Source organism: Schistocerca gregaria, chromosome 5 (genome assembly GCF_023897955.1).
Source record: "Schistocerca gregaria isolate iqSchGreg1 chromosome 5, iqSchGreg1.2, whole genome shotgun sequence".
NCBI classification, from domain to species: domain Eukaryota; kingdom Metazoa; phylum Arthropoda; class Insecta; order Orthoptera; family Acrididae; genus Schistocerca; species Schistocerca gregaria.
Window position 1 is genome coordinate 6,144,604 of NC_064924.1, and position 72,089 is coordinate 6,216,692.

Genomic DNA, 72,089 nt, shown 5'->3' on the forward strand with positions numbered 1-72,089 from the left:
TTCGAGCACCACGCGGGGAGGAAAGGAATTTTGTTCCTCTGCAGATGTAACTTACCGTTTTTCTGATTAACGTGATGTAATGGAAATAGCAACTTTAAACTTTGCCTACTTCTCCGTCAGTCGCAAGGAAACTGTATTTGAAGGTGAGGGTGATTTTGTAGACATGTGTGAAAGACATGTTCTGAAATGCAAGTGGTGTTATTTGGAGAGCACTTCGTTTACGTGTCAGATGTGTAGCCAAGCAGTAAAGGGTCGCCATAGCTGCAAATATTAGACGGTAATATGAAGTGTTGTCAGCTGAAGTCTGATGATCCAGACGACCGTAAGGATGAAGTACGCAAAAGTACCGCTAGGCCGCGTCTCTTTAGCTCAGTGGCAGAGCACTGGTCTAGTAAACCAGGGGTCGTGAGTTCGATCCTCACAGGAGGCAGACGAATTTTGGATATCAGTTGCGCGTCGTGGCCTTATAGCAAAACATTATCTGGGATGACGAACAATTAGCGGGAGGCGTTTTATTAAGAATTACTCTCAGATGTGATTAAGGCGAATGGCGCAGATAAAGCATTTGCCAAAGCGGTACAGCATAAGGTGGGACGGGGCAGTCTGAAATATATTTTATAGATGTATTTCTCACATATCTCAGAGCCTTCCGCGATCGTCGGCGTCGTCGCCACTTCTGCAGAAGTAGCAAATGGCCATCGTAGCAAATGTGGCGAGGGACGCCCTGCCTTACATTTTCGAATGCACAAAGTGTGTGGTTTAGTTTCCCAGTCTATATTTGGTAGGTCTCGTAGCAGGTTGAATGTATCAAATGGGTGGGAAAGAGCAAGGGGCAGCGCCTGTGTAGAACGAAAACACAACTCCTCAGTGGTGTGAGCGTTTTGAGATGAGTCGTATATAAGTTCCACTTGTTTGTCAGTGACCGTGTGACCTAATGGATAAGGCGTCGGACTTCGTATCCGAAGATTGCGTGTTTGATTCCTCTCTCGGTCGTGTTTTTCCAGATCTGAAAAAGAAACATACCGTTTTAGTGTAGCACTTGAGCAGTACGAAACCGTGTGAATGTTGCTGTTGACCATTTTCTGCTTGGAGATGCTCTTGAGCTTGAAACACGCACAACAAGACCGGTGTTAACTAGCGAATTGGTTTGCATATTGCCGTCGCCGCGTGTTTTTGACTGGCATTTGCAGATCTAAAATAACGTCGGAAAGTAACTCGTTAGGCTTATGAGTCACATCAAGTATGTGTGTTAACTTTGACGAAACTAGCTCTGCAGGTTGTCATGCAATTCTGTTACCTCTCAGAAATGATTATGAAATAAAATTGAACTATGTGACGAGTGTGACGTTAGGAAAACATTAGGCAACATGGAGAGGTTCTGTATGGGACCAATCAACCCAAACGAGTACTGTGTGACGTGCTAACCGGCATATATTCACCGAGGCAGCGCGGCTGGCTCAGTCGGTAGAGCATAAGGCTCTTAATCCCAGGGGCGTGGGTTCGAGCACCACGCGGGGCGGAACGGAATTTTGTTCCTCTGCAGATGTAAATTACCGTTTTTCTGATTAACGTGATTAATGGAAATAGCAACTTTAAAATTTGCCTACGTCTCCGTCAGTCGCAAGGAAACTGTATTTGAAGGTGAAGGTGATTTTGTAGACATGTGTGAAAGACATGTTCTGAAATGCAAGTGGTGTTATTTGGAGAGCACTTCGTTTACGTGTCAGATGTGTAGCCAAGCAGTAATGGGTCGCCATAGCTGCAAATATTAGACGGTAATATGAAGTGTTGTCAGCTGAAGTCTGATGATCCAGACGACCGTAAGGATGAAGTACGCAAAAGTACCGCTAGGCCGCGCCTCTTTAGCTCAGTGGCAGAGCACTGGTCTAGTAAACCAGGGGTCGTGAGTTCGATCCTCACAGAAGGCAGACGAATTTTGGATATCAGTTGCGCGTCGTGGCCTTATAGCAAAACATTATCTGGGATGACGAACAATTAGCGAGAGACGTTTTATTAAGAATTACTCTCAGATGTGACTAAGGCGAATGGCGCAGATAAAGCATTTGCCAAAGCGGTACAGCATAAGGTGGGACGGGGCAGTCTGAAATATATTTTATAGATGTATTTCTCACATTTCTCAGAGCCTTCCACGGTCGTCGTCGTCGTCGTCGTCGTCGCCGACGCCTCTTCTGCAGAAGTAGCATATGGCCATCGTAGCAAATGCGGCGAGGGACGCCCTGCCTTACATTTCCGAATGCACAAAGTGTGTGGTCTAGTTTCCCAGTCTATATTTGGTAGGTCTCGTAACAAGTTGAATGTATCAAATGGGTGGAAAGAGCAAGGGGCAGCGGCTGTGTAGAACGAAAACACAACTCCTCAGTGGTGTGAGCGTTTTGAGATGAGTCGTATATAAGTTCCACTTGTTTGTCAGTGACCGTGTGGCCTAATGGATAACGCGTCGGACTTCGTATCCGAAGATTGCGGGTTCGATTCCTCTCACGGTCGTGTTTTTCCAGATCTGAAAAAGAAACATACCGTTTCAGTGTAGCACTTGAGCAGTACGAAACCGTGTGAATGTTGCTGTTGACCATTTTCTGCTTGGAGATGCTCTTGAGCTTGAAACACGCACAACAAGACCGGTGTTAACTAGCGAATTAGTTTGCATATTTCCGTCGCCGCGTGTTTTTGACTGACACTTGCACATCTAAAATAACGTCGGAAAGTAACTCGTTCGGCTTATGAGTCACATCAAGTATGTGTGTTAATTTTGACGAAACTAGCTCTGCAGGTTGTCATGCAATTCTGTTACCTCTCAGAAATGATTATGAAATAAAACTGAACTACGTGTCGAGTGTGACGTTAGGAAAACATTAGGCAACATGGAGAGGTTCTGTATGGGACCAATCAACCCAAACGAGTACCGTGTGACGTGCTAACCGGCATGTATTCACCGAGGCAGTGCGGCTAGCTCAGTCGGTAGAGCATAAGGCTCTTAATGAAAGGGTCGTGGGTTCGAGCCCCATACGGGGCGGAACGGAATTTTGTTCCTCTGCAGATGTAAATTACCATTTTTCTGATTAACGTGATGTAATGGAAATAGCAACTTTAAACTTTGCCTACGTCTCCGTCAGTCGCAAGGAAACTGTATTTGAAGGTGAAGGTGATTTTGTAGACAAGTGTGAAAGACATGTTCTGAAATTCAAGTGGTGTTATTTGGAGAGCACATCGTTTACGTGTCAGATGTGTAGCCAAGCAGTAATGGGTCGCCATAGCTGCAAATATTAGACGGTAATATGAATTGTTGTCAGCTGAGGTCTGATGATCCAGACGACCGTAAGGACGAAGTACGCAAATGTACCGCTGGGCCGCGCCTATTTAGCTCAGTGGCAGAGCACTAGTCTAGTAAACCAGGGGTCGTGAGTTCGATCCTCACTGGATGCAAATGAATGTTGGACATCAGTTGCGCGTCGTGGCCTTATAGCAAACAGTATCTGGGATGACGAACAATTAGCAGCTTCGGAGCCTCCTGCTCAAGTTTCGCCTCCTTGTAGTCCATGTTTGCCGGAAGCTAGTATTGGTGTAGACCAGTCCGTTTCGTCGGATGTTTCCCCCGCGACCCCGGACCCTGACTGTGGACCGGCGCTGGTGGTGTCGGATACAGAACTTGACCCTCCTACGTCACCGGTGGCTGCCGCTTCCTTGCCCGTCAGCCGACGCAAGTTGCGCGTTCAGGCGAACGTCAATGCTGTTCGTAAAAAACTGAAACGTAACGGATCCGCGGAAGGGGGTAGCAGTCCCCTTCCCTCGGATGCCTCCGTCTCCCCTACTATGGACTGTGATGTTGATGCGTCGGTGTACGTGGTTTCTTCTCTCGCTTCTCTCTCCATGGTTCAAGCATAAACCTTTATTAACTTAAATGTTAACCGTATTGAGTCCGACGTTCGCATTGCCTCTTTGCGGCCGTTTCTCTACGACTCCTGTGCGGACGTAGTATTTTTGCAGGAAATATTGTTTTCTGATCTCTCTCTACCTGGATTTCAAACTGTTTTTAATGTCGCACCGGAAAACTCAACAGGAACAGCTCTTTTCTTTCGAGAAGGTATTCCTGTTACAGACATGGAATTCCTTGACTCTGGCCGTGGGATTGGTTGTCGTCTTTTTGATCTCTGCCTAGTTGTTTTGTATGCCCCCTCTGATTCGGATAGCACTGTGGCTCGATCGCGCTTTTATAAGGAAGAGCTTATTTGTCTTTTGCGCAAAAGTCCTCGGAGTCTCCTGCTCGGAGGCGATTTTAATTGTGTTTTTCGCCCTGAAGACCAGTCCCCCAATTTTAATTATTGCCGAGATTTTCATGACTTGGTTCGTACGATGCACTTGCGTTATGTTTGGGAACACAAATATCCAACCCTGGTGAAATTTACGTATTTTACCGCGTCCCCATGCAGTAGACTCGACAGATTCTACTTCTTTGATTTTTTATGTGATACAATTCTTTCTGTCGATGTTATTCCTACTAGTTTTTCAGACCATTGTGCTTTTACTGCAACTGTAAATCTTAGTCACCAACCTGCAAAACTTTATCGTTCCCAGTGGATGTTAAATGTTTCCCACCTTGCCGACAGTGCCATTGATGAAGTTGTAAGTGCCGTGTGGGAGCGATGTCTTCGCTCTGTCCCGCGTTACCCCTCCTTGCTCGTTTGGTGGACTGCGTTTGCCAAGCCCAAGATTCGTCAGTCTTTGATTTTTTACTGTGCCGCAAGGGCGCGTGATTTTAAGAACACGTATGAATTTTACTACTCTGTCCTGCGTGAACTGTATGACGCGGCGGGTCCTTCTCCTCTGCGGATCCATGATTTTCGTCGTATTAAAGCCATGCTCTTGACCCTCAAACGACGACAGTTGGATGGTCTGCGAGTAAAGTCGAAACCTCACTCTCTTGTTGAAGGTAACCTGACTTCTTTGTACCACCTGCTGCGGCATCAGACTCGACGTCGTCGCTCCTTCATCTCTTCTCTTATGGTGGATGATGGACGACAGCTTATTGCACAGGAGGAAATGACTCGTGCTCTTCATCAGTATTACGCTAGTCTCTATTCTGCCGATGATTCTGGTGCGTCACTTTCTGATGATGTCCTTGAGGATCTTCCTGCGACGATCTCGCCTGACGCGAACGGCAAATTTCTCCGGGAGTTCGAGATAGATGATGTTTTTGATTTTATTGCTCGCCCTCTGTCCGGTAAATCGCCGGGTCCAGACGGCCTGCCTAAAAACTTTTATCTCCGTTTTTGGCCTCTTTTGGTTGGCACTTTTACGCAGATTTTAAATGAGATTGTCAGGGGGATGGATGTGCCAGCCGATTTTAAAGTAGGGAAAATTGTTTTAATTCCGAAGTCCACTGGTCGTTTATCTGCTGCCAATCTTCGTCCGCTCACATTGCTGAACTTTGATTACAAGACAGCTGCTAGAGCGTTCAATAGTCGATTGTCTTCTCTGCTTCGGGGTGTGATTGGTGCACATCAATGTTGTTTTCCTGGTAGATCTATTCTGACCCCAGTAGCCGAATATCGGGATGTTGTCTCGGTTGCGGCGGTTACAAATGTTCATTGTGCCTTTGCTTTCCTCGATATATATAATTCTTTTGATCACGTCAGACATGTGTTTTTAGATCGTGTTTTAGATACAGTAGGTTTTAACGCTTCATCACGTGCTGTTCTTGGCAACTTGTATAGGGGAATAACTGCTCGGGTGTCAGTCAATGGGCAGCTGACGCCGCCCATTGCTATCCGCCGAGGGGTACCTCAGGGTAGTCCGCTCTCTATGTCTCTATTCATATTGTCCCTGGAACCGCTGCTTCGGACTCTTGCTTTCAAGCTCCAGGGTATGACCCTCTCTGGTGGGAAGTTCACTGTTAAGGCGTACGCGGACGATGTCGTTGTTCTCCTCCGTCAACGTGATGATATCACATTGTTGAAAGGGGCAGTTGATGCATACTGTTGTGTCTCTGGAGCGCGTCTCAATCAGGGTAAATGTAAGTTCCTTGATATTCGAGGGTTTCGCGATACTGATGTCCCTTAGGCCACTTTTGTCGATCGCCATACGTCATTGGGGATAATCATCGATCGGTGTCCAATAAAAATGGCGGCTCTTAATTGGAAATCTGTCACCGAGAAGATACAAGGGGCTCCGATGGTCCATGAGCAGCGATCTGCTACCATTTTGCAAAAAGTCAGAATTTTAGACACATACGTGTTATGTAAAGCCTATTATGTTGCTCAGCTGTTCCCACTTCCCATTATGGTGGCGAAAAGGTTGCGCCAATTGTCTAGCAGGTTTATATGGAAGGGTCATCTATTCAAGTTGCGTTACGAGGTTATGACGAAACCGCGTATCTCCGGAGGCTTGGGCCTCACTGACATTACTCGCAAGACATCTGCCTTGTACATCCTCCGTACGACTCTCATGGTTACGCAAGAAGTGACTTCAATTACATCCAGAATTTTTACTGTTCTGCGTCGGAAGAGCCTTGCTCCACCTGTCGACGTCGGTCGCCTCAATTTTAAGTTGAAACACGTCCGGGAATTTTATATTGCGGTTAGTTACATCGGTGACGTCTTCTTGCGACGACCGGTGCCAACGGCCAAGAGCTTGATTGCCCGTTGTGAGGGGCTGGCTGGTGCCAATCCAATCGAACTGGCGTCTCCATCAGTGTCCTGGAGGAACGTCTGGAAGAATGTTAGTCTGCTTATCCACTCTATGGCTGTGGGGTCCACGTGGTATAGAGTAGTTAATGGTTTGGTCCCCACCAACGTACGACTGCACCGTATTGGTCTTTCTGACACGGACAACTGCACTCGGTGTGGTCTCCTGGACACACTTGAGCATCGATTCACCTGCAGTGGGCACCTTACTAATTGGCTTTGGCTCAGGAAACAACTGGCTTTTGTCACTAGGACTCCTGAAACCGCTTATACCATTGACATCATCGTACGGCCCGATTCTTCCTTTTATCCGCGAACGAAGCTCAATACCGTTATGTGGTTGCTTGGACACTTCGTACATTTTTTGCCAGGACTACGTAAAGATTTTGCAAATATGCTTAGCCTGACATTTGAAAGGGAGGGTGTTGGCTAAGGTCGCCTGTGTGAGCCGATTTCTTTTATACTGTAGCTGGTTATGCCGCCTTTATATAAAATTCTTCTCTACACGTGGACTGAAGTTTACGTGGACCCTTAGGGCGAACAAGAAAAACAAACGTAAGACCAAGAACCGAGACAGTAGGGGAAAGTACGACGCCGTTGTACAGGTGCCATTCGGAAACAGGACGGTGGAATCATCGTTGCCAGGCCTCTGGTTTCGACCCCTGCCCGCTTTGTTTCCGCAGGCCTGAAACTGATTGTCACCCCTAAATTTTAAACAATGCCACACGAAAACGACACAAAAAAATGGTAAAAAAAAGAAAAAAAAGGGGCAGAGCACTGGTCTCGTAAACCAGGGGTCAATAAAAAAAATGACAGAAAAGAAAAAAAAAGTGGTAGAGCATTGGTCTAATAAACCAGGGGTCGTAAGTTCCATCCTCACAGGAGAATGATGAATTTTGGAAATCAGTTGCGCGTCGTGGCCTTATAGCACACAGTATCTGTGATGACGAACAATTAGCGACAGGCGTTTTATTAAGAATTACTCTCAGTTGTGATTAAGGCGAATGGCGCAGATAAAGCATTTTCAAAGCGGTACAGCATAAGGTGGGACGAGGCAGTCTGAATTACATTTTGTAGATGTATTTCTCACATATCGCAGAGCCTGTCGTCGTCGTCGTCGTCGTCGTCGTCGCCGCTGCCGCCGCCGCCGCCGCCGCCGCCGCTTCTGCAGAAGTAGCATATGGCCATCGTAGCAAATGCGGCGAGGGACGCCCTGCCTTCGATTCCGAATGCACAAAGTCTGTGGTCTTGTTTCCCAGTCTATATTTGGTCGGTCTCGTAAGAGGTTGAATGTAACGAATGGGTGGGAAACAGCAAGGGGCAGCGGCTGTGTAGAACGAAAACACAAATCCTCAGGGGTGTGAGCTTTTCGAGATGAGTCGTATACAAGTTATAGTTGGTCGTCAGTGACAGTGTGGCCTAATGGATAATGCGTCGGACTTCTGATCTGAAGATTACAGGTTCGAATGCTGAAAAAAAAAATGAATAAGGCGTCGGACTTCGTATCCTAAGATTGCGGGTTCGATTCCTCTCACGGTCGTGTTTTTCCAGTTCTGAAAAAGAAACACACCGTTTTAGTGTAGCACTTGAGCAGTACGAAACCGTGTGAATGTTGCTGTTGACCATTTTCTGCTTGGAGATGCTCTTGAACTTGAATCACGGACAACAAGACCGGTGGTAACTAGCGAATTGGTTGGCAGAGTGCCGTCGCCGCGAGTTTTTGACTGGCACTTGTACATCTAACACAACGTCCGAAAGTAACTCGTTCGGCTTATGAATCACATCAAGTATGTGTCTTAATTTTGACGAAACTAGCTCTGCAGTTTGTCATGCAGTTCTTTTACCTCTCAGAAATGATTATGAAATAAAAGTGAAATACGTGACGAGTGTGACGTTAGGAAAACATTAGGCAACATGGAGAGGTTCTGTATGGGACCAATCAACCCATACGAGTACTGTGTGACGTGCTAACCGGCACGTATTCGCCGAGGCAGCGCGGCTAGCTCAGTTGGTAGAGCATGAGGCTCTTAATCTCAGGGTCGTGGGTTCGAGCCCCACGCTGGGCGGAACGGAATTTTGTTCCTCTGCAGATGTAAATTACCGTTTTTCTGATTAACGTGATGTAATGGAAATAGCAACTTTAAACTTTGCCTACGTCTCCGTCAGTCGCAAGGAAACTGTATTTGAAGGTGAAGGTGATTTTGTAGACATGTGTGAAAGACATGTTCTGAAATGCAAGTGGTGTTATTTGGAGAGCACATCGTTTACGTGTCAGATGTGTAGCCAGGCAGTAATGGGTCGCTATAGCTGCAAATATTAGACGGTAATATGAAGTGTTGTCAGCTGAAGTCTGATGATCCAGACTACCGTAAGGACGAAGTACGCAAAAGTACCGCTAGGCCGCTCCTCTTTAGCTCAGACAGTTCCGCTTGAGACGTGACAGCGTTCGGACGTGCTTTCACTTCCGTGCCGTCGTAGCGCTGCAAGCTGTGTTTACATCGTTTCTTGTGACTGTGATTGTGTTTTTTTCTCGTGTTATTTTGCGTTTTTGTGTACTCTTATTGTTTTTTTTCTCTTACTAGCGGTTTCGGCCGCTTATCGTTACAGTTATCGTCAAATCGGTTCCCCGTAAGAATACGTTATGTTTTGAGTTTGACAAGGCATCGCGTCGTGTGCAACCAAGCTCTCTGGAAATTCATGATTGGATTGTCGATGTAATTGGGATAACTTCTGACCAGGTTCACACAGCGTACTATGATATGGCGGATTACTGTTTCTTTGTCAAGTTTCTCACTCCGTTACAACTGGAGAAGATATTGCAGAAAACTGGAGGAAAGGCGGAATGCCATCATCGCGACAAATCGGTGAGTACCGTGTTAATCACCAATGCCGATGTAGAATATAAACAAGTTCGAGTATTCAATTTGCCACCTGAAGTTGAACATTACCTATTGAAAGATGTTCTTGCTAAATACGGTGATATTCGGCAAATCAGAATGGAAAAATGTTCTAGACAACACAAATTGCAATGCTACAGTGGGGTTCGTTCTGTTGATATGAGCATTAAAGTTAATATTCCCTCGAATATCGTGGTCTGTGGCTATAAAGCACATGTCGTTTATAGTGGGCAAGTAGAAACTTGTTATATTTGTAACGAGAGCCGGCATCTACGCAGTGATTGTCCTCGGCGTATTTTCGTCCTTAAAAACACCTTACAAAAACGCCAGAGGTTGACACTAGCTGATATTATGACCCAACGTCAGAATTTGGAGGAGACACCTTTGCCACCCGGTACATCAGAGGCCGTTGAACCTGATCGTAGCAACGAGTCCTTCCCGCCATTAGCGCAGAAGAGCGAGAAGCTTCCACTTCCTGTCAGCACAACGTTATCAGTCGGTAACAAACGACGCCGTACCTGTGACGATAGTGGAACTGATGAAGAGTTGTCGGTCAACGACCCGATCTCGGTCACGGACGCAAACCCTCCCTCGCAGGAAAACGTTGCCGTGGACAGCATAGATGAGGGCTCCGACGCCGTTGCTTCCACGGCGGCGTCGGTAAACAACAGTGCCGGCCAGTGTTTACAGCTGACTGTTGTGACGCCGCCGGCCGGCCCGCCACAACACGACTTGGACGCACAACAAAACGACCGTCCGATGTCGGCTCTACAGACACACGATGAAGAAGTTGGTCTGCAGCCCGTTGTCAACACCAACCTGCCCCTTCATGAACTCAACCAACCTGGGAAGCCGGACGACTGTTTACCAACAGACCGTGTGGATACAAACAAACACACCTTTCCTTCCGCCGCCGCGACTTCGCACGAGTTAGCTCCAGTGGAGGAAGCCGGCACTCCGGCTACCGATTTCAGTCATGATCCGCCCACCCCGCCTTCTGCCATGGAACTCCCGGCTAGTGGACGACGGAAAACTAAACCCAAACCAAATGTCTCCGCGGCCCGAAGGAAGACTCCGATTAGAGGTGCCGCGGAATCAGGACGCGAACCTGGCACTGTCACTTCGCAGTCTAACAGTGCGATGGACTGGGCCGCTAATGCAATGCAGCTTTCTCCCTCCTCCGATGGGCACGACCCAGGAATATAAATTTCTGTCTCTTAATATTAACAAGTTCACGACAGCTTTGAAGACAGGGTTGTAGCGACAGTTAATCAACGGGTCTGCAGCCGATGTTGTACCTCTACAGGAAGTGTCTATATTAAGTCTCACCGTCCCTGCTTTTCACGCAATAGCAAATGTAACGAAAGACACGGGCACAGGTGCAGCCATTTAGTGAAAAAGCGGCGGACTTCAGGGTGACTTTTCTTCCCCTCAAATACATTGTGCACATTGGGCGAAGTGTACATCTCGAATTTTATGTACCCCCTCTACATTGCCACCCCTACATGACAATTAACCTTCTCAGATGATTCAAGCATATAAAATATTAACTATTAACGTTAACAGGATAACGTCAGATTTGAAAAAAGTAGTGTTAAAACAATTTATCTATGAATCAGAGGCCGATGTTGTGTTGTTGCAAGAAGTGTTATTCACTGATTTCATCGTACCCGGTTTTCAAATATTTTATAATGTCCTACCGGACGCAAACACAGGAACCGCAATTTTAACTCCTGAAGGTTTACCGGTAATGTTGGTGGATAAACTGGTTACAGGAAGAGGCCTTAGTTGTAAAATATTTGATGTCACCGTTGTCAATGTTTATGCACCGTCCGGTAAAACCAACAAAGCGGCGAGAGCTAATTTTTTCAAGGATGACATTATCTACTTGCTAAGGAAAAATCCTGCGTCTGTAATAATTGGTGGCGACTTCAATTGTGTAGTTAACAGGAAAGATCAGGTGCCGCACTTTAATTACAGCAAGGAGCTGCATGACTTAATTAAAAACATGAAGTACAAAGATGCATGGGAAATCAAATCCCCTACGCTAGTCAAGTTCACGTATTTCACTTCGACATCATGCAGTCGGATCGATAGGCAGTATGTGTCGGAGAATCTAATTCATAACGTGTTGGATGTGGAAGTAATCCCGACATACTGCTCGGATCACTGTGGGTTTTCTATGACTATCAATTTAGCAAGACAACCTACTAAATTTTACCGCAGTCAGTGGATGCTCAACATTGCCCATCTCAAAGATGACGAACTGGAAGACTGGATCAAAGCCACATGGACGGCATGTTTGAAATCAGTGCATAAATACGGATCTAAAATCGAATGGTGGGTCAAGTTTGCCAAACCTAAACTTCGGCAATCCTTAAAATCATACGGTTTTCAAAAAACTAGAGATACCAAAAAGACAATCGAATTTTATTATACGGTATTGCGAGAACTACATGACAAACATAATGTAGCTGCTACTCACCTAGAGCAAATTGGAAAAATAAAAGCGAAGCTTCTAAGCATCACACGCCGGCAGTTATAGGGATTAATACTTAAATCAAAGGCCAAGTCTCTACTACAAGAAGAAACTACTTCAATGTTTCACCTGATCAAACACCAACTTCATAGGCGACGCAGTTTTATTGAACACCTCAAACTCGAAGACGGGACTTTAATTACCGACCAAAATGACATGGTGCGCGCCATACATCAGCATTTCGCTCACCTCTACGCTAAAGACCAGACTGCCGAGACTGCACGTCCTGAAACTTTACACTTATTAACGGAACGGATCACTACTGATGGAAATAACTGTCTGCTTGCTGCCTTTGCAGAGGACGAAATATTACATCTCGTAAAGACGTCACCTTCCAACAAATCGGCGGGTCCAGATGGATTACCAAAAGAATTTTATCACCAGTTTTGGCATATTATTGGGTCAACATTCACTGATATAATAAACGAAACCTTACAAGGAGGAGAATTACCAACTGAACTTAAGGAAGGAAAACTAGTCTTGATTCCGAAAAATAAAGGACATAAGAACATTGATCAGTTTCGCCCCTTAATGTTGATGAACTATGATTACAAGACCATTGCACGAGCACTTAAGGAGAGACTCACACCACTTCTCAGAATAGTAATAAAAGGCCATCAAGCCTGCTTCCCGGGCCGGACGATCATGTCGGTCATCTCCGAATACAGAGACCTCATTTCTATCGTGGCAGTCACTGACATCAGGTGTGCAATATACTTCGTCGATTTCTGCAAGGCATTTGACCATGTCAGCCACCGATACGTGGACCTCATATTTAAACATCTGGCTTTTGACGATCGAGCAGTTAGAGTAATCCATCAGATGATGACCGGAATAACTGCCAAGGCTTACGTCAACGGACAGCCGACGAAAACTATTCATATAGAGAGGGGAGTTCCACAAGGGAGCCCGTTATCAATGCTTTTGTATGTTCTTGCACTTGAACCTTTGCTACGACAACTCAGCGACAAATTAAGTGGTGTCACAATCTCCGGAGTCACGTTTACAGCAAAAGCATATTCCGATGACGTGGGCGTCGTCCTTCGAAACGGAGGAGAAATTACAGTTCTGGAAGAGACGATACGTCAATATAGTCGCGCCTCTAGTGCAAAAGTGAACATCCATAAGAGTAAAATCTTAAACCTAAGAGGGTTTGACAGGGTACGCAGCCAATGGGCGTCACTAGTTGATTCCCACAAAACACTAGGCATTACTATGAACAATTGTCCAATGAAGATGGCTGCAGTAAATTGGCGGGACACGGCGAACAAAATACAGGGTGCGTTAAGGGAACTTCGTTGGCGATCTGCGAATTTATTGCAAAATGTTCAATTAATTAACACCTACGTGTTTTCTAAAGCCTGTTTTGTAGCACAAATATTCCCAGCACCGATGTTACAGGTGAAAAAGGTAATGCGTCTTGCAAATAGCTACTTGTGGAAAGGCAACATATTTAAAGTTAGACTGGACAGTGTGACCAAAGCAAGACTGATGGGCGAGTTAGGGCTAACTAATTTGGTTACAAAGGCAACTGCACTTTACATCAAAAGAACCCTGTTTATGATTAATAAGGACAGAAATAACATCACCTCCCGACTATTCACAATTGTCCAGCCAGGTTCCCTGCAACCCCCGGTGAATGTGGGCAAACTAAACAACAGACTAACGCATATAAAGAAATTTTATATTGAGGTCGGCTACTTAGAGGCACGCATAATGTACAAGTCAAGTATAACTACAAAGGAGATTCTAAATACATGGCACAAATCGGATACACAAAATACCATAGAAATCAAATATCCGAACGTCATATGGCGTACTGTATGGAAAAACCTTAGCCTCAAAATCCATTCAACAAACGTGGCTTCCACTTGGTACAAGGTAGTCAGCGACACTGTACCAACCAATGCAAAACTTTATCAGATAGGACTGTGTGCTACAAATCACTGCACTAAGTGTGGATTCGTGGACACACTTCAACACAGATTCACGTGCAGAGGACAATTTCACAATTGGACATGGATCAGACAGAAGATTGCACTCCTCACTAGAAGTGATGGCCGCCATTATACACCACAAATGCTATTACAGCCTGAAGTGACATTTTTTCCAGAAAGCATAAATAACGCTGTCATGTGGCTCATGGGTCACAACACACATTACGTAATTGGAAGGAATGGATCTGACAATTCAATTGATTTCATCGTCTATATGGAATCCGCTTATTGAGAATCAAAAAAATACAGTGACCATAAAAAACACTACGGCAACATGTTGAATATAGTCTTCGAGAGGACAGGCACAGGATAAAAACGAACAACACGATAGAAACTATAAGGAAGTAACAAGCAAACAGTGGACTGAGTGACCTATTTTATTAATCTCTGAGAAGTGACTACGGCTTCTACACGGTATTATGTACGAAAAAAAAAACCACAACAGAAAAACGTACAAACAAGTTACAACATTCAAGAACCAAACAGGGCAAATAAAAAAAAAAAAGTGGCTAGGATACCTGGCATTCACCCAGGAGGCCCGGGTTCGATTCCCGCTACCGGGACGAAATTTATCCACACTAATCGAGACAAGTTTGAGCTGTCCGAGCTGCCGTTTCCCGTCCTGCTCGCAATATAGCTACTGTTTCGTGACAGTCAGCAGAAAATAGACGAGGGAAGCAGACACACGACGGCCAAAAAAAAAAAAAAAAAAAAAAAAAAAAGTGGCAGAGCACTAGTCTAGTAAACCAGGAGTCGTGAGTTCGATCCTCATAGGAGGCAGACGAATTTTGGATATCAGTTGAGCGTCATGGCCTTACAGCAAACAGTATCTGGGATGACGAACAATTAGCGACAGGCGTTTTATTAAGAATTACTCTCAGTTGTGATTAAGGCGAATGGCGCAGATAAAGCATTTGCCAAAGCGGTACAGCATAAGGTGGGACGAGGCAGTCTGAATTACATTTTGTAGATGTATTTCTCACATATCTCAGAGCCTGTCGTCGTCGTCGTCGTCGTCGTCGGCGCCGCCGCCGCCACTTCTGCAGAAGTAGCATATGGCCAGAGTAGCAAATGCGGCGAGGGACGCCCTGCCTTCGATTCCGAATGCACAAAGTGTGTGGTCTAGTTTCCCAGTCTATATTTGGTAGGTCTCGTAACAGGTTGAATGTATCAAGTGGGTGGGAAAGAGCAAGGGGCAGCGGCTGTGTAAAAACGAAAACACAACTCCTCAGTGGTGTCAGCGTTTTGAGATGAGTCGTATATACGTTACACTTGATTTCAGTGACCGTGTGGCCTAATGGATAAGGCGTCGGACTTCGTATCCGAAGATTGCGGGTTCGATTCCTCTCACGGTCTTGTTTTTCCAGTTCTGAAAAAGAAACATACCGTTATAGTGTAGCACTTGAGCAGTACGAAACCGTGTGAATATTGCTGTTGACCATTTTCTGCTTGGAGATGCTCTTGAGCTTGAAACACGCACAACAAGACCGGTGTTAACTAGCGAATTGGTTGGCAGAGTGCCGTCGCCGCGAGTTTTTGACTGGCACTTGCACATCTAAAACAACGTCGGAAAGTAACTCGTTAGGCTTATGAGTCATATCAAGTATGTGTGTTAATTTTGATGAAACTAGCTCTGCAGTTTGTCATGCAGTTCTTTTACCTCTCAGAAATGATTATGAAATAAAAGTGAACTACGTGACGAGTGTGACGTTAGGAAAACATTAGGCAACATGGAGAGGTTCTGTATGGGACCAATCAACCCAAACGAGTACTGTGTGACGTGCTAACCGGCACATATTCACCGAGGCAGCGCGGCTAGCTCAGTCAGTGGAGCATGCGGGTCTTAATCTCAGGGTCGTGGGTTCGAGCCCCACGCTGGGCGGAAAGGAATTTTGTTCCTCTGTAGATGTAAATTACTGTTTTTCTGATTGACGTGATGTAATGGAAATAGCAACTTAAAACTTTGCCTACGTCCCCGTCAGTCGCAAGGAAAATGTATTTGAAGGTGAAGGTGATTTTGTAGACATGTGTGAAAGACATGTTCTGAAATGCAAGTGGTGTTATTTGGAGAGCACTTCGTTTACGTGTCAGATGTGTAGCCAAGCAGTAATGGGTCGCCATAGCTGAAAATATTAGCCGGTAATATGAAGTGTTGTCAGCTGAAGTCTGATGATCCAGACGACCGTAAGGACGAAGTACGCAAAAGTACCGCTAGGCCGCGCCTATTTAGCTCAGTGGCAGAGCACTGGTCCAGTAAATCAGGGGTCGTGAGTTCGATCTTCAAGGAGGCAGACGAATTTTGGATATCAGTTGCGCTTCGTGGCCTTATGGCAAACAGTATGTGGGATGACGAACAATTAGCGAGAGGAGTTTTATTAAGAATTACTCTCAGATGTGATTAAGGCGAATGGCGCAGATAAAGCATTTGCCAAAGCGGTACAGCGTAAGGTGGGACGGGGCAGTCTGAAATATATTTTATAGATGTATTTCTCACATATCTCAGAGCTTTTCCCGTTCGTCGTCGTCGTCGTCGTCGTCGTCGTCGTCGCCGCCACTTCTGCAGAAGTAGCAAATGCCCATCGTAGCAAATGCGGCGAGGGACGCCCTGCCTTCGATTCCGAATGCATAAAGTGTGTGGTCTAGTTTCCCAGTCTATATTTGGTAGGTCTCGTAACAGGTTGAATGTATCAAATGGGTGGGAAAGAGCTAGGGGCAGCGGCTGTGTAGAACGAAAACACAACTCCTCAGTGGTGTGAGCGTTTTGAGATGAGTCGTATATAAGTTACTCTTGATTGTCAGTGACCGTGTGGCCTAATGGATAAGGCGTCGGATTTCGTATCCGAAGATTGCGGGTTCGATTCCTCTCACGGTCGTGTTTTTCCAGATCTGAAAAAGAAACATACCGTTTTTGTGTAGCACTTGAGCAGTACGAAACCGTGTGAATGTTGATGTTGACCATTGTCTTGGAGATGCTCTTCAGCCTGAAACACGCACAACAAGACCGGTTTTAACTAGCGAATTGGTTGGCAGAGAGCCGTCGCCGCGAGCTTTTGACTGGCTCTTGCTCATCTAAAACAACGTCGGAAAGTAACTCCTTCGGCTTATGAGTCACATCAAGTATGTGTGTTAATTTTGACGAAACTAGCTCTGCAGGTTGTCATGCAATTCTTTTACCTCTCAGAAATGATTATGAAATAAAAGTGAACTACGTGACGAGTGTGACGTTAGGAAAACATTAGGCAACATGGAGAGGTTCTGTATGGGACCAATCAACCCATACGAGTACTGTGTAACGTGCTAACCGGCACGTGTTCACCGAGGCAGCGCAGCTAGCTCAGCCGGTAGTGCATGAGGCTCTTAGTCTCAGGGCAGTTCCGCTTCAGACGCCGTGCAGTGTTGACGTGCCTAGTCTTCCGCTCCGCCGTAGCGTTACGTATAGTGGGATATCGTTTGTTTACGTTTAGTGTTGTACCTTCTGTAAGTTTTTCTCCATCGTTGTTTCGTTCCTTGTGTTACTTTCTGTGTGTATTTCAGTGTTTTTTGTGTAGTGGTTTAGTCCGCGTAGCTTTTGAAAATGTCGTCTCAGGTTATTCCTCGTCAGGCAACAGTTAGTTTTGCTTTCGATAAGTCCACCCGCCATGTGCAACCTAGTTCCCTTGAGATTCATGATTGGTTAGTAGATACCTTTGGCATTAATTCGGATCAGGTGCACACTGCATATTTTGATACAGAACTCTATGTTTTCTTTGTTAAATTTATGGACCCCCTTCAGGTTGATAAAATTATTTCCAAATTTGGTCATCAGGTTCTCTTTCGGCATCGGGATGATTCTGTCAGTACAGTACTGCTTTCAAATGCTTCCATTACGTACACCAGTGTTCGTGTTTACAACCTTCCGCCGGAGGTGGATAATGTGTATCTTAAGGAGGGTTTACTTAAGTATGGTGATGTTAAGAGTATTCGCTTTGAACGCTGGTCCAGCCAACATCGGCTGCAGTGTTACAGTGGTATTCGTTCCGTCGAAATGCACGTGAAGCAAAATATTCCCTCGCACCTGCAGATCGGTGGATATCGTGTCCATGTAACATATAGTGGTCAGGTTGGCACCTGTTTCTTGTGTAATGAGAGTGGCCACGTGCGTACCGACTGTCCGCGGAGGGTTTTTGTGTTAAAAAATTCTCTCGAACAGCGTCGCAAGTTAACGGTCGCTGACCTCGTTGCCGGTGGTTCTGCGCTTGGTGTCGAACAGTCCAGTGGTAGTAGCGCCCCGCCGCAGGTTTTTCACGCCCCTGACACAGAATTTCCTCCTTTGCGTGCCAAATGTGATGTTGTTCCGTCTGTTCCTCAGGTGGGTGTGCCGCTTTTGAATAATAAACGGCGTCGCGCACAAGATGGAAATAGTACGGATGAGGATCTCCCCGGGATGCCCCAATCCGAGAGACCGACATCCTCCGAGCCACAGAGTAGTGTAGATGCTCCCTGTTCCCCTGAAGTAGCTGTTCCGGTAGCGGCTGCTGACGCCCCTCCGGCTTCCGACGCGGCTTCTCTCGAGTCGGCTCGTCGGTCGGGCCTGTTGGCGCCGCCTTCCGAACCGACTTCGTTGTCACAACAAGTTGAGCCGCAACAACTTCCTGCTTCGCTGCCCCATACCTCTGCCAGCGGAGCTGCTCCGCTTCCTTCCAACTTAGCAGCTTCGGAGCTTCCTGCTCACGTTTCGCCTCCGTGTAGTCCATGTTTGCCGGAAGCTAGTATTGGTGTAGACCAGTCCGTTTCGTCGGATGTTTCCCCCGCGACCCCGGACCCTGACTGTGGACCGGCGCTGGTGGTGTCGGATACAGAACTTGACCCTCCTACGTCACCGGCGGCTGCCGCTCCCTTGCCCGTCAGCCGACGCAAGTTGCGCGTTCAGCCGAACGTCAATGCTGTTCGTAAAAAACCGAAACGTAAGGGATCCGCGGAAGGGGGTAGCAGTCCCCTTCCCTCGGATGCCTCCGTCTCCCCTGCTATGGACTGTGATGTTGATGCGTCGGTGTAGGTGATTTCTTCTGTCGATTTTCCTTCCATGGTTCAAGCATACACCTTTATTACCTTAAATGTTAACCGTATCGAGTCCGACGTTCGCATTGCCTCTTTGCGGCAGTTTCTCTACGACTCCTGTGCGGACGTAGTATTTTTGCAGGAAGTATTGTTTTCTGATCTCTCTCTACCTGGATTTCAAACTGTTTTTAATGTCGCACCGGAAAATTCAACAGGCACTGCTCTTTTCTTTCGAGAAGGTATTCCTGTTACTGACATTGAATTCCTTGACTCTGGCCGTGGGATTGGTTGTCGTCTTTTTGATCTCTGCCTAGTTGTTTTGTATGCCCCCTCTGGTTCGGGTCGCACTGTGGCTCAATCGCGCTTTTATAAGGAAGAGCTTATTTATCTTTTGCGCAAGAGTCCTCGGAGTCTCCTGCTCGGAGGCGATTTTAATTATGTTTTACGCCCTGAAGACCAGTCCCCCAATTTTAATTATTGCCGAGAATAACATGACTTGGTTCGTACGATGCACCTGCGTGATGTTTGGGAACACAAATCTCCAACCCTGGTGAAATTTACGTATTTTACCGCGTCCTCATGCAGTAGACTCGACAGATTCTACTTCTCTGATTTTTTATGTGATAACATTCTTTCTGTCGATGTTATTCCTACTAGTTTTTCTGACCATTGTGCTTTTACTGCAACTGTAAATCTTAGTCACCAACCTGCAAAACTTTATCGTTCCCAGTGGATGTTAAATGTTTCCCACCTTGCCGACAGTGCCATTGATGAAGTTGTAAGTGCCGTGTGGGAGCGATGTCTTCGCTCTGTCCCGCGTTACCCCTCCTTGCTCGTTTGGTGGACTGCGTTTGCCAAGCCCAAGATTCGTCAGTCTTTGATTTTTTACTGTGCCGCAAGGGCGCGTGATTTTAAGAACACGTATGAATTTTACTACTCTGTCCTGCATGAACTGTATGACGCGGCGGGTCCTTCTCCTCTGCGGATCCATGATGTTCGTCGTATTAAAGCCAAGCTCTTGACCCTCAAACGACGACAGTTGGATGGTCTGCGAGTAAAGTCGAAACCTCACTCTCTTGTTGAAGGTGAACTGACTTCTTTGTACCACCTGCTGCGGCATCAGACTCGACGTCGTCGCACCTTCATCTCTTCTCTTATGGTGGATGATGGACGACAGCTTATTGCACAGGAGGATATGACGCGTGCTCTTCATCAGTATTACGCTAGTCTCTATTCTGCCGATGATTCTGGTGCGTCAATTTCTGATGATGTCCTTGAGGATCTTCCTGCGACGATCACGCCTGACGCGAACGGCGACTTTCTCCGGGAGTTCCAGGCAGATGATGTTTTCGATTTTATTGCTCGCTCTCCGTCCGGCAAATCGCCGGGTCCAGACGGCCTGCCTAAAGAATTTTATCTCCGTTTTTGGCCTCTTTTGGGTGGCACTTTTACGCAGATTTTAAATGAGATTGTCAGGGGGATGGATGTGCCAGCCGATTTTAAAGTAGGGAAAATTGTTTTAATTCCGAAGTCCACTGGTCGTTTATCTACTGCCAATCTTCGTCCGCTCACATTGCTGAACTTTGATTACAAGACAGCTGCTAGAGCGCTCAATAGTCGATTGTCTTCTCTGCTTCGGGGTGTGATAGGTGCACATCAATGTTGTTTTCCTGGTAGATCTATTCTGACCCCAGTAGCCGAATATCGGGATGTTGTCTCGGTTGCGGCGGTTACAAACGTTCATTGTGCCTTTGCTTTCCTCGATTTTTACAAGGCTTTTGATCACGTCAGTCATGTGTTTTTAAACCGTGTTTTAGATACAATAGGTTTTAACGCTTCATCACGTGGTGTTCTTGGTAATTTGTATAGGGGAATAACTGCTCGGGTGTCAGTCAATGGGCAGCTAACGCCGCCCATTGCTATCCGCCGAGGGGTACCTCAGGGTAGTCCGCTCTCTATGTCTCTATTCATATTGTCCCTGGAACCGCTGCTTCGGACTCTTGCTTTCAAGCTCCAGGGTATGACCCTCTCTGGTGGGAAGTTCACTGTTAAGGCGTACGCGGACGATGTCGTTGTTCTCCTCCGTCAACGTGATGATATCACATTGTTGAAAGGGGTAGTTGATGCATACTGTTGTGTCTCTGGAGCGCGTCTCAATCAGGGTAAATGTAAGTTCCTTGATATTCGAGGGTTTCGCGATGCTGATGTCCTTTGGGCCACTTTTGTCGATCGCCATACGTCATTGGGGATTAGCATTGATCGGTGTCCCATAAAAATGGCGGCTCTTAATTGGAAATCTGTCACCGAGAAGATACAAGGGGCTCCGATGGTCCATGAGCAGCGATCTGCTACCATTTTGCAAAAAGTCAGAATTTTAGACATGTACGTGTTATGTAAAGCCTATTATGTTGCTCAGCTGTTCCCACTTCCCATTATGGTGGCGAAAAGGTTGCGCCAATTGTCTAGCAGGTTTATATGGAAGGGTCATCTATTCAAGTTGCGTTACGAGGTTATGACGAAACCGCGTATCTCCGGAGGCTTGGGCCTCACTGACATTACTCGCAAGACATCTGATTGTACGTCCGCCGTACGACTCTCATTGTTACGCAAGAAGTGACTTCAATTACATCCAGACTTTTTACTGTTCTGCGTCGGAACAGCCTTGCTCCACCTGTCGACGTCGGTCGCCTCAATTTTAAGTTGAAACACGTCCGGGAATTTTATATTGCGGTTAGTTACCTCGGTGACGTCTTCTTGCGACGACTGGTGCCAGCAACCAAGAGCTTAATTGCCCATTGTGAGGGGCTGGCTGGTCCCAATCCAATCGAACTGGCATCTCCATCAGTGTCCTGGAGGAACATCTGGAAGAATGTTAGTCTGCCGATCCACTCTATGGCTGTGGCGTCCACGTGGTGTAGGTTAGTTAATGGTTTGGTCCCCACCAACGTACGACTGCAACGTATTGGTCTTTCTGACACGGACAACTGCACTCGGTGTGGTCTCCTGGACACACTTGAGCATCGATTCACCTGCAGTGGGCACCTTGCTAATTGGCTTTGGCTCAGGAAACAATTGGCTTTTGTCACTAGGACTGCCGAAACCGCTGATACCATTGACATCATCGTACGGCCCGATTCTTCCTTTTATCCGCGAACGAAGCTCAATACCGTTATGTGGTTGCCTGGACACTTCGTACATTTTGTCAATAGTTGTCATGAAGAGGATGAACACCTAATGTTTCGGCAGTACATCCTTACTGCTTACTGGAACCGATTGCGCTTGCCAGGACTCCGTAAAGATTTTACAAATATGCTTAGCCTGACATTTGAAAGGGAGGGTGTTGGCTAAGGTCGCCTGTGTGAGCCGATTTCTTTTATACTGTAGCTGGTTTTGCCGCCTTTATGTAAAATTATTCTCTACACCTGGACTGAAGTTTACGTGGACCTTTAGGGCGAACAAAAAAAAAAAAATGGATAAGGCGTCGGACATCGGATCTGAAGATTACAGGTTCGAATGCTGTCACTCTCGGTTTTCTTCCAGTTCTGAAAAAGAAACATACCGTTTTAATGTAGCAATTAAGTACGAAACCGTCTAAAAAAAAAAAAAAAAAAAAAAAGTGGCTGAGCACTGGTCTAGTAAACCAGGGGTCGTGAGTTCCATCCTCACAGTAGGCAGACGAATTTTGGATATCAGTTGCGCCTCGTGGCCTTATAGCAAACAGTATCTGGGATAACGAACAATTAGCGAGAGGCGTTTTATTAAGAATTATCCTCAGATGTGATTAAGGCGAATGGCGCAGATACAGCATTTGCCAAACCGGTACAGCATAAGGTGGGACGGGGCAGTCTGAAATATATTTTATAGATGTATTTCTCACATATCTTAGAGCCTTCCGCGGTCGTCGTCGCCGTCGCCGCCGCCGCCGCCGCCACTTCTGCAGGAGTAGCAAATGGCCATCGTAGCAAATGCGGCGAGGGACCCCCTGCCTTCGATTCCGAATGCACAAAGTGTGTGGTTTAGTTTCCCAGTCTATATTTGGTAGGTCTCGTAACAGGTTGAATGTATCAAGTGGGTGGGAAAGAGCAAGGGGCAGCGGCTGTGTAGAACGAAAACACAACTCCTCAGTGGTGTGAGCGTTTTGAGGTGAGTCGTATATATGTTACACTTGATTGTCAGTGACCGTGTGGCCTAATGGACGAGTTCCGCTTGAGACGCGACAGCGATCGGACGTGCTGTGTATTCGATCTTGCCGTTACCCTCGGGTTGTGAATATTTACCTTCTGTGTGTGACGTTTCTTTGTCTTCTGTTTTTCGTTGTTTCTTTGCCTTAGTGTTTGTCTTGTGTCTTGCGTTGTATTGCGGCTTTTGCCGCATTAATTAAGTATTATGGCTTCCCGGTTGTTTCCGCGGAAGTGTACTCTCAGTTTTCAGTTTAACAAGGCTACCAGGAATGTCCAACCGACAGCGTTGGAAATTCACGAGTGGATTGTGGACACGATTGGCATTACATCGGACCAGGTACATACGGCGTATTTTGATACAGAATTATACTGCTTTTTTGTGAAATTGTTGAACCCGGTTTTGCTGGATAAGATATTACTTAAACATGGTGAGCAAGTGTCGTTCCGTCATAGGGATGGTTCTGTTAGCAGTGTTACTGTCTCAAATGCTGAAATTACGTATACCACAGTTCGGGTTTATAATTTACCCCCTGAAGTTGACAACAGCTATCTTAAGGAAGCTTTGCTTGGTTATGGTACTGTTCGGTCAATTCGAAATGAACGTTGGTCTGCACAACATAAGCTGCAATGTTATAATGGTTTCAGATCAGTTGAAATGCATATTAAGTCTAATATACCGTCCCATCTGGTTGTATGTGGTTTTCGTGTACATCTTACTTATGAGGGGCAGCTTGGTACATGTTTCCTATGTAATGAACATGGTCATGTTCGAGCTAATTGCCCTAAGCGGGTATTTGTGCTTAAAAATGGCCTAGCACAGCGCCGCAAATTAACGGTTGCCGATCTTGTGCCAGCAGCTTCCTCCACTGTTTCCTATCTGCCTCCTGCAGTAGCTTCTTCACAACAGGTGTCACCCTCCCCTGATGCAGGTTTTCCTCCGCTACCCACTCGCCCAGACGTATCGGCTGCTCCTATACCGATTCCGTCTGTTTCCAACAACAAACGCCGTCGTGCTAGTGATACCGGTAGCACTGATGACGAAGCTGCTGTTTCGCAGCCGGTTTGCGAATCTCATGAGAGAATTCCAGAATCTCCCATGCCTGTTTCGGATTCTGTTCCCGCTGTGTCTCCTGCTTTGCTTGATGACGTCAAACTTGCTGCCAGGCCGTCGGCGCAAGAGCCACAATATTCGGTCGAGGTGTTGTTGACATCCCCACCGCCACAGGCATCACAACATATTGACGACACTTCGGTGGAGACGGCTGTTTGTCGGAAAACCGCTCCTAGACCTGAGCGCTCCGCATCAGCAGACTCCAAACCTATCTTACCACCTCCTACACTTCCAAAACCTACACATTCTGAAACCGGTGCCGATGTTCCTGATGCAGTTTTCCCCTTGATGGCTCCTCCTTCTGACTCCTCTCGCCCTGCTAATCCTTCGGACGCTTTGGTTGACGTGCCTGATCTCGAACCCCCCACTCCGCCTGCTCTTGAATCTGGTGTGCATCAGATACGTCGTCGGGTGAAAGTGCCCCCCAATCTCCACGCGGTGCGGAAGAAACATAAGCATGCGAAGGACGACTCTGATTCCGTTGATTCTGGACAATCACCCTCTGCGATGTCTGATGTTGATGATATGGATGTAGTTGCTTCTAGTGTGGTGTAATTTGGGTTCATTTCCCATTTTTTGGTAGATGTTGCAGGCGTACACGTTTATTACCTTAAATATAAATGGCATTCAATCTTCTCTGAAGTTAGCGTCTCTGCAGCAGTTTATTTATGACTCTGCAGCTGATATTGTTTTCCTGTAGGAAGTCTCCGTTGCACACCTGTTTGTTCCTGGTTTTCGCACTATTATAAATTTTGCACCTGAGTTTTCTGCAGGTACTGCTTTCCTAATTCGTGACGGTATCCCCGTTACCGAAATTGAGCTTTTAGACTCGGGACGGGGCATTGGTTGTCGGTAATTTGACACGACCTTGGTTAACATTTACGCCCCCTCTGGTTCTAGCAAGCGGCAGGAAAGGTCTCGTTTTTATAAAGAGGATCTGATTTACCTTTTACGAAAAAATCCTGCGACCTTGATATTGGGGGGGCGATTTTAATTGTGTGTTACAAGCTAAAGACCAATCCCCTCATTTTAATTATTGTTTCGAGCTACATTCTCTTGTACGTCAATTACGACTACGCGATGCGTGGGAGGTTAAACACCCCACCTTAGTTAAATTTACATTTTTTACTGCCACCTCAAGTAGTCGACTTGACCGATTGTATATTTCTGATCCCCTTAGTGTTTCTGTTTTAGATGTAGATGTTATTCCAGCCAGTTTTACGGATCATTGTGCCCTTGCTGTTATAATTAATTTGGAGCGTCAACCTCTTAAACTTTATAGGCCGCTGTGGAAATTAAATGTCTCCTTGCTCGATGACCCTGACATCGAACCTCTAATACAGACGGCGTGGGACATTTGTTTACGTTCTCTGCGATACTATCCGTCTAAGCTTCACTGGTGGATCCACTGTGTGAAGCCAAAACTACGTCGCACTTTAATGTCCTACAGTTATAATAGAGCGCGAGATCAGAAACTGACTTTTGAGTATTACTATTCGGTGCTTCGCGAACTTTATGATAATTCTACAATGACATGTGCCCACCTTTCTGAGATTCGGAAAATTAAGGCCAAGCTTCTTAGTATTAAGCGGCTTCAGATGGAAGGATTGAAGATTAAATCTAAACCACCGTCCACGTTAGCACATGAAATGACTTCTATGTACCATCTGTTTCGTCACCACAAGAACCGTCGACGTGTATTGATTGACGGCCTTATGGCAGCTGATGGTCGCCGGCTTACCTTACAGAATCAAATAACCCATGAAATTACCTGCTACTATGAGACGTTATATACTGCGGCTGATTCTGATCCGATTGATGTTGACGAGATTTTAACTGCTATCCCATCAGTTTTAACAGAGGACCATAATGCGAAATTTTTAGCTCCTTTTACTGCAGACGAAATTTCAGCTTTCATTGCTTGTTCAGCATCTCACAAATCTCCTGGTCCTGATGGCCTACCTAAGGAGTTTTTTGTTCGCTTTTGGCCTATTATAGGGCCTGTTTTTACGGATATTGTGAATGAAATCTTGAATGGTGGCACAATTCCAGCCGATTTCAAGAGAGGTACGGTTGTCCTGATACCTAAATCTGCTGGTTTGAAGACAGCTAGTGACTTTCGTCCTTTAACCCTTTTAAATTTTGACTATAAGACGGCCGCTAGGGCTCTTAATGCACGTCTATCCCTTTTGCTTACACCTGTGATACCTCCTTGTCAAAGCTGCTTTCCAGGGCGCTCCATATTGACGTCTCTGGCAGGGTATCGTGATGTCGTGTCGATTGTCGCTGTCACCAATATTTCCTGTGCGCTTTTATTTGTTGATTTTAGTAAGGCTTTTGATCGTGTGTCCCATTCATTTTTAGAGCTTCTGCTGCGCCGGCTCGGTTTTAATGAACAGGCGCTGCTGGTACTTAAGAATATGACGACTGGCATTTCTGCTAAGATTGACATTAATGGCCAGCTAACAAAGGTCATTGATATTCAACGTGGCTTCCCGCAAGGTAGTCCTTTATCCATGACCCTTTATGCTCTCTCCCTTCAACCACTCCTCACACGTCTCAACTCGACACTTCGTGGTCTTACGATCTCTGGGGTTACCCAGACGGCAACAGCTTATGCTGATGATTTGGTTGTTTTGCTTCGTTCCACCACAGAAGTGCCGCAGTTGAAAATGGAACTCGATAAATTTTCTGCGGCCTCAGGTTCTCGTATCAATCCCCGTAAAAGCAAGCTCCTGAATTTGCGGGGCTTTGAACGTGTGGTTGTTCCGTGGGTTACAGCTGTTGAACACCATACACATTTAGGTATCTATTTTGAACGTTGTCCTCTTCGGATGGCTGCAAAAAATTGGCAAGTGGCCATTTCCAAGCTGCAAGGTGTTTTATTAGAACACTCATGGCGTTCGATACCGCTACTGCAAAAAAAGCGTGTATTAGACACTTATGTTTTATGTAAAGTATATTACGTCACTCAGTTGTTTCCGCTTCCCCGAATGCAGGGTGCAAAAATGGTCCAGCTCATTAACAGATACATTTGGCGGGGGCATATTTTTAAATTACGTTGTGATGTTCTTACGAAGCCGCGTCTTGAGGGCGGCTTGTCGTTCACAGATGTCCGTGTCAAGGCTGCTGCCCTTTATGTTAAGCGAACCCTCCATCTTTTATTATCTGAGTCCCCGACTGTTACTTCGCGATTATTCCATGTCGTTCGTCCTGCGAGCTTGTCACCGCCCATTAAAGTTGGGCCTCTAAATGCGAAGCTACGACATGTTCGGGACTTCTACATTGAGATTAGTTACCTAGATCTCCATTTACAACGTCGTCCTGTTATTACTACGCTAACCCTGCTTGACAAATGGCCCCGGTCTTCTTCTTCCAACCCGATTGTTTTGCATTATCCCAGTTTTAATTGGCGTAACATATGGACGAATATTAGCTTACCCGTTCATTCAGCAACTGTTGCCTCCCTATGGTATAAGGTAGTTAATCAGCTGATTCCTACGAACGAACGCCTTCATCGTATAGGTTTATGTGTCTCTCCGCTTTGTCAAACGTGTGGTTGTGTTGATACACTCCAACACCGATTTACCTGCGCTGACCGTCATCGCATGTGGCACTGGCTGCGCCGACAATTGGCTTTACTCACCAGGAGCTCCGAATCGGCATTTAAGACTGATATTCTCTGCTGGCCGGACACGGTTTTTTATCCCCGGACCAAGAACAACACAGTTATGTGGCTTCTTGGCCGTTACATTTTTGCGGTGGTTGATGATCATGGTATTACCGATTTTATTTCATTTACTGGTTACATGCTTCATGAGTACTGGACGCAAAAGTCTTTCCCACACCTTAAGAGAGACTTTGCGAATATGCTTACTATTGTTTTCGAAAAGCAGGGAGTTGGTTAAGTTTCAATTTCTATTGATCGCTCCTGCGCCTGAATCATTAATGGAACCGGTAGAGGGGCATACTGAGCTAACTTCATGACAAGGAAGACATTCTCGCTAGTTCTTAGGTACAATCTTGGCAGGAAGGCAAAATAACTGTTTGGATAGACAACGCTTCATAAGTCCCGTGTTCACATATAAGTATCATAAAAAAAAATGTATAAGGCGTCGGACTTCGGATCTGAAGATTACAGGTTCGAATCCTGTCACGCTCGTGTTTTTCCAGTTCTGAAACAGAAACATACCGTTTTTGTGTAGCACTAGAGCAGTACGAAACCGTGTGAATGTTGCTGTTGACCATTTTCTGCTTGGAGATGCTCTTCAGCCTGAAACACGCACAACAAGACCGGTGTTAACTAGCGAATTGGTTGGCAGAGAGCCGTCGCCGCGAGTTTTTGACTGGCTCTTGCTCATCTAAAACAACGTCGGAAAGTAACTCGTTCGGCTTATGAGTCACATCAAGTATGTGTGTTAATTTTGACGAAACTAGCTCTGCAGGTTGTCATGCAATTCTTTTACATCTCAGAAATGATTATGAAATAAAAGTGAACGACGTGACGAGTGTGATGTTAGGAAAACATTAATCAGCATGGAGAATTTCTGTATGGGACCAATCAACCCATACGAGTAATGTGTGACGTGTTAACCGGCACGTATTCACCGAGGCAGCGCGGCTACCTCAGCCGGTAGAGCATGAGGCTCTTAATCTCACGGTCGTGGGTTCGAGCCCCACGCTTGGCGGAACGGAATTTTGTTCCTCTGCAGATGTAAATTACCATTTTTCTGATTAATGTGATGTAATGGAAATAGCAACTTTAAACTTTGCCTACGTCTCCGTTAGTCGCAAGGAAACTGTATCTGAAGGTGAAGGTGATTTTGTAGACATGTGTGAAAGACATGTTCTGAAATGCCAGGGGTGTTATTTTGAGAGCACTTCGTTTACGTGTCAGATGTGTAGCCAAGCAGTAATGGGTCGCCATAGCTGAAAATATTAGACGGTAATATGAAGTGTTGTCAGCTGAAGTCTGATGATCCAGACGACCGTAAGGACGAAGTACGCAAAAGTACCGTTAGATCGCACTTCTTTAGCTCAGTGGCAGAGCACTGGTCTATTAGAGCAGGGGTCGTGAGTTCGATCCTGACAGGAGGCACACGAATTTTGGATATCAGTTGCGCGTCGTGGCCTTATAGCAAACAGTATCTGGGATGACGAACAATTAGCGAGAGGCGTTTTATTAAGAATTACTCTCAGATGTGATTAACGCGAATGGCGCACATAAAGCATTTGCCAAAGCGGTACAGCATAAGGTGGGACGGGGCAGTCTGAAATATATATTATTGATGTATTTCTCACATATCTCAGAGCCTTTCGCGGTCGTCATCGTCGTCGTCGTCATCGCCGCCGCCGCCACTTTTGTAGAAGTAGCAAATGGTCATCCTAGCAAATGCGGCGAGGGACGCCCTGCCTTCGATTCCGAATGCACAAAGTGTGTGGTCTAGTTTCCCAGTCTATATTTGGTAGGTCTCGTAACAGGTTGAATGTATCAAGTGCGTGGGAAAGAGCAAGGAGCAGCGGCTGTGTAGAACGAAAACACAACTCCTCAGTGGTGTGAGCGTTTTGAGATGAGTCGTATATAAGTTACACTTGTTTGTCAGTGACCGTGTGTCCTAATGGATAAGGCGTCGGACTTCGTATCCGAAGATTACGGGTTTGATTCCTCTCACGGTCGTGTTTTTCCACTTCTGGAAAAGAAACATACGGTTTATGTGTAGCACTTGAGCAGTACGAAACCGTGTGATTGTTGCTGTTGACCATTTTCTGCTTGGAGATGCTCTTGACCTTGAAACACGCACAACAAGACCGTTGTTAAGTAGCGTATTGGTTGGCAGAGTGCCGTTGCCACCTGTTTTTGACTGGCACTTGCACATCTAAAACAACGTCGGAAAGTAACTCGTTCGGCTTATGAGTCACATCAAGTATGTGTGTTAATTTTGACGAAACTAGCTCTGCAGGTTGTCATGCAATTCTTTTACCTCTCAGAAATGATTATGAAATAAAAGTGAACTACGTGACGAGTGTGACGTTAGGAAAACATTAATCAGCATGGAGAATTTCTGTATGGGACCAATCAACCCATACGAGTAATGTGTGACGGGCTAACCGGCACGTATTCACCGAGGCAGCGTGGCTAGCTCAGTCGGTAGAGCATGAGGCTCTTAATTATAGGGTCGTGGGTTCGAGCCCCACGCTGGGCGAAACGGAATTTTGTTCCTCTGCAGATGTAAATTACCGTTTTTCTGATTAACGTGATGTAATGGAAATAGCTACTTCAAACTTTGCCTACGTCTCCGTCAGTCGCAAGGAAACTGTATCTGAAAGTGAAGGTGATTTTGTAGACATGTGTGCAAGACATGTTCTGAAATGCCAGTGGTGTTATTTTGAGAGCACTTCGTTTACGTGTCAGATGTGTAGCCATGCAGTAATGGGTCGCCATAGCTGCAAATATTAGACGGTAATATGAAGTGTTGTCAGCTGAAGTCTGATGATCCAGACGACCGTAAGGACGAAGTACGGAAAAGTATCGCTAGATTGCGCCTCTTTAGCTCAGTGGCAGAGCACTGGTCTAGTATACCAGGGGTCGTGAGTTCAATTCTCACAGAAGGCAGACGAATTTTGGATATCAGTTGCGCGTCGTGGCCTTATAGCAAACAGTATCTGGCTTTTGCAGAAGTAGCAAATGGCCATCGTATCAAATGCGGCGAGGGACGCCCTGCCCTCGATTCCGAATGCACAAAGTGTGTGGTCTTGTTTCCCAGTATATGTTTGGTCGGTCTCGTAACAGGTTGAATGTATCAAGTGCGTGGGAAAAAGCAAGGGGCAGCGGCTATGTAGAACGAAAACACAACTCCTCAGTGGTGTGAGCGTATTGAGATGAGTCATATTTAAGTTACACTTGTTTGTCCTTGACCGTGTGTCCTAATGGATAAGGGGTCGGACTTCGGATCCGAAGATTGGAGGGTCGAATCTTCTCACGGTCCTGTTTTTCCAGTTCTAAAAATGATACATACCGTTTTAGTGTAGCAATTGAGCAGTGAGAAACCGTCTGAATGTTGCTGTTGACCATTTTCTGCTTTGATCGTTCCCTGGAAGACCAGTAGTAGCTTCCGAAACACATCTGGAGGCATTCTGTAATCTGTGGACATTCAGAGTATTGATGAAACACAGATATAGCATCGGGATTGAATACAACATTCACCATGGGGACTTATCTCCATGGTTGTAATGTTTCAAACTCTCTACGGTTTGTTCGATTCCTGGTAGACCAGTAGTAGTTTCCCAAGCACATCTCGAAGCATTCTGTAATCTGCGGACCTACAGAGTGTTAATGAAACAAAGAAATTGCATCGGGATTGTATACAAGAAGCATCATGTGGACTTTTCTCCATGGGAGTAATGTCACAATCTGTCTACTCTTTGCTCGTTCGCGGGAAGTCCTGTAGTAGTTTCCGAAACACATCTGGTGGGATTCTGTAGTCTGTGAACCTTCATAGTGTTGATGAAACACAGATATCTCATCGGGATTGAATACAACAATCACAATGCGGACTTTTCTCTATGGGAGTAACGTCTCAAACTGTCTGCATTTTGATCGTTCCCAGGAAGACCAGTAGTAGTTGCCGAAGCACATCTGGAGGCATTCTGTAATATGTGGACCTTCTGAGTGAAATTGCACCGCGATTAAATACAACAAACACCATGCGCAGTTACCTCCATGGGAGTAATGTCTCAAACTGTCTACGCCTTGATCGTTCCCAGGGAGACCAGTAGTAGTTTCCGAGTAACATCTTTATACATTCTGTAATCTGTGGACCTTCAGAGGGTTGATGAAACACTGAAATTGCATCGGGATTGAATACAACAGGCACCATGCGGACTTTCCTCCATGGGAGTAACGTCTCAATCTGTCTACGTTTTGATCGATCCCTGGGAGACCAGTAGTTGTTTCCGAAGCACATCTGGAGCATTCTGTAAACTGTGGAGCCTCAGAGTTTTGATCAAACCCAGAAATTTCATCGAGATTGAATACAACAGGCACCATGCGAACTTTTCTCTATGGGAGTAATGTCTCAAACTGTCTACGCTTTGATCGATCCCTGGAAGACCAGTAGTAGTTTATGAGTCACATCTGGAAGCATTCTGTAATATGTGGACCTTCAGAGTGTTGATGAAACATAGATATTGCATCGGGATTGAATACAGCAGGCACCATGCGGGCTGTTCTCCATGGGAGTAATGTCTCAAAGTGTCTACGGTTTGTTCGATACCTGGAAGACCAGTAGTACTTCCCGGGTCACATCCAGAGGCATTCTGCAATCTGTGGACTTTCAGAGTGTTGATGCAACATAGATATTGCATCGGGATTGAATACAACATTCACCATGGGGACTTATCTCCATGGGAGTAATGTCACAAACTGTCTACGCTTTGCTCGTTCCCTGGAAGACCTGTAGTAGGTTCCGAAACACATATGGTATGATTCTGTAGTCTGCTAACCTTCAGAGTGTTGATGAAACACAGAAATTTCATCGGGATTGAATACAACAATCACAATGCGGACTTATCTCTATGGGAGTAATGTCTCAAACTGTCGACGCTTTGATCGATCCCTGGAGGACATGTAGTTGTGTCCGAAACACATGAGGAGGTATTCTGTAATCTTAGGACCCTCAGAGTGTTGATAAAACACAGAAATTGCATCGGGATTGAATACAACAGGCACCATGCTCACTTTTCTCCATTTGAGTAATGTCTCAATTTGTCTACGCTTTGATCGTTCCCAGGAAGACCAGTAGTAGTTTCCGAAGTACATCTGGAGGCATTCTGTAATCTGTGGACCTTCAGAGTGTTGATGAAACACAGAAATTGCATCCTGATTGAATACAACAGGCACCATTCGGACATTTCTCCATGGGAGTAATGTCTCAAATTGTCTATGCTTTGATCGATTCCTGGAAGACCAGTAGTAGTTTCCGAAGCACATCTGGAGCCATTCTGTGACCTGTTGGCATTCTGAGTGTTGATGAAAAACAGAAATTGCAACGGAATTGAATACAACAGTCACCATGCGGACTTCTCTCCGTGGGAATAATGTCCAAACCTGTCTACGCTTTGATAATTCCCTGTAAGAATGAATACAGCAGGTACCATGCGGATTTTTCTCCATTTGAGTAATGTCTCAAACGGTCTACGCTTTCATCGTTCCCTGGAAGTCCAGTAGTAGCTTCCGAAGCACATCTTGAGCATACAGTAATCTGTGGAGCTTATGAGTGTCGTTGAAACACAGAAATTGCATCGGGATTGAATACAACAGGCACCATACGAACTTTTCTCCATGGGAGTAATGTCTCAAACTGTCTACGCCTTGAATGATTCCTGGAAAACCAGTAGTAGTTTCCGAAACACATCTGGAGTCATTCTGTAATCTGAGGACCTTCACAGTGCTGATGAAACACAGACATTGCAGCGGCATTGAATACAACAGACACCATGCTCACTTTTCTCCATGGGAGTAATATCTCAAACTGTCTGCGATTTGATCGTTCCCTGGAAGACCAGTAGTAGTTTCCAAGTAACATCTTTATTCATTCTGTAATCAGTGGTCCTTCAGAGTGTTGATGAAACACTGAAACTGCATCACGATTGAATACAACAGGCACCATGCCGACTTTCCTCCATGGAGTATCGTCTCAAACTGTCTGCGCTTTGATCGATCCCTGGCAGACCAGTAGTTGTTTCCGAAAAACGTCTGGAGCCTTTCCGCAATCTGAGGACCTTCAGAGTGTTAATAAAACACAGAAATTGCATCGGGATTGAATAGAAGACTCACCATGAGGACTTTTCTCCATGGGAGTAATGTCTCAAACTGTCTACGCTTTGACGTTCCCAGGAAGACCAGTAGTAGTTTTCGGAGCACATGTGGAGGCAATCTGTAAACTGGGGAGCTTAAGACTGTTGATGAAACATAGTATTTGCATCGGGATTGAATAAAACAGGCACAATTCGGACTTTTCTCCATGGGATTATGTCTCAAACTGTCTACGCTTGGATCGTTCTCTGGAAGACCATTAGTAGATTCAGAAGCAAATCTGGAGGCATTCCATAATATGTGGATTTTCAGAGTGTTGATGAAACACAGTGATTGCATCGGGATTGAATACTACAGGCACCATGCGGTCTTTTCTACATGGGAGTAATGTCTCAAACTGTCAACGCTTTGATCGATACCTGGAAGACCAGTAGTATTTTCCGAATCACATCTAGAGGCATTCAGTAATCTAAGAACCTTCAGAGTGTTGATAAAACAGAGGAATTGCATGGGGATTGAATACAACATGTTCCATGCTCACTTTGCTCCATTTGAGTAATGTCTCAAACTGTCTACGTTTTGATCGCTCCCTGAAAGTCCAGTAGCAGTTTTCGTAGCACATCTATAGGCATTCTGTGATCCGTGAGCCTTCGCTGTGCTGATGAAACACAGACATTGCATCGGCAATGAATACAACATTCACCATGCTCAATTTTCTCCATTTGAGTAATGTCTCTAACTGTCTGCGCTTTGATCGTTCCCTGGAAGACCAGAAGTATTTTCCGATGCACATCTGGAGGCATTTTGTAATCTGTGGAGCTTAAGAGTGATGATGAAACACAGAAATTGCATCCTGATTGAATACAACAGGCACCATTCGGACTTTTCTCCATGTGAGTAGTGTCTTAAACGTTCTACGCTTTGATCGTTCCCTGGACGACCAGTAGTAGTTTTCGAAGCACATCTGGAGGCATTCTGTATTCAGTGAACCTTCAGAGAGTTGATGAAATACTGAAATTGCATCATGATTGAATACAGCAGGCACCATGCGGACTTTTCTCCATGGTAGTAATGTTTCAAACTGTCTACGCTTTGATCGTTCCCTGGAAGACCAGTAGTAGTTTCCGAGTAACATCTTTATTCATTCTGTAATCAGTGGACCTTCAGAGTGTTGATGCAACACTGAAATTGCATCTGGATTGAATACAACAGGCACCATGCGGACTTTCCTCCATGGGAGTATCGTGTCAAACTATCTACGCTTTGACCGATCCCTGGGAGACCAGTAGTTGTTTCCGAAACACATCTGGAGGCATTCTGTAATCTGAGGATCTTCAGAGTGTTAATAAAACACAGAAATTGCATCGGGATTGAATAGAAGACTCACCATAAGGACTATTCTCCATGGGAGTAATGTCTAATACTGTCTACGCTTTGATCGTTCCCTGGAAGACCAGTAGTAGTTTCCGAAGCACATCTGGAGGCATTCTGTAATCTGTGAACTTTGAGAGTGTTGATGAAACACAGAAATTTCATCGGGATTGAATACAAGAGGCACCATGCGGACTTTTCTCTATGGCACTAATGTATCAAACAGTCTACACTTTGATCGATCCCTGGAAGACCAGTAGTAGTTTCCGAAGCACATCTGGAGGCATTCCATAATCTGTGGATTTTCAGAGTGTTGATGAAACACAGAAATTGCATCGGGATTAAATAGAACAGGCACCATGCGGACTTTTCTCCTTGGGAGTAATGTCTCAAACTGTCTACGATTTGATCGTTCCCTGGAAGACCAGTAGTAGTTTCCAAGTCACATCTGGAGGCATTCTGTAATCTGAGGACCTTCCGAGTTTTGATAAAACACATCGCAGGTTCGAATCCTGCCTCGGGCATGGATGTATGTGATGTCCTTAGGTTAGTTAGGTTTAAGTAGTTCTAAGTTCTAGGGGACTGATAACCACAGCAGTTGAGTCCCATAGTGCTCAGAGCCATTTGAACCATTTGATGAAACACAGATATTGCATCGGGATTGAATACAAGAGGCACCATGCGGACTTTTCATCATGTGAGTAAAGTCTCAAACTGTCTACGCTTTGATCGTTCCCTGGAAAACCAGTAGTAGTTTTCGGAGCACATCTGGAGGCATTATGTGACCTGTGGACCTTCACAGTACTGATGAAATACAGTCATTTCAGCGGCATTGAATGCAACAGACACCATGCGGACTTTTCTCCATATGAGTAATGTCTCAAACTATCTACGCTTTGATCGTTCTGTGGAACACCAGTAGTAGTTTCAGAAGCAAATCTGGAGGCATTCCATAATATGTGGATTTTCAGAGTGTTGATGAAACACAGAAATTGCATCGGGATTGAATAGAACAGGTACCATGTGGACTTTCCGACATGGGAGTAATGTCTCAAACTGTCTATCTACGCTTTGATCGTTCCCTGGAAGACCAGTAGTAGCGTCCGAAGCACATCTGGATGCATTAGATAATCTGTGGATGTTAAGAGTGTTGATGAAACACAGAAATTGCATCGGGATTGAATACAACAAGCACCACACGAACTTTCCTCCATGAGAGTAAATTCTCAAACTGTCTACTCCTTGATCGTTCCCTGGTAGACCAGTAGTAGTATCCGAGTAACATCTTTATTCATTCTGTAATCCGTGGACCTTCCGAGTGTTGATGAAACACTGAAATTTCATCGAGATTGAATACAATAGGCACCATTCGGTCTTTCCTCCATTGGAGTAACGTCTCAAACTGTCTAAGCTTTGATCGATCCCTGGGAGACCAGTAGTTGTTTCCGAAACACTTCTGGATTCATTCTGAATCTGAGGACCTTCAGAGTGTTAATAAAAAACACAGAAATTGCATCGGGATTGAATACAAGACTCACCGTGAGGACTTCTCTCCATGGGAGTAATGTCTCAAACTGTCTACGGTTTGTTCGATTCCTGGAAGACTAGTAGTAGTTTTCGAAGCACATCTGGAGGCATTCTGTAATCTGTGAACGTTCAGAGTGTTGATGAAACACAGAAATTTCATCGGGATTGAATGCAACAGGCATCATGCATACTTTTCTCCATGGTAGTAATGTCTCAAACGGTCTACGATTTGATCGTTCCCTGGACGACCAGTAGTAGTTTCCAAAGCACATCTGGAAGCATTCTGTAATCTGTGGACCTTCAGAGTGTTGATGAAACAAAGAAATTGCATCGGGATTGAATACAAGCGGTACCATGCGGTCCCTTCTCCATGGGAGTAATGTCTCAAACTGTCTACCCTTTGATCGTTCCCTGGAAGACCAGTAGTAGTTTCCGAAGCACATCTGGAGGCATTCTGTAAACTGTGAACCTGCAGAGTGTTGATGAAACACAGAAATTGCATCGGGATTGAATACAACAGGCACCATGCAGACATACCTCCATGGGAGCAATGTCTCAAACTGTCTACGACTTGACGTTCCCTGAAAAACCAGTAGCAGTTTCAGAAGCACATGTGGAGGCATTCGGTAAAAACTGGGGAGCTTAAGAGTGTTGATGAAACACAGTATTTGCATCGGGAGTCAATACAACAGGCAATATTCGGACTTTTCTCCATGGGAGTAATGTCTCAAACTGTCTACGCTTTGATCGTTCCCTGGAAGACCTTTAGTATTTTCAGAACCAAATCTGGACGCATTCCATAATCTGTGGATTTTCAGAGTGTTGATGAAACACAGAAATTGCAACGTGATTAAATACCACAGGCACCATGCGGACTTTTCTCCTTGGAGTAATGTCTCAAACTGTCTACGCCTTGATCGTTCCCTGGAAGGTCAGTAGTAGTTTCCGAGTAACATCTTTATTCATTCTGTAATCTGTGGACCTTCAGAGTGTTGGTGAAACACTGAATTTGCATCGGGATTGAATACAATAGGCGCCATGTTGACTTTCCTCCATGGGAGTAACGTCTCAAACTGTCTACGCTTTGATCGATCTCATAGAGACCAGTAGTTGTTTCCGAAACACTTCTGGAGTCATTCTGTAATCTGAGGACCTTCAGAGTGTTGATGAAACACAGAAATTGCATCAGGATTGAATACAACAGGCACCATGCGGAGTTTCCTCCATGGGAGTAATGTCTCCAACTGACTATGCTTTGATCATACCGTGGAAGACCGGTAGTAGTTTCCGAAGCGCATTTTTAGGCATTCTGTAATCTGTGGAGCTTACGAGTGATGATGAAACACAGAAATTTCATCGGGATTGAATACAACGGGCACCATGCGGTCTTTTCTCAATGGGAGTAATGTCTCAAACTGTCTACGCTTTGATCGTTCCGTGGGAGACCAGTAGTAGTTTCCTAAGCACATCTGGAGGCATTCTGTAATTTGTGAACCTGCCGAGTGTTGATGAAACACAGAAATTTCATCGGGATTGAATACAACATTCACCATGCGGACTTTTTTCTATGGGAGTAATGTACCAAACTGTCTACGCTTTGATCGATACCTGGGAGATCAGTAGTAGTTTCCGAAACACATCAGGAGGCATTCTGTAATCCGAGGACCTTCAGTGTGTTGATGAGACACAGATATTGCATCGGGATTGAATACAACAATCATCAAGCCGACTTTCCCTCATGGAAGTAGTGTCTAAATCTGTCTACGCTTCGATCGTTCCCTGGAAGACCAGTAGTAGTTTTTGGAGCACATCTGGAGGCATTCTGTGACCTGTGGACCTTCACAGTGCTGATGAGACACAGACATTAAATCGGGATTGAATACAACAGGTACCATCCGGACTTTTCTCCATGGGAGTAATGTCTCAAACTGTCTACGGTTTGTTCGATTCCTGGAAGACCAGTAGAAGATTCCCAAGCACATCTGGAAGCATTCTGTAATCTGTGGAGCTTACGAGTGATGATGAAACACATCGGGATTGAATACAACGGGCACCATGCGGAATTTTCTCTATGGGAGTATTGTCTCAAACTGTCTACGGTTTGTTCGATTCGTGGAAGACCAGTCGTAGCTCCTGAGTCACATCTGGAGGCATTCTCTAATCTGTGGACTTTCATAGTGTTGATGAAACATAGATATTGCATCCGGATTGAATACAACAGGCAGCATGCATACTTTTTTCCGTGTGAGTAATGTCTCAAACTGTCAACGGTATTTTCTATATCTGGAAGACCTGTAGTAGTTCTCGAGTCACATCTGGAGACATTCTGTAATCTGTGGACCTTCAGAGTGTTGATGAAACATAGATATTGCATCTGGATTGAATACAACAGGCCCCATGCGGGCTTTTCTCCATGGGAGTAATGTCTCAAACTGTCTACGCTTTGATCGTTCCCTGGAAGACCAGTAGAAGTTGCCGAAGCACATCTGGAGGTATTGTGTAATCTGTGCACCTTCAGAGTGTTGTTGAAACACAGAAATTTCATCGTGATTGAATACAACAGGCACCATCCGGACATTTCTCCATGGGAGTAGTGTCGGAAACTGTATACGGATTGTTCGATTCCTGGAAGACCAGTAGTAGATTCCCAAGCACATCTGGAAGCATTCTAAAATCTGTGGACCTTCAGAGTGTTAATGAAACAAAGAAATTGCATCGGGATTGAATACAAGAGGGACAATGCGGACTTTTCTCCTTGGGAGTAATGTCTCAAACTGCCTACGCTTTGATCGTTCCCTGGAAGACAAGTAGTAGGTTCCGAATCACATCTTGAGGCATTCTGTACTCTGTGAACATTCAGAGTGTTGATGAAACACCGAAATTTCATCGGGATTGAATACAACAGGCACCATGCGGATTTTCTCTATGGGAGTAATGTCTCAAACTGTCTGCGCTTTGATCGATCCCTTGAAGACCAGTAGTATTTTCCGAAACACATCAGGAGGCATCCTGTAATCTCAGGACTTTCAGAGTGCTGATGAATCACAGACATTGCATCGGCATTGAATACAATAGGCAGCCTGCCCACTTTTCTCCATGGGAGTAATGTCTCAAACTGTCTACGCTTTGATCGTTCCCTAGAAGACCATTAGTAGTTTCCCAAGCACATCTGGAGGCATTTTTTGGTCTGTGTACCTTCAGAGCGTTGACAAAACACAGAAATTGCATCGGGTTGAATACAACAGGCACTATTCGGACTTTTCTCCATGGGAGTAATATCTCAAACTGTCTACGCTTTGATCGTTCCCTGGAAGACCAGAAGTGGTTTCCGAAGCACATCTGGAAGCATTCTGTAATCTGTGGAGTTTCAGAGTCTTGACGAATTACAGAAATTGCATCGGGATTGAATACAACAGGCACCATGCGAATTTTTCTCCATGGCAGTATGTTGTAACCGCAGAAAAGCCAAGTCTAAATGCAGTTGTTCTCAGACGATACACCAGAAATCATACGGGGAGATAGAGTTAACAGGGGACGCCAGGCGTGTCAGAGGGGTCACAAAAGATAACGACGCAGCCAAATAGCCGAGGCGGCGGTCCAAGCGGCCAGGCAGCTGCGCGTGATAAGCAAGGAAGCAGACTCAGCTATTAAGATAAACAGGGCGCTCAGGGCAGGTCCCTTAATAAACAATAACTTGCAGTATCAACACTCTTGGCTAGAGGGAGAAGTCTGGGAGCGGAAAGAGAAAGAAAGAGGGCCCTAGGTGGGGACCGCACTACGTCATGAGGAGCCATTGAAGGGCTCAGGACGCAGTGCGTGACCATATAGGGAGAGGCCCCTCTACCCCTCCACCCAGCTTCTGAAGAAAAGTACTGAAGTTAATACTAAAACAATCCCTAATAAGGAAAAGTTGCACTCGACGCTACGTCATGCCAAGCGCTGGCGGGGTCGAAGGGGAAGAGCTAAAAAAACTCGGAGGCACGCCGCTCCGGGGATCTCTCTCTCTCGGGTTTAGGCAGCGACGGTAGTCAGCGTGAGTAGCAGCCGACTTGGGCTGAGGGCGGGCTGCAGGCAGACAGTTGGAGATAGTCGCCGATGAGCGTTTAGGCAGCGACCGCGGGACTCTGACGTAGGGTGCTAGTGTGGGCAGCAAAGTGCTGGAAAGTTCTATCAGGCAGCCAGAACGGTGGAAGTCAGTCACCGTCTCTGTAATGGGCTTGGCTATTCTGTAGGTACAATCACTACGCAGTTAGGGTGATCTGTATTCTTTATGAATAAATTAGAACTTTTATAACGTCCATACGAGTTTACTTCTACCAACATCCTAGCCTTGTACCTTCACACCAGGGAATTTAACATCTTAGCCAGATCAAAAGTCTCCCTCTCAATTAGGTCAACCGGCTAATTCCCGTTTACGAACCGTGTCGCTCAATCCCTCGCAAAACCCACGCTTGGGACGTGACATAAATAAAAGTTTTTGGTGCCAGGTGTGGGGTACCACAAAGGCATATAGGCAAAGAGGAGATAGGAGCCAGTAGATTTTGCTACAGCGACTGTGGCAATTAGCAGGAAGTTGTGGCGACTCGCAACTTTCAGCATTAGTAGCCCCACTACGACAGAGTCCAGAGAAGTAGTCCTCGCGGGTGCAGGGCAACGCAGGATAGCGGCAGCACGACGCGGAGCGACGAGGCACAGAGGTGCCTAAGCAGCCAGCGTTCGAGACCGGGGGTCCGGGCCGAGCAGCGGCAGCAGCCGTAGCAGCGGCAGCCGAGGCGAGCGACGGGGTCGGCACAGCCCAGCAGAGCGGCGGCCGACGCATCGCGGCAGCGCGGAACAGCGCGGGCATAGAGAGCACAGAGACAGCGCGGAGCAGCGTGGCACAACGCGAGACAACGCGGATGAGCGGAACAGACGGCGCACCTCAAGAGAAGCGGTACATACAAAATTATATTAAGAATTTTTTATCTTGTATTGTAAAGTGCTAACATAGTTAAGTTGGTAAGATGGCCCAAACTAACGAAGTTCCGTCATCCTCCAGTAGCGGTAAGATATCAGTGAAAGAAGCCTTGTGTATAGTTCCAAAAGTGTTCGAAGGAAATAAGAGAGATCTTAGGGAGTTTAATGGAAATGTAGACGCTGCATTTGAACTTGTGAAACCGGAGGAACACGAAACGTTACTGAAGTTTGTTAAAGCCAAAATAACCGGAGAGGCCAGATCGAGGCTGCAAGTAAGGGAACGCACGGGGACATGGCAGGAAGTAAAACATGTTCTAGAGGAAAATTATGCGAGTAAGCGTACCATTGACTACTACGCGTGCAAGATATTTCAATCGAGACAGGGACAAGGAGAGCCAATTGCGACATGGGCAAGCCGAATAGATGAAATGCAAAGGGATTTCAGGGAAGCAGTAAGCAGAGTTACGGCTAGGGAGAACTTAAAGGGCGCAATAGAACTGGTTGATTCACTAGGAAGAGCATGCTTTATGCAAGGGTTAAGCAATGATAGAATATAGACGATAGTAAGAAGTAGAGGCGATGAAATCACGCTAGCAGCGGCCTTGGAACTAGCATTGCAAGAAGAAAGTGCAATACTGTCAATGAAAGAGCGGGGACTAGCCCCAAGAGTAACTTTCAACCGGGGAAAGGAAACGGTGAAGAATACCAGAGATATTAGAGATTTGAAATGTTTCAATTGTGGATTGAGAGGGCACATGGCAAGCAAGTGTAGAAAGAATAGGCCAGAGGGAAGAGTACGGATAATGACGGGCAAAGAGTTTACGAATTTTTGTTACGGGTGCGACAAGCCAGGACATACAGACGCGGAACGCCGGGTAAGATTAAGAAAAATTCAGCCGATAGATACAAGAGACTTTAGAGGAAATCATAGGGAAGCTGATGGAGGGTTACGAGAGTGGAGGTGCCCACAATGTAATCTACCAGGGAACTGTGGAGTTCCGTGTACGAGGGTAAAAGACGTTGCTTGTTTAAAGTGTAAGCGGCCGGGACATTACGCGAAAGGTTGTCACGCAGGGCCCTGGCACGCATGGAGAAAAGGCAGGGTGCCAGTATCGAGCAAAACCGGTAAAGTGGTGCAGGGAAACTAAGAGGCGGCAAGGCCGCACAGTCGGGCCTTGTTGCGATAGGTAAACCCTCAGTTAGGGTAATCGACTGTGCAACAGAAAATGACGTTTTGGTTTTATACTGCATAGAATTAAAAAGATATTTGAAGTTGCTAATAGACACTGGAGCACAGTTGTGTCTGCTCAAGAGAACGAGTATTCCGATAAATAGTACACTTGCAATTAATGAAGCGGAAAGGCTTCGGCTAAAAGGTGTAACCAGTGAGGCCGTCAGCACAATAGGTACGGTACAGGTACACTTAAGTGTGGACGGTTCTGAGCAAGTGGGGCAAAAATTTCACGTGTACGGGAGAGGATTAGATATTCCGTACGACGGACTGATAGGCAGAAATTTCTTGACAGAGCATAGAGTTAAGTTAGACTATGCAGGTAAAATAGTGAGACTAAAAGGGCGAGATATACCCTTAGTAGTAGAGGAAGAGCCAAAGGGACATGAGAACGAACAAGATTCAGAAGTAGGCGGGGAAGTAGGGCCCCGAGAGGAAAAAATAATGTTATTAAAGGTGGAAGGAAATGTAAAAAGGGGAATCGAAAAGGAAATGATTATTCCTAGGCAGGAGATTGTACAAGGGGTACATGTACCTGAAGCGTTAGTAAAAGTGCGAAATGGGAAATGCATAGTAAGTGCATTAAACTTGTCAGAAGACAGAGTGCAGTTAGGAAACGTCAGGTTAATGAGGGAAGAATTAGAAAAAGTAGGGAAAATACGCGAAGTAAAATGTTGTACTAATGTCATAGGAAAGACAGAAAGTCGTACTAGTGTGTTGCGAAGGCAATTAAGAATGGATCATTTGAACGCTGAAGAGAAAAGCGCTCTAGCAGAGGTTTTGCGCGGAATACGGAGATGTATTTCATCTACCAGGGGACAACCTGTCCTATACTTCCGCAGTGAAGCACAGAATACCGATTGCACCGGAACACGCGGGAAAGGTAGTAAACGCTAGACCGTACAGGATCCCGGAAGCGCAAAAGGAAGTGCTAAGGGAGCAAATAGAGCAGATGCTAAGAGATGACATAATTGTCGAGAGTAAGAGCGCTTGGAACGCACCGTTACTGTTAGTTCCAAAGAAGCTAGACGCTAGTGGCAAACAGAAATGGAGAATCGTAGTGGACTACAGACGATTAAATGATATCACTGTAGGCGATGCATTTCCGCTACCGAATATCTCCGAGATACTGGATCAGTTAGGGCAAGCTAAGTACTTCTCGACGCTTGACCTCGCAAGCGGGTACCATCAAATATTGACGGACGAGAAGGACAGAGAGAAAACGGCATTTAGCTCAAACTATCAGCATTACGAATACAAACGAATGCCGATGGGACTGAAGGGAGCCCCAGGATGTTTTCAGAGACTGATGAATACAGTCTTGGCAGGTTTACAAGGAGTGAAATGCTTTGTATATCTAGACGACATAGTATGCTATGGGAAAAACTTGCAGGAGCATAACGAAAAGCTCCGGGAAATATTTGACAGGTTGCGAGAGCACAATTTGAAGCTGCAACCAGACAAGTGTGAATTCCTGAGGAAGGAAGTAATCTTCCTAGGTCATTGCATCACTGACAAAGGAATATCACCAGATATGGCGAAGGTGGAGAAGGTGAAGTTCTTCCCACAGCCAAAGACAACTAAGGAACTAAAAGGGTTTCTCGGATTGATAGGTTACTACCGCCGTTTCATTGCTAACTTCAGCAAGATTGCGAAACCTCTCCATGAGCTCTTAAAAAAAGGGAGTGGAGTACCGATGGAGCGAACGTCAGAACAATGCGTTCGAAGAACTAAAAGAGAAATTAATAAACCCTCCGTTACTTCAGTACCCTGACTTTACGAAACCGTTCATCATTACAACGGATGCGAGTAACGCAGCCTTGGGTGCAGTGTTATCGCAAGGTAAGAAGATTGGCGAAGACTTGCCCATCGCATATGCATCCAGAGCATTGAACAAAGCCGAACTAAATTATAGCACAACGGAAAAAGAGTTGTTGGCTATAGTTTACGCAGTAAAACAGTTCAGACCATATGTATATGGCAGAAAGTTCACTGTAGTGACAGACCATAAGCCACTAACGTGGATATTTAGTGTCAAAGATCCGAGTTCGAGACTCCTGAAGTGGAGACTGAAACTCGAGGAGTATGATTATGAAGTAATATACAAGCCAGGAAAGTTAAATAGTAATGCGGATGCGCTGAGTAGAATAAGGCATGAAGGGAAGGAAGAGATAGATGCGAAGCAGAAGGTGGAGACAGAGATCTCGGCAGCAAAAGCAAATGGGGAAGAAAGTTCCGTAAACGTGCGGCAAGCACAAGTGTCGAGTGAAATAGAACAGGAAACGGATAGTGGTGAGGAAATTAGTCCCGAAGAAAAAGAAAATATACTAAAGAAAATGCATGACAATCCCTTGGGAGGTCACCAAGGAATGCACAGGACACTCGAAAGAATTAAAGCATACAAGCAGTGGCGCGGAATGAAGCGTGACATTGAAAATTACATTAGGAAATGCCCATCGTGTCAAAAGAATAAAAACACGCAAATGAAAACTAGGATGCCCTTAGAAATTACAGACACAGCAGAAACAGTATTCGGAAAGTGTGCGATGGATATAGTGGGTCCACTAGATGTATCTAATACAGGAAAAAGGTACATGTTAACATTCCAAGACGATCTGAGTAAATTTACCTTAGCAATCCCAATTGACAAACAAGATGCCGAAACAGTAGCTGAGGCATTTGTGGAAAACGTAGTATTAAGGTATGGAATCCCATCAGTATTATTAACAGATCAAGGGTCTAACTTTCTGAGTGATGTATTTAAAAGTGTATGTAAATTGTTGAAGGTAAAGCGTATAAATACTACAGCGTACCACCCTGAATCAAATGGTGCACTAGAAAGAAGTCAGAGAACTATTGTAGAGTATCTCAGACACTTTGTAACAGGAGATCAAAGTTCTTGGGACAAATGGGTACCGTATGCAATTTTTGTGTTCAACACTACACCACACAGCAGCACAGGATACACACCATTTGAATTACTATACGGAAGAAAGGTTAACATACCAGGAGTACTGCAGCAAGAAACACAGCAGGTAAGTTACAATTATGAAATGTATGTAAATAAACTAAGAATGCAGGAAGCCCACAGAGTGGCCAGAGACTCGATTATAAGAAGTAAGAAAATCAGTAAGGAACAGTATGACATGAAACAAAATCCAAAAAACTTCAAGGTAGGAGATAAAGTATTACTGCACGATGAGTCGGTGAGACGGGGTAGATCTCGGAAATTAGATTCACAATGGAGAGGTCCATTTGAAGTAGTAAAAGTGGAAGGTCCTAACGTAGTAATAAAAGTTAAAAGAAATAAGGAAACAAAAGTACATGCCAACAGGCTGAAACAATTCTTTTAAAATTCAGGTATGGCACTCAAGTGGCAGGTCGTGAAATTCGTCATAGTGATAACAGCATACTACATTACTGCATCAGAGCATGCAACAAATGAGTACCAAGTGACGCCATTTCCGAGTTCATCAGGACTATATTACGATAATAGAGGACAGGTAGAAATACACAGTACCACATGGAGAATAGTCACATACGTAAATCTAGATATAATAACAGAAAGGTTTCAGAATGCAGAGAGGTATGGTAGGGCAGCGGTACAAAGATGCCGAGAAACACTAACACAATTAAATGTAGGATTAATAGAATGCAGGGTACTAGACCAACAAGTAACCCATCATGTGGAAAAAATCACAGGATTGCAACTTTTAGTACAGCAGCTAACGAAACACGAGACCAGAAGGAAGAGAGGAGTATTCAACTTCGTCGGGCAGGTAAGTAAAATACTGTTCGGGACGTTGGACGAAGCAGATGCAGCATACTACGAGTATAAGGAAAGAATAGACGCTATGGAGAAAAACTCAGAAGGGTTGTTGAGGCTAACAAAGGAACAGGTGGCAGTGGTAAGAGCCACATTGGCGGGAGTAAACAGGACGGTATATACACTAGAGTCAAATGAGCACGTTCTGAAGACAGGTATGCAAAGACTAGAACGATTCATGAAGGAATACGTGAAGGAAACCGATATAGGGTTTAAACGTGTAGCGTCCTTCGCCACAGTAACAGAGCAAGTATTACAACTGTCGGCAGTGTTTGGTCAGATCGAAGAGGAATACGAACAAATGATAAATGCCATTGTAAATGCTCAGAAGGGAATACTACAGCCTCATATAATTAATCCAGTCCAAATTGTAAAATACCTAAGTTTAATACGGGAAGAACTAAAAGATGTAAAGTTTCCTGTTCCTCTTACGGAGTCCTCAGGTTATCTATTGTTAAGAATAATTGATTTAGATGTTTTCATCTCGGGTAGCATACTAGGATATGTAATTAATATTCCATTAATAAATAATAACAATTTCAATTTGTATAGAGTACTCCCACTACCAAAAGAAATTCCAAACATGAAAGGTAAATATGTGTACATACAGCCAGAGAAAGAATTCTTACTAATAGATGAATCCAAAAGGCAGTACGCGAAACTTTCTGCGGATGAACTAAAATGCAAGGAGCTAAGTAAAAATAGGAGACTCTGCAAACAAGCATTCGCCTTGCTGTCAACATGCGACCACGAAGAGTGCGAAGCCAAATTGTTGCAACCGGTAAGAGAAATTCCGGAAGACTGTGTGCGAAAAATAGTCGCACTGAATCAGAGCCTTTGGACTCATCTAAACAGTAACGAATGGCTATATGTAGCACCGAAGGAAGAAGGCTTAACAGTATTGTGTGGAAGGGAACCACCAAAGGACCTAGTAATAAAAGGGGTAGGAAAAATTAGTTTTTACAGTAAATGTAAGGGGTATGGCACTAGAGTGTTCATACAAACAGATAGAGTGATCCAGAGTAATGTGACGAAGAAAGACATAGTTCCGCAGATCAATCTAGAATTCGATTGTTGCGTGGTAAACAAGGAAAAAAGGAATGTCTCAACGTTAGCATTAGATTTGCCATTGGACCAGGTAATAACACAGTTAGACGACTTGAAAGTCGCAGGAAAAAGACTGGATGATGTCCAGAAGATGGTAGAGAGACAAGAGGAGGAAATGAAGTACTCCAGGTACTTCACACATTACTCCATAACTACGTATGTAGCCATATCAATAGTTATTCTAATCATAATAACATGCTGTTGTAAAAACTGTAAATGTTGTAAAGACTGTTTTAAAAGTATATGGAAATATTTTGAAGACAGTGATTGTTGTGGAAAAGTATGTATAAGAAATACCATAGTGAACCAATACCAGAGACTAGTTCAGCTAGAAGACACAGTAATAAAGAAACTGAAGAGATAGTAATTTATGAAAGATGTGGAAAAGACCAAGGTGATACGGTCGCTTTCAGAAACAGACGTTAAATAACTGTATTTGAAATGTGTAATTGAAATGTAACTGTATTTGAAATGTAACTGTATTTGAAATGTAATTCTAATTGAAATGTGAATGTATGTATCAATGAAAGTGTCTTTTGATTTTAATGCAAATGCTTTTGACATAACTGAATGTTAGGCATGTATAATGTAATTGTATTATTGTGTGTTTAATGAATTTGACTTTACTAAATGAAAATGAAAAATATAACATATCAGATGCTAATGTAATAAACAAATCTGTAAAGCATGTAATGGAAAAAAAATTAAAAAAGAGTCACAATTGACGCTACTCTGAGGAGTAACGCCAATTTCCCTGGCGGGGGAGGTGTTGTAACAGCAGAAAGGCCAAGTCTAAATGCAGTTGTTCTCAGACGATACACCAGAAATCATACGGGGAGATAGAGTTAACAGGGGACGCCAGGCGTGTCAGAGGGGTCACAAAAGATAACGACGCAGCCAAATAGCCGAGGCGGCGGTCCAAGCGGCCAGGCAGCTGCGCGTGATAAGCAAGGAAGCAGACTCAGCTATTAAGATAAACAGGGCGCTCTGGGCAGGTCCCTTAATAAACAATAACTTGCAGTATCAACACTCTTGGCTAGAGGGAGAAGTCTGGGAGCGGAGAGAGAAAGAAAGAGGGCCCTAGGTGGGGACCGCACTACGTCATGAGGAGCCAATGAAGGGCTCAGGACGCAGTGCGTGACCATATAGGGAGAGGCCCCTCTACCCCTCCACCCAGCTTCTGAAGAAAAGTACTGAAGTTACTACTAAAACAATCCCTAATAAGGAAAAGTGGCACTCGACGCTACGTCATGCCAAGCGCTGGCGGGGTCGAAGGGGAAGAGCTAACAAAACTCGGAGGCACGCCGCTCCGGGGATCTCTCTCTCTCTCGGGATTAGGCAGCGACGGTAGTCAGCGTGAGTAGCAGCCGACTTGGGCTGAGGGCGGGCTGCAGGCAGACAGTTGGAGATAGTCGCCGATGAGCGTTTAGGCAGCGACCGCGGGACTCTGACGTAGGGTGCTAGTGTGGGCAGCAAAGTGCTGGAAAGTTCTATCAGGCAGCCAGAACGGTGGAAGTCAGTCACCGTCTCTGTAATGGGCTTGGCTATTCTGTAGGTACAATCACTACGCAGTTAGGGTGATCTGTATTCTTTATGAATAAATTAGAACTTTTATAACGTCCATACGAGTTTACTTCTACCAACATCCTAGCCTTGTACCTTCACACCAGGGAATTTAACATCTTAGCCAGATCAAAAGTCTCCCTCTCAATTAGGTCAACCGGCTAATTCCCGTTTACGAACCGTGTCGCTCAATCCCTCGCAAAACCCACGCTTGGGACGCGACAAGTAATGTCTCAAAGTGTCTACGCTTTGATCGTTCCCTGGAAGACCAGTAGTAGTTCCCGACTCACATCTGGACTCATTCAGTAATGTGTGGAGCTTCTGAGTGTTGATGAAATACACAAATTGCATCGGGATTGAATACAACAGGCACCATGCTCACTTTTCTCCATGGGAGTAATGTCTCCAACTGTCTACGCTTTGATCGTTCCCTGAAGACCACTAGTAGTTTCCAAAGCTCATCTGGAGGCATTCTGTAATCTGTGGACGTTCAGAGTGTTGGTGAAATAGAGAAATTGCATCGGGATTGAATACAACAGGCACTATGCAGACTTTCCTCCATGGGAGTAATGTTTCAAACTGTCTACGCTTTGATCGTTCCCTGGAAGACTAGTAGTAGTTGCCGAAGCACATCTGGAGGCACTCTGTAATCTCTGTATATTAAGAGTGTTGATGAAACACTGAAAGCGCATCGGGATTGAATACAACTTTCACCATGCGGACTTTTCTCCATGGGAGTAATGTCCCAAACTGTCTACGCTTTGATTGTTCCTTGGAAGACCTGTAGTAGTTTCCGAGTCACATCTGGAGTCATTCTGTAATGTGTGGAGCTTACGAGTGTTGATGAAACACAGAAACTGCATCAGGATTGAATATAACAGGCACCATTCGGACTTTCCTCCACTGGAGGAATGTCTCAAACTGTCTACGCTTTGATCGTTCCCTGGAAGACCAGTATTAGTTTTCGGAACAAATCTAGAGGCATTCTGTGATCTGTGGACCTTCACAGTGCTGATGAAACACAGACATTGCATCGGCATTGAATACAACAGGCACCATGCTCACTTTTCTCCATGGGAGTATGTCTGAAACTGTCTACGCTTTGATTGTTCCCTGGAAGACCAGTAGTAGTTTCCGAAGCACATCTTGAGGCATTCGGTAATCTGTGGAGCTTCAGAGCGTTGATGAAAGACAGAAGTGGCATCGGGATTGAATACAACAGACACCATGCGGACTTTTCTCCATGGGAGTAGTGTCTCAAACTGTCTACGCTTTGATGATTCCCTGGAAGACCAGTAGTAGTTTCCTAGCTACATCTTTATTCATTCTGTAATCTGTGGACCTTCAGAGTGTTGATGAAACACTGATATTGCATCGGGATTGAATACAACGGGCACCATGAGGACTTTTCTCCATGGGAGTAAAGTCTCAAACAATCTACACTTTAATCGTTCCCGTAAAAATCAGTAGTAGTTTCCGAATTACATCTGGAGGCATTCTGTAATCTGTGGAGTATCAGAATGTTGATGAATCACAGAAATTTCATCGGGATAGAATTCAACAGGCACCATTTGGACTATTGTCCACGGGAGTAATGTCTCAAGGTGTCTACGATTTGGTCGTTGTTTGGAAGACCAGCAGTAGTTTCCGAAGCACATCTGGAGGCATTCCGTAATCTTTTTAGCTTAAGAGTGTTGATGAAACACTGAAATTGCATCTGGATTGAATACAACACTCACCATTCGGAATTTTCTCCATGGGAGTAACGTCTCAAAGTGTCTACACTTTGATCGTTCCCTTCAAGACCAGTAGTAGCTTCCGAAGCACGTCTCGAGGCATTCTGTAATCTGTGGAGTTTCAGAGTGTTGAGATGAGTCACAGAAATTGCATCGGGATTGAATACAACAGGCACCATGCGGAATTTTCTTCATGGGAGTAATCTCTCATACTGTCTACGCTTTGATCGTTCCCTGGAAGGGCAGTAGTAGTTTCCGAGTCACATCTTTATTCATTCTGTAATCTGTGGACCTTCAGAGTGTTGATGAAACACTGAAATTGCATCGGGATTGAAAACAACAGGCACCATGAGGACTTTTCCCCATTGGAGTAAAGTCTCAAACAATCTACGCTTTGATCGTTCCCTGGAAGACCAGTAGTAGTTCCCGAAGCACATCTGGAGGCATTCTGTAATCTTTGAACCTTCAGAGTGTTGATGAAACACAGAAATTTCATCGAAACTGAATACAACAGGCACCATGCCGACTTTTCTCTATGGGAGTAGTGCATCAAACTGTCTACGCTTTGATCGATCCCTGTTACACCAGTAGTATTTTCCGAAGCACATCTGGAGTCATTCTGTAATCTGAGGACATTCAGAGTGTTGATGAGACTCAGAAATTGCATCGGGATTGAATAAAACAAGCATCATGCGGACTTTCCTTCATGGGAGTAATGTCTGAAACTGTCTACGCTTTGATCGTTCCCTGGCAGGCAAGTAGTAGTTTTTGGAGCACATCTGGAGGCATTCTGCGATCTGTGGACATTCACAGTGCTGATGAAACACAGACAATGCATAGGCATTCAATACAAGAGGTACCATGCGGACTTTTCTCCATGGGAGTAATGTCTCACACTGCCAACGATTTGATCGTTCCCTGGAAGACCAGTAGTAGTTTCCGAAGCACATCTGGGGGCATTCTGTAATCTGTGGAGCGTAAGAGTGTTGATGAAACACAGAAATTGCATCGGGATTGAATACAACAGGCACCATGCGGACTTTTCTCGAATTTGAGTAATGTCTCAAAATGTCTACGTTTTGATCGTTCCCTGGAAAATCAGTAGTAGTTTCCGAAGCACATCTGGAGGCATTCCGTAATCTTTTTACATAAAGAGTGTTGATGAAACACAGAAATTGCATCTGGATTGAATACAACAGGCACCATTCGGACTTTTCTCCAAGGGAGTAATGTCTCAAACTGTCTACACTTTGATCGTTGCCTGGAAGACCAGTAGTAGCCTCCGAAGCACGTCTGGAGGCATTCTGTATTCTGTGGAGTTTCAGAGTGTTGCGATGAATCAGAGAAATTGCATCGGGATTGAATACAACAGGCAAAACGCGGAATTTTCACCCATAGGAGTAATGTCTCAAACTGTCTACGCTTTGATCGTTCTCTGGAAGACCAGTAGTAGTTTCTGAGTCACATCTGGAGGCATTCTGTAATGTGTGGACCTTCAGAGTGTTGATGAAGCACAGAAATTGCACCGGGATTGAATACAACAAGCACCATGTGCACTTTCCTCCATGGGAGTAATGGCTCAAACTGTCTACGCTTTGATCGCTCCCTGGAAAATCAGTAGTAGTTTCCGATGCACATCTTCAGGCATTCGGTAATCTGTGGAGCTTCAGAGTGTTGATGAAACACAGAAGTGGCATCGGGATTGAATACAAATGGCACCATGCGGGCATTTCTCCATGGGAGTAATGTCTCAAACTGGCTACGCTTTGATCGTTCCCTGGAAGACCAGTAGTACTTTCCGAGTCACATGTTTATTCATTCGGTAATCTATGGAATTTCATAGTGTTGATGAAACACTGAAATAGCATCGGGATTGAATACAACAGGTACCATGAGGGCTTTTCTCCAAGGGAGTAATGTCTCAAACAATCTACGCTTTGATCGTTCCCGGAAAACCAGTAGTAGTTTCCTAAGCACATCTGGAGGCATTCTGTAATGTGTGGAGTTTCAGAATGTTGACGAATCACAGAAATTTCGTCGGGATAGAATAAAACAGGCACCATTCGGACTTTTCTCCAAGGGAGTAATGTCTCAAAGTGTCTACGATTTGATCGTTGTTTCGAAGACCAGTAGTAGTTTCCGAAGCACATCTGGAGGCGTTCGGTAATCTGTTTACCTTCAGAGTGTTGATGAAACACAGACATTGCAGCGGCATTGAATACAACAGGCACCATGCTCTCTTTTCTCCATGGGAGTAATGTCTCAAACAGTCTGCGCTTTGAATGTTAACCGGAAGACCAGTAGTAGTTTCCAAAGCACATCTGGAGGCATTCTGTAATCTGTGGACCTTCACAGTGTTGATGAAATGCAGAAATTGTATCGGAATTGAATACAACAGGCACCATGCTGACTCTCCTCCATGGGAGTAATGACTCAAACTGTCTACCATTTGATCGCTCCCTGGAAGGCCAGCAGTAGTTTCCGAAGCTCATCTGGAGGCATTCCGTAATCTTTTTAGCTTAAGAGTGTTGATGAAACACAGGAATTGCATCTGGATTGAATGCAACAGGCACCATTCGGAATTTTCTCCATAGGAGCAATGTCTCAAACTGTATACACTTTGATCGTTCCATTTAAGACCAGTAGTAGCTTCCGAAGCACGTCTGGAGGCATTCTGTAATCTGTGGAGTTTCAGAGAGTTGAGACGATTCACAGAAATTGCATCGGGATTGAGTACAACATGCACCACGCGGAATTTTCTTCATGGGAGTAATGACTTAAATTGTCTACGCTTTGATCGTTCCCTGGAAGACCAGTAGTAGTTTCCGAGTCACATCTTTGTTCATCCTATAATCTGTGGACCTTCAGAGTGTTAATGAAACACTGAAACTGCATCGGGATTGAATACAACAGGCACCATGAGGACTTTTCCCCATGGGAGTAAAGTCTCAAACAATCTATGCTTTGATCGTTCCCGGGAAAACCAGTAGTAGTTTCCCAAGCACATCTGGAAACATTCTGTAATCCGTGGAATTTCAGAGTGTTGATGAAACACAGAAATTGCATCGGGATTGAATACAACACTCACCATGCTGACTTTTCTCCATGGGAGTAATGTCTCACACTGCCTATGATTTGATCGTTCCCTGGAAGACCAGTAGTAGTTTCCGAAACACATCTTGAGGCATTGTGTGATCTGTGAACCTTCAGAGCGTTGATGAAATACAGTAATTTTATAGGGATCGAATACAACAGGCACCATGCGGACTTACCTCCATGGGAGTATTGTCTCAACTGTCTACGCTTTGATCGTTCCCTGGAAGACCAGAAGTAGTTTCCGAAGCACATCTGGAGGCATTCTGTAATCTGTGGAGTTTCAGATTGTTGATGAATCACAGAAATTGCATCGGTATTGAATACAACAGGCACCCTGCAGACTTTTCTCCATGGGAGTAATGTCTCAAAGTGTCTACGCTTTGATCGTTCCCTGGGAGACCAGTAGTAGTTTCCGAGTCACATCTGGAGGCATTCTGTAAAGTGTGGACCTTCAGAGTGTTGATGAAACACAGGAATTGCATCATGATTGAATACAACAGGCACCATGCTGACTCTCCTCCATGGGAGTAATGACTCAAACTGTCTACCATTTGATCGCTCCCTGGAAGGCCAGCAGTAGTTTCCGAAGCTCATCTGGAGGCATTCCGTAATCTTTTTAGCTTAAGAGTGTTGATGAAACACAGGAATTGCATCTGGATTGAATGCAACAGGCACCATTCGGAATTTTCTCCATAGGAGCAATGTCTCAAACTGTATACACTTTGATCGTTCCATTTAAGACCAGTAGTAGCTTCCGAAGCACGTCTGGAGGCAATCTGTAATCTGTGGAGTTTCAGAGAGTTGAGACGATTCACAGAAATTGCATCGGGATTGAGTACAACATGCACCACGCGGAATTTTCTTCATGGGAGTAATGACTTAAATTGTCTACGCTTTGATCGTTCCCTGGAAGACCAGTAGTAGTTTCCGAGTCACATCTTTGTTCATTCTATAATCTGTGGACCTTCAGAGTGTTAATGAAACACTGAAACTGCATCGGGATTGAATACAACAGGCACCATGATGACTTTTCCCCATGGGAGTAAAGTCTCAAACAATCTATGCTTTGATCGTTCCCGGGAAAACCAGTAGTAGTTTCCCAAGCACATCTGGAAACATTCTGTAATCCGTGGAATTTCAGAGTGTTGATGAAACACAGAAATTGCATCGGGATTGAATACAACACTCACCATGCTGACTTTTCTCCATGGGAGTAATGTCTCACACTGCCTATGATTTGATCGTTCCCTGGAAGACCAGTAGTAGTTTCCGAAACACATCTTGAGGCATTGTGTGATCTGTGAACCTTCAGAGCGTTGATGAAATACAGTAATTTTATAGGGATCGAATACAACAGGCACCATGCGGACTTACCTCCATGGGAGTATTGTCTCAACTGTCTACGCTTTGATCGTTCCCTGGAAGACCAGAAGTAGTTTCCGAAGCACATCTGGAGGCATTCTGTAATCTGTGGAGTTTCAGATTGTTGATGAATCACAGAAATTGCATCGGTATTGAATACAACAGGCACCCTGCAGACTTTTCTCCATGGGAGTAATGTCTCAAAGTGTCTACGCTTTGATCGTTCCCTGGGAGACCAGTAGTAGTTTCCGAGTCACATCTGGAGGCATTCTGTAAAGTGTGGACCTTCAGAGTGTTGATGAAACACAGGAATTGCATCATGATTGAATACAACAGGCACCATGCGGACTTTCCTCCATGGCAGTAATGTCTCAAACTGACTACGCTGTGATCATCCGTGGAAGACGGGTAGTAGTTTCCGAAGCGCATCTGGAGGCATTCTGTAATCTGTGGAGCTTAAGAGTGATGATGAAACAGAAATTTCATAGGGATTAAATTCAACAGGCACCATTATGACTATTCTCCATGCGAGTAATGTCTCAAACTGTCTACGCTTTGATCGTTCCGTGGAAGACCAGTAGTAGCTTCCGAAGCACATCTTGAGGTATTCGGTAATCTGTGGAGCTTCAGAGTGTTGATGAAACACAGAAATTGCATCGGGATTGAATACAACAAGGCATCATGTAGACTCTTCTTCGAAGGAGTTATGTCTCAAACGGTTTACGCTTGGATCCTTCCCTGGAAGGCCAGTAGTACTTTCCGAAGCACATCTAGAGGCATTCTGTATCCTGTGGACATTCAGAGTGTTGACGAAACACAGAAATTACATCGGGATTGAATACAGCAGGCACAATGTGGACTTTTCACCATAAGAGAATGTCTCAAACTGTCTACGCTTTGATCGTTCCATTTAAGACCAGTAGTAGCTTCCGAAGCACGTCTGGAGGCATTCTGTAATCTGTGGAGTTTCAGAGAGTTGAGACGATTCACAGAAATTGCATCGGGATTGAATACAACATGCACCACGCGGAATTTTCTTCATGGGAGTAATGACTTAAATTGTCTACGCTTTGATCGTTCCCTGGAAGACCAGTAGTAGTTTCCGAGTCACATCTTTGTTCATTCTATAATCTGTGGACCTTCAGAGTGTTGATGAAACACTGAAACTGCATCGGGATTGAATACAACAGGCACCATGAGGACTTTTCCCCATGGGAGTAAAGTCTCAAACAATCTATGCTTTGATCGTTCCTGGGAAAACCAGTAGTAGTTTCCCAAGCACATCTGGAAACATTCTGTAATCCGTGGAATTTCAGAGTGTTGATGACACACAGAAATTGCATCGGGATTGAATATAACAGGCACCATGCAGACTTTTCACCGTGGGAGAATGGTCTCAAACTGTCTACGATTTGATCGTTCCCGGGAAAACCAGTAGTAGTTTGCGAAGCACATCTTCAGGCATTCTGTAATCTGCGGACCTTCAGAGTGTTGATGAAACACAGAAATTGCATCGGGATTGAATACAAAATTGCCCCATTCGGACTTTTCTGCACGGGAGTAATGTCTCAAACTGTCTACGATTTGATCGTTCCCTGCAAGACCAGTAGTAGTTTCCGAAACACATCTTGAGGCATTCTGTGATCTGTGAACCTTTAGAGCGTTGATGAAATACAGTAATTTTATAGGGATCGAATACCACAGGCACCATGCGGACTTACCTCCATGGGAGTATTGTCTCAACTGTCTACGCTTTGATCGTTCCCTGGAAGACCAGAAGTAGTTTCCGAAGCACATCTGGAGGCATTCTGTAATCTGTGAAGTTTCAGAGTGTTGATGAATCACAGAAATTGCATCGGGATTGAATACAACAGGCACCCTGCGGACTTTTCTCCAAGGGAGTAATGTCTCAAAGTGTCTACGCTTTGATCGTTCCCTGGGAGACCAGTAGTAGTTTCCGAGTCACATCTTTAGGCATTCTGTAAAGTGTGGACCTTCAGAGTGTTGATGAAACACAGGAATTGCATCATGATTGAATACAACAGGCACCATGCGGACTTTCCTCCATGGCAGTAATGTCTCAAACTGACTACGCTATGATCATCCGTGGAAGACCGGTAGTAGTTTCCGAAGCGCATCTGGAGTCATTCTGTAATCTGTGGAGCTTAAGAGTGATGATGAAACAGAAATTTCATCGGGATTAAATTCAACAGGCACCATTCTGACTATTCTCCATGCGAGTAATGTCTCAAACTGTCTACGCTTTGATCGTTCCCTGGCAGACCAGTAGTAATTTCCGACGCACATCTGGAGGCATTCTCTGATCTGTGTACCTTCAGAGTGTTGATGAAACTGAGAAATTTCATCGGAATTGAATACAACAGGCACCATGCGGACTTTCATCCATGTCAGTAATGCTTCAAACAGTCTACAGTTGGTTCGATTCCTGGAAGACCATTAGTAGTTTCCGAAGCCCATCTGGAAGCATTCTGTAATCCGTGGACCTTCAGTGTCTTAAAGAAACAATGAAATTGCATCGGGATTGAGTACAAGCGGCATCATGCCATCTTTTCTCCATTGGAGGAATGTCTCAAACTGTCTACGCTTTGATCGTTCCATGGTAGACCAGTAGTAGTTTTCGGAACACATGTGGAGGCATTCTGTGATCTGTGGACCTTCACAGTGCTGATGAAACACAGACATTGCATCGGCATTGAATACAACTGGCACCATGCTCACTTTTCTCCATGGGAGTAATGTCTCAAGCTGTCTACATTTTGATCGTTCCCTGGAAGACCAGTAGTAGCTTCCAAAGCACATCTGGATAAATTCTGTAATCTGCGGAGTTTCAGAGTGTTGATGAAACACAGAAATTGCATTGGGATTGAATACAACAGGCACCATGCGGACTTTTCTCCATGGGGGTAATGTCTCAAACTGTCAACAGTTTTTTCTATACCTGGAAGACCAGTAGTAGTTCCCGAGTCACATCTGGAGACATTCTGTAATCTGTGGACCTTCAGAGTGTTATTGATACAAAGTAATTGCATCGGGATTGAATACAAGAGGCACAATGCGGACTTTTCTCCATGGGAGTAATCTCTCAAACTGCCTACTATTTGATCGTTCCCTGGAAGACCAGTAGTAGATTCCGAAGCACATCTGGGGCATTCTGTAATCTGTGGATCTTCAGAGTGTCGTTCAAACACTGAAATTGCATCGGGCTTGAATACAACCGGCACCATGCGTATTTTCACGATGGGAGTAGGGGCTCTTACTGTCAACGAATTGATCGTTACTGGGAAAACCAGTAGTAGTTTCCGAAGAACATCTGGAGGCATTCTGTAATCTGTGGACCTTCAGACTGTTGATGAAACACAAAAATAGCATCCTGATTGAATACAACAGGCACCATGCGGACTTTCCTCCATGGGAGTTATGTCTCAAACTGACTACGATTTGATCATTCCGCGGATGAGCGGTAGTGGTTTCCGAAGCGCATCTGGAGGCATTCTGTAATCTGTGGAGCTTCACAGTGTTGATGAAATACAGAAATTGCATCGGAATTGAATACAACAGGCACCATGCTGACTCTCCTCCATGGGAGTAATGATTCAAACTGTCTACTGTGATGATGAAACACAGAAATTTCATCGGCATTGAAAACAACGGGCACCTTGTGGACTTTTCTCAATGGGAGTAGGGTCTCAAACTGTCTATGCTTTGATCGTTCCCGGGAAAACCAGTAGTAGTTTCCGAAGCACATCTGGAGGCGTTCGGTTATCTGTGGACCTTCAGAGTGTTGATGAAACACAGACATTGCAGCGGCATTGAATACAACAGGCACCATGCTCTCTTTTCTCCATGGGAGTAATGTCTCAAACTGTCTTCGCTTTGATCGTTCCGTGGAAGACCAGTAGTAGTTTCCGATGCACGTCTGGAGGCATTCTGTAATCTGTGGAGTTTCAGAGAGTTGAGACGATTCACAGAAATTGCATCGGGATTGAATACAACATGCACCACGCGGAATTTTCTTCATGGGAGTAATGACTTAAATTGTCTACGCTTTGATCGTTCCCTGGAAGACCAGTAGTAGTTTCCGAGTCACATCTTTGTTCATTCTATAATCTGTGGACCTTCAGAGTGTTGATGAAACACTGAAACTGCATCGGGATTGAATACAACAGGCACCATGAGGACTTTTCCCCATGGGAGTAAAGTCTCAAACAATCTATGCTTTGATCGTTCCTGGGAAAACCAGTAGTAGTTTCCCAAGCACATCTGGAAACATTCTGTAATCCGTGGAATTTCAGAGTGTTGATGACACACAGAAATTGCATCGGGATTGAATATAACAGGCACCATGCAGACTTTTCACCGTGGGAGAATGGTCTCAAACTGTCTACGATTTGATCGTTCCCGGGAAAACCAGTAGTAGTTTGCGAAGCACATCTTCAGGCATTCTGTAATCTGCGGACCTTCAGAGTGTTGATGAAACACAGAAATTGCATCGGGATTGAATACAAAATTGCCCCATTCGGACTTTTCTGCACGGGAGTAATGTCTCAAACTGTCTACGATTTGATCGTTCCCTGCAAGACCAGTAGTAGTTTCCGAAACACATCTTGAGGCATTCTGTGATCTGTGAACCTTTAGAGCGTTGATGAAATACAGTAATTTTATAGGGATCGAATACCACAGGCACCATGCGGACTTACCTCCATGGGAGTATTGTCTCAACTGTCTACGCTTTGATCGTTCCCTGGAAGACCAGAAGTAGTTTCCGAAGCACATCTGGAGGCATTCTGTAATCTGTGAAGTTTCAGAGTGTTGATGAATCACAGAAATTGCATCGGGATTGAATACAACAGGCACCCTGCGGACTTTTCTCCAAGGGAGTAATGTCTCAAAGTGTCTACGCTTTGATCGTTCCCTGGGAGACCAGTAGTAGTTTCCGAGTCACATCTTTAGGCATTCTGTAAAGTGTGGACCTTCAGAGTGTTGATGAAACACAGGAATTGCATCATGATTGAATACAACAGGCACCATGCGGACTTTCCTCCATGGCAGTAATGTCTCAAACTGACTACGCTATGATCATCCGTGGAAGACCGGTAGTAGTTTCCGAAGCGCATCTGGAGTCATTCTGTAATCTGTGGAGCTTAAGAGTGATGATGAAACAGAAATTTCATCGGGATTAAATTCAACAGGCACCATTCTGACTATTCTCCATGCGAGTAATGTCTCAAACTGTCTACGCTTTGATCGTTCCCTGGCAGACCAGTAGTAATTTCCGACGCACATCTGGAGGCATTCTCTGATCTGTGTACCTTCAGAGTGTTGATGAAACTGAGAAATTTCATCGGAATTGAATACAACAGGCACCATGCGGACTTTCATCCATGTCAGTAATGCTTCAAACAGTCTACAGTTGGTTCGATTCCTGGAAGACCATTAGTAGTTTCCGAAGCCCATCTGGAAGCATTCTGTAATCCGTGGACCTTCAGTGTCTTAAAGAAACAATGAAATTGCATCGGGATTGAGTACAAGCGGCATCATGCCATCTTTTCTCCATTGGAGGAATGTCTCAAACTGTCTACGCTTTGATCGTTCCATGGTAGACCAGTAGTAGTTTTCGGAACACATGTGGAGGCATTCTGTGATCTGTGGACCTTCACAGTGCTGATGAAACACAGACATTGCATCGGCATTGAATACAACTGGCACCATGCTCACTTTTCTCCATGGGAGTAATGTCTCAAGCTGTCTACATTTTGATCGTTCCCTGGAAGACCAGTAGTAGCTTCCAAAGCACATCTGGATAAATTCTGTAATCTGCGGAGTTTCAGAGTGTTGATGAAACACAGAAATTGCATTGGGATTGAATACAACAGGCACCATGCGGACTTTTCTCCATGGGGGTAATGTCTCAAACTGTCAACAGTTTTTTCTATACCTGGAAGACCAGTAGTAGTTCCCGAGTCACATCTGGAGACATTCTGTAATCTGTGGACCTTCAGAGTGTTATTGATACAAAGTAATTGCATCGGGATTGAATACAAGAGGCACAATGCGGACTTTTCTCCATGGGAGTAATCTCTCAAACTGCCTACTATTTGATCGTTCCCTGGAAGACCAGTAGTAGATTCCGAAGCACATCTGGGGCATTCTGTAATCTGTGGATCTTCAGAGTGTCGTTCAAACACTGAAATTGCATCGGGCTTGAATACAACCGGCACCATGCGTATTTTCACGATGGGAGTAGGGGCTCTTACTGTCAACGAATTGATCGTTACTGGGAAAACCAGTAGTAGTTTCCGAAGAACATCTGGAGGCATTCTGTAATCTGTGGACCTTCAGACTGTTGATGAAACACAAAAATAGCATCCTGATTGAATACAACAGGCACCATGCGGACTTTCCTCCATGGGAGTTATGTCTCAAACTGACTACGATTTGATCATTCCGCGGATGAGCGGTAGTGGTTTCCGAAGCGCATCTGGAGGCATTCTGTAATCTGTGGAGCTTCACAGTGTTGATGAAATACAGAAATTGCATCGGAATTGAATACAACAGGCACCATGCTGACTCTCCTCCATGGGAGTAATGATTCAAACTGTCTACTGTGATGATGAAACACAGAAATTTCATCGGCATTGAAAACAACGGGCACCTTGTGGACTTTTCTCAATGGGAGTAGGGTCTCAAACTGTCTATGCTTTGATCGTTCCCGGGAAAACCAGTAGTAGTTTCCGAAGCACATCTGGAGGCGTTCGGTTATCTGTGGACCTTCAGAGTGTTGATGAAACACAGACATTGCAGCGGCATTGAATACAACAGGCACCATGCTCTCTTTTCTCCATGGGAGTAATGTCTCAAACTGTCTTCGCTTTGATCGTTCCGTGGAAGACCAGTAGTAGTTTCCGATGCACATCTGGATGCATTCTGTGACCTGTGGACCTACACAGTGCTGATGAGACACAGACATTGCATCGGCATTGAATACAACAGGCACCTTGCTCACTTTTCTCCATGGGAGTAATGTCTCAAACAGACTACGCTTTGATCGATCCCTGGAAGACCAGTAGTAGTTTCCGAAACACATCTGGAGTCTTTCCGTAATCTGAGGACCTTCAGAGTGTTGATGAAACAAAGAAATTGCATCGGCATTGAATACAAGTGGCACCATGCGGTCTTTTCTCCATGGGAGTAATGTCTCAAACGGTCTACGCTTTGATCGTTGCCTGGAAGGCCAGCAGTAGTTTCCGAGTCACATCTGGTGACATTCTGTAATCTGTGGAGCTTCAGAGTCCTGATGAAACACAGAAATTGCTTCGGCATTGAATACCTCCAGCAGCATGCGGACTTTCCTCTATGGGAGTAATGTCTCAAACTGTCTACAGTTTGTTCGATCCCTGGAAGACCAGTAGTAGTTCCCGAGTCACATCTGGAGGCATTCTCTAATCTGTGAACCTTCATAGAGTTGATAAACATAGGTATTGCATCGGGATTGAATACAACAGGCACCATGCATACTTTTCTCCATGGGAGTAGTGTCTCATACTGTCAACGGTTTTTTTTATACCTGGAAGACCAGTAGTAGTTCTCGAGTCACATCTGGAGACATTCTGTAACCTGTGGACCTTTAGATTGTTGATGAAACATAGATATTGCATCGGGATTGAATACAACAGGCACCATGCGGAGTTTTCACCATGGGAGTAATGTCTCAAACAGTCTATGCTTTGATCGTTCCCTGGAAGACCAGTAGTAGTTGCCGAAGCACATCTGGAGGCATTCTGTAATCTGTGGACTTCAGAGTTTTGATGGAACACAGAAATTGCATCCCGATTGAATACAACAGGCATCATGCGGACTTTTCTCCATGGGAGGAATGTTTCAAACTGTCTTCGGTTTTTCGATTCCTGGAAGACCAGTAGTAGATTCCCAAGGACATCTGGAAGCATTCTGTAATCTGTGGACCTTCAGAGTGTTAATGAGACAAACAAATAGCATCGGGATTGAATACAAGAGGCACAATGCCGACTTTTCTCTATGGGAGTAATGTCTCAAACTGTATACGCTTTGATCGTTCCCTGGACGACTAGTAGTAGTTTCCGAACCATATCTGTAGGCATTCTGTACTCTGTGAACCTTCAGAGTGTTGATGAAACACAGAAATTTCATCGGGATTGAATACAACGGGCACAATGCGGACTTTTGTCTATGGGAGTAATGTCTCAAACTTTCTACGGTTTGATCGGTAACTGGAAGACGAGTAGTATTTTCCGCTACACATCTGGAGTCATTCACTAATATAAGGACCTATGGAGTGTTGATAAAACACAGAAATTGCATGGGGATTGAATACAACAGGCACCATGCAGACTTTCCGCCATGGGAGTAATTTCTCAAACTGTTTACGCTTTGATCGTTCCCTGGAAGAACAGTAGTAGTTTCCGAAGCACATCTGGTCGTATTCTGTAATCTGTGCAGCTTATGAGAGTTGATGGAACACAGAAATTGCATCGGGATTGAATACAACAGGCACCATTCGGAATTTTCTCCGTGGGAGTAATGTCTCAAACAATCAACGCTTTGATCGTTCCCCGGAAAACCAGTAGTAGTTTCCGAAGCACATCTGGAGGCATTCTGTAACCTGTGGAGTTTCAGAGTGTTGATGAAACACAGGAATTGCATCAGGATTGAATACAACTGGCACCATGCGCACTTTTCTCCATGGGAGTAATGTCTCAAACTGTCTACGCTTTGATCGTACCCTGGAAGACCAGTAGTAGTTTCCGAGTCGTATCTGGAGGCATTCTGTAATCTGTGGACCTTCGGAGTGTCGATGGAACACTGAAATTGCATCGGGATTGAATACAACAGGCACCATGCGGACTTTTCTCCATGGGAGTAATGTCTCAAACTGTCTACGCTCTGATCGTTCCCTGGAAGACAAGTAGTAGTTTCCGAAGCACATCTGGAGAAATTCGGTAACCAATGGACCTTCGGAGCGCTGCTGAAACACAGGAATTGCATCAGGATTGAATACAACAGGCACCATGCGCACTTCTCTCCATGGGAGTAATGTCTCAAACTGTCTACGCTTTGATGGTTCCCTGGAAGACCAGTAGAAGTTGCCGAAGCTCATCTGGAGGCATTCTGTAATCTGTGGACCTTCAGAGTGTTGATGAAACACAGGAATTGCATCATGATTGAATACAACAGGCACCATGCGGACTTTTCTCCATGGGAGTAATGTCTCAAACTGTCTAAGCTTTGATCATTTCCTGGATGACCAGAAGTAGTTTCCGAATCACATCTGGAGGCATTCTGTAATCTGTGGACCTTCAGAGTCCTGATGAAATACAGAAATTGCATCGGAATTGATTACTACAGGCACCATGCGGACATTCCTCCATGGGAGTTATGTCTCATACTGTCTACGGTATGTTCGATTCCTGGAAGCCCAGTAGTATTTTCCGAAACACATTTGGAGGCATTGTGTACTCTGTGAACCTTCAGAGTGTTGATGAAACATAGATAGTTAATCGGGATTGAATACAACAGGCACCAAACAGACTTTTCTACATGGGAGGAATATCTCAAACTGTGTACGCTTTGATCGATCCCTGAAAGACCAGTAGTATTTTGCGAAACACGTCTGGAGGCATTCTGTAATCTAAGGACCTTTAGAGTGTTGATAAAACACAGAAATTGCATGGGGATTGAATACAACAGGCACCATGCGGACTTTTGTCTGTGGGAGTAATGTCTCAAATTGTCTACGCTTTGATCGTTCCCTGGTAGACCAGTAGTAGTTTCCTAGTCACATCGTTATTCAATCTGTAATCTGTGGACGTTCACAGTGCTGATGAAACACAGGAATTGGATCGAGATTGAATACAACAGGCACCATGCCTAGTTTTCTCCATGGGAGTAATCTCTCAAACTGCCCACGATTTGATCGTTCCCGGGAAAACCAGTAGTAGTTTCCGAAGAACATGTGGAATCATTCGGAGTGTCGTTGGAACACTGAAATTGCATCGGGATTGAATACAACAGGCACCATGCGGACTTTTCTCCATGGGAGAAGTGACTCAAACAGTCTACGATTTGATCATTCTATGGAAGGCCAATAGTAGTTTCCAAAGGACATCTGGAGGCATTCTATAATTTGTGGATCTTACGAGTGTTGATGAAACACAGAAACTGCATCAGGATTGAATACAACATGCACCATTCGGACTTTTCTCCATGGGAGTAATGTCTCAAACTGTCTACGCTCTGATCGTTCCCTGGAAGACCAGTAGTAGTTTCCGAAGCACATTTGGAGGCATTCTGTAATCTGTGATCCTCTAGTGTTTTGATGAAACACAGAAACTTCATCGGAATTGAATATAACAATCACCATGCAGACTTTTCTGTATGGGAGTAATTGCTCAATCTGTCTACGCTTTGATCGATCCCTGGAAGACCAGTAGTACCTTTCGAAACAGATTTAGAGGCATTTTGTAATCTGAGGACCTTCAGAGTGTTGATGGAACGCAGAAATTGCGTCTGAATTGAATACAACAGGCAGCATGCGGACTTTTCTCCATGGGAGTAATGTCTCAAACTATCTACGATTCGATCGTCCCCTGGAAGAAAAGTAGTAGATTTCGGAGCACATCTGGAAGCATTGTGTGATGTGTGGACCTTCACAGTGCTGATGAAACACAGAAATTGCATCGGGATTGAATACAACAGGCAACATGCGGACTTTTCTACATATGAGTAATGTATCAAACTGTCTACGCTTTGATCGTTCAATGGAAGACCAGTAGTAGTTTCCGAAGCACATCTGGACTCATTCTGTAATGTTTGGACAATCAGAGTGTTGATGAAACACAGATACTGCATCGAGAATGAATATAACATTCACCATGCTGACTTTCCTCCATGGGAGTAATGTCTCAAAAAGTCTACGGTTTGATCACCACTGGAAGACTAGTAGTAGTTTCCGACGCACATCTGGAAACATTCTGTAATCTGTGGAGCTTGAGAGTGTCGATGAAACACAGAAATTGAATCGGGATTGAATACAACAGGCACCATGCGAACTCTTCTCCATGGTAGTAATGTCGCAAACAATCTACGATTTGATCGTTCCCGGGAAAACCAGTAATAGTTTCTGAAGCACATCTGGAGGTAGTCTGTAATCTGTGGAGTTTCATAATGTTGATGAAACACAGAAATTGCATCTGGATTGAATACAACAGGCACCATGTGGACTTTTCTCCATGGGAGTAATGTCTCAAACTGTCTACGCTTTGATCACCCCTGGAAGACCAGTAGTAGTTTCCGAGTCACATCTAGAGGTTTTCTGTAATCTGTGGACGTACAGAGTGTTGATGCAACATAGATATTGCATCGGGATTGAATACAACAGGCACCATGCGGACTTTCTCCATAGAAATAATGTCTCAAACTGTCTACGGTTTGATCGTTCCCTAGAAGACCAGTAGTAGTTTCCGAAGCACATCAGGACTCATTCTGTAATCTGTGGAGTTTCAGAATGTTGATGAAACACTGTAATTGCATCGGGATTGAATACAACAGGCACCATGCGCACTTTCTCCATGGGAGTAATGTCTCAAACTGTCTACGCTTTGATCGTTCCCTGGAAGACCAGTAAAAGTTTCCGAAGCACTTGTTTACGCATTCTGTAATCTGTGGACCTTCAGGGTGTTGAAGAATCGAAGAAATTGCATCGGGATTGAATACAACATTCACAATGCGGACTTTTCTCCATGGGAGTAATGTCTCAAACTGTCTACGCTTTGATCGTTCCCTGGAAGACCAGTAGTAGTTTCCGAGTCACATCTGTAGGCATTCTGTAATGTGTGGACCTTCCGAGTGTTAATGAAACACAGAAATTATATCGGGATTGAATACAACAGGCACCATGCGGACTTTTCTCCATGGGAGTAACGTCTCAAATTGTCTACGCTTTGATCGTTCCCTGGTAGACCAGTAATAGTTTCCGAGTCACATCTTGAGGCATTCTGTAATGTGTGGACCTTCAGAGTGTTGGGGAAACACAGAAATAGCATCGGGATTGAATACAACAAGCACCATGCGGACTTTTCTCCATGGGAGTAATGTCTCAAACAATAAAAGCTGTGATCGTTCCTGGGAAAACCATTAGTAGTTTCCGAAGCACATCTGGAGGCATTCTGTAACCTGTGGAGTTTCAGAGTGTTGATGAAACACAGGAATTGCATCAGGATTGAATTCAACAGGCATCATGCGCAATTATCTCCATGGGATTAATGTCTCAAACTTTCTACGCTTTGATCGTAACCTGGAAGACCAGTAGTAGTTTCCGAGTCATATCTGGAGGCATTCTGTAATCTGTGGACCTTCAGAGTGTCGATGGAACACTGAAATTGCGTTGGGATTGAATACAACAGGCACCATGCGGAATTTTCTCCATGGGAGAATTGTCTCAAACAGTCTGCGCTTTGATCATTCTATGGAAGGCCAGTAGTAGTTTCCGAATCACATCTGGAGGCATTCTGTAATGTGTGGACCTTCAGAGTGTTGATGAATCACAGAAATAGCATCGGGATTGAATGCAACAAGCACCATGCGCACTTTCCTCCATGGGAGTAATGTCACTAACTGTCTACGATTTGATCGTTCCTTCGAACACCAGCAGTAGCTTCCAAAGCATATCGTGAGGCATTCGGTAATCTGTGGAGCTTCAGAGTGTTGATGAAACACAGAAATTGCAACGGGATATAATACAACAGGCACCATGCAGACTTTTCTCCATGTGAGTAATATCTCAAATTGTCTACGCTTTGATCGTTCCCTAGAAGACCGGTAGTAGTTTCCGAGTCACATCTTTATTCATTCTGTAATCTGTGGACCTTCAGAGTGTTGATGAAACACTGAAAGTGCATCGGGATTGAATACAACAGGCATCATGCGGACTTTTCTCCATGGGAGTAATGTCTCAAACAATCAACGTTTTGATCGTTCCCGGGAAAACCAGTAGTAGTTTCCGAAGCACATCTGGATGCATTCTGTAACCTGTGGAGTTTCAGAGTGTTGATGAAACACAGGAATTGCACCAGGATTGAATATAACAGGCACCATGCGCACTTTTCTCCATGGGAGTAACGTCTCAAACTGTCTACGATCTGATCGTTCCCTGGAAGACCAGTACTAGTTTCCGAAGCACATCTGGAGGCATTCTGTAATGTGTGGACCTTCAGAGTTTTGGTGAAACACAGAAATAGCATCGGGATTGAACACAACAAGCACCATGCGGACTTTTCTCCGTGGGATTAATGTCTCAAACTGTCTACGTTTTGATCGTTCCCTGGAAGACAAGTAGGAGTTTCCGAGTCACATCTGGAGGCATTCTGCAATCTGTTGACTTTGCGAGTCCTGATGAAATACAGTAATAACATTGGGATTGAATACAACAGGCACCATGCTGACTTTCCTCCATGCGAGTAATGTCTCAAATTGTCTACGGTTAGTTCTATTCCTGGAACACCAGTAGTAGTTCCCGAGTCACATCTGGAGGAATTCTCTAATCTGTGAACCTTCATAGTGTTGATAAACATAGGTATTGCATCGGGATTGAATACAACGGGCACCATGCATACTTTTCTCCATGGGAGTAGTGTCTCAAACTGTCAACGGTTTTTTTCTTTATACTTGGAAGACCAGTAGTAGTTCCCGAGTCACATATGGAGACATTCTGTAATCTGTGGGCCTTCAGATTGTAGATGAAACATAGATATTGCATCGGAATTGAATACAACAGGCACCATGCGGAGTTTTCTCCATGGGAGTAATGTCTCAAACAGTCTATGCTTTGATAGTTCCCTGGAAGACCAGTAGTAGTTGCCGAAGCACATCTGAAGGCAATTTGTAATATGTGGACTTCAGAGTTTTGATGGAACACAGAAATTGCATCGGAATTGAATACAACAGGCATCATGCGGTCTTTTCCCCATGGAAGTAATGTCTCAAACTGTCTACGGCTTGTTCCCTTCCTGGAAGACCAGTAGTAGATTCCCAAGCACATCTGGAAGCATTCTGTAATCTGTGGACCTTCAAGGTGTTAATGAAACAAAGAAATTACATTGGGAGTGAATACAAGAGGCACAATGCGCACTTTCCTCCATGGGAGTAATGTCTAAAACTGTCCACGCTTTGATCGTACCCTGGAAGACCAGTAGTAGTTGTGAAAGCACATCTGGAGGCATTTTGTAAACTGTGGATCTTCAGAGTGTTGATGAAACAGAGTAATTTCATCGCGATTAAATACAACAGCCACCATGAGGATTTTTCTCAATATGAGTAATGTCTCAAACTGTCTACACTTTGATCGTTCCGTGGAAGACCAGTAGTAGCTTTCGTAGCACATCTGGAGGCATTGTGTGATGTGTTTACCTTCACAGTGCTGATGAGATACAGACATTGCATCGGCATTGAGTACAACAGGCACCATGATCACTTTCCTCCATGGGAGTAATGTCTCATACTGTCTACGCTTTGATCATTCCCTGGAAGACCAGTAGTAGTTTAAAAAGCTCATCTGGAGGCATTCTGTAATCTGAGGACTTTCAGAGTGGTGATGGAACACAGAAATTGCATCGGGATTGAATACAACAATCACCATGCCGACTTTTCTCCATGCGAGTAATGCCACATTAAAGCTACGCTTTGATCGTTCCCTGGAAGACCAGTAGTACTTTAAGAAGCACATCTGAATTCATTCTGATTTCTGTGGGCCTTTAGAGTGTTGATGGAACAAAGAAACTACATCGGGATTGAATACAACAGGAGCCATGAGGACTTTTCTCCATGGGAGTAATGTCTCAAACTGTCTACGCTTTGTTCGTGCCCTGAAACACCAGTAGTAGTTTCCGAAGCACATCTGGAGGCATTCCGTAATCTGTTGACCTTTAGAGTGTTGATGGAACAAAGAAACTGCATAGTGATTGATTACAACATGCACCATGCGGACTTTCCTCCATGGGAGTAATGTCTCAAACCGTCTACTCTTTGATCGTTCCCTGGAAGACCAGTAGTAGTTTCCTAAGCACATCTGGAGGCATTCTGTAATGTGTGGACCTTCAGGGTGTTGATGAAACACAGAAATTGCATCAGATTGAATACAACACGCACCATGCGGACTTTCCTCCATGGGAGTAATGTCTCAAACTGTCTACGCTTTGGTCATTCCCTGGAAGACTAGTAGTAGTTTCCAAAGCACATCTGGAGGCATACTGTAGTCTGTGAACCTTCAGAGTGTTGATGACACACAGATATTGCCTCGGCATTGAATACAACAGGCACCATGCTGACTTTCTCCATAGAAGTAATGTCTCAAACTGTCTACGGTTTGATCGTTCCCTGGAATACCTGTAGTAGTTTCCGAAGCACATCAGGAGGCATTCTGTAATCTGTGGATCTTAAGAGTGTTGGTGAAACACAGATATTGCATCGAGATTGAATACAACAGGCACAATGCTGACTTTCCTCCATGGGAGTAATGTCTCAAACTGTCTACGCTTTGATCACCCCTGGAAGACCAGTAGTAGTTTCCGACGCACATCTGGAAACATTCTGTAATCTGTGGACCCTCAGAGTGTTGATGAAAGACAGAAAATGCAACGGGATTGAATACAACAGGCACCATGCTGACTTTCTCCATAGAAGTAATGTCTCAAACTGTCTACGGTTTGATCGTTCCCTGGAATACCTGTAGTAGTTTCCGAAGCACATCAGGAGGCATTCTGTAATCTGTGGATCTTAAGAGTGTTGATGAAGCACAGAAATTGCATCGGGGTTGAATACAACAGGCACCATGCGGACTTTTCTCCACGGGAGTAATGTCTTAAACTGTCTACGCTTTGATCGTTCAATGGAAGACCAGCAGTAGTTTCCGAGTTACACCTGGAGGCATTCTGTAATCTGTGTACCTTCAGAGTGTTGATGAAACAAAGAAATTGCACCGGGATTGAATA

General features: G+C 44.7%; 6 non-coding genes across 6 annotated transcripts; all 6 read left to right on the top strand.

Moving 5' to 3' along the window:
• Window positions 1-358: 358 nt before the first annotated feature.
• Window positions 359-430, top strand: Trnat-agu (transfer RNA threonine (anticodon AGU)). The gene has a single exon. It is a non-coding gene; the product is annotated as a tRNA-Thr (tRNA).
• A 1,426-nt stretch (window positions 431-1,856) lies between these two features.
• Trnat-agu (transfer RNA threonine (anticodon AGU)) lies at window positions 1,857-1,928 on the top strand. The gene has a single exon. It is a non-coding gene; the product is annotated as a tRNA-Thr (tRNA).
• Window positions 1,929-8,691: 6,763 nt separating this feature from the next.
• Trnak-cuu (transfer RNA lysine (anticodon CUU)) lies at window positions 8,692-8,764 on the top strand. Its single transcript has one exon. It is a non-coding gene; the product is annotated as a tRNA-Lys (tRNA).
• Window positions 8,765-29,075: 20,311 nt separating this feature from the next.
• Window positions 29,076-29,148, top strand: Trnak-cuu (transfer RNA lysine (anticodon CUU)). The gene has a single exon. It is a non-coding gene; the product is annotated as a tRNA-Lys (tRNA).
• A 1,442-nt stretch (window positions 29,149-30,590) lies between these two features.
• Window positions 30,591-30,663, top strand: Trnak-cuu (transfer RNA lysine (anticodon CUU)). The gene has a single exon. It is a non-coding gene; the product is annotated as a tRNA-Lys (tRNA).
• Window positions 30,664-31,001: 338 nt separating this feature from the next.
• On the top strand, window positions 31,002-31,073 carry Trnat-agu (transfer RNA threonine (anticodon AGU)). The gene has a single exon. It is a non-coding gene; the product is annotated as a tRNA-Thr (tRNA).
• Window positions 31,074-72,089: the final 41,016 nt, after the last annotated feature.